General features: G+C 43.3%; 2 protein-coding genes across 2 annotated transcripts in view; one reads left to right on the top strand and one right to left on the bottom strand.

Annotated features, from left to right (window-relative positions):
- Nucleotides 1-11580, bottom strand: part of LOC306913507 (melanoma receptor tyrosine-protein kinase-like) — a 62148-nt gene extending 50568 nt beyond the window's left edge. The window contains exon 1 of the mRNA XM_079490206.1: nt 11286-11580. Within this exon, the coding sequence (XP_079346332.1) occupies nt 11286-11364 (79 nt within the window). The 5' untranslated portion in view covers nt 11365-11580. The remainder of the gene's footprint in view (nt 1-11285) is intronic.
- Nucleotides 11581-43056: 31476 nt separating this feature from the next.
- LOC306913220 (NACHT, LRR and PYD domains-containing protein 3-like) lies at nt 43057-64244 on the top strand (the record flags this gene model as incomplete). The annotated part of the gene is made up of 11 exons (XM_079489810.1): nt 43057-43093; nt 44954-45271; nt 45969-45986; nt 48407-48457; nt 48645-50487; nt 53553-53726; nt 55590-55763; nt 56345-56518; nt 56861-57019; nt 63208-63269; nt 63679-64244. 11 exons carry the CDS (start codon nt 43057-43059, stop codon nt 64242-64244), a joined length of 3576 nt encoding a protein of 1191 aa, XP_079345936.1.
- Nucleotides 64245-72089: the final 7845 nt, after the last annotated feature.

Here is a 72089-nt window from a genome sequence, read left to right as displayed (position 1 = left end):
ACACACACACACACACACACACACACACACACACACACAGAGAAAGAGAGAGAGACACAGAGAGAGAGAGAGAGAGTGAGAGAGACAGAGACAGCGATCAGAGCGACAAAGAGACAGAGAGAGAGAGAGACAGACAGAGAGAGACAGACAGACAGAACAGGTATAATCCTGTTTTGTTGCATCATTGCTGACATTCCATTCATACCACACTCACACTAACTCACTTACTGTACTAATGACACAACACAACTCAAAATTGTCACCTTTCAACACGTCTACACAGTCACTCTGCAACACACACACTAAATGCTTTTAAACACTTTTTAAACATTAAACACCTCAACTTCGTCTCGTGTTTAAACATCCTGTCGGCCATTATTTCTACCACCGCATTATCCCTTGCATAATGTCTTAGTTTTAGTTTTGCCACACGCGTGAGCTTACTGTATATGCTATTTCCACAGCGTGACTCCCACACATAGTCAATCATAAAATGTCTTGTCTTAGTTCTATTGGATCTATTCTCCACTATAGTCCCTAACATTTACTTTTTATTGGTTATTGACGGAATTCTCAAAATATATTTAGCCATCACATATTGTTTTTATTTAGTTTACGGTCCTCATTAGGAGGACAACATCTTTATGGGATCAGCCCAGGTTAGATGGTTTGGGGATGAAACAAGAGAGGCGAGGATGAGATAGTTTGGACATGTGCAGAGGAGGGATGAGGGATAGATAGGAGCGAGACAGTAGGGTACAGCAGTGTGCGTCCTCCCGTTGGGGGCTCCTCACTGGCAGGGGAGACGGTAGGGTACAGCAGTGTGTGTCCTCCCGGTGGGGGCTCCTCACTGGCAGGGGAGACGGTAGGGTACAGCAGTGTGCGTCCTCCCGGTGGGGGCTCCTCACTGGCAGGGGAGACGGTAGGGTACAGCAGTGTGCGTCCTCCCGGTGGGGGCTCCTCACTGGCAGGGGAGACGGTAGGATGCAGCAGTGTGCGTCCTCCCGTTGGGGGCTCCTCACTGGCAGGGGAGACGGTAGGGTACAGCAGTGTGTGTCCTCCCGGTGGGGGCTCCTCACTGGCAGGGGAGACGGTAGGGTACAGCAGTGTGCGTCCTCCCGGTGGGGGCTCCTCACTGGCAGGGGAGACGGTAGGGTACAGCAGTGTGCGTCCTCCCGGTGGGGGCTCCTCACTGGCAGGGGAGACGGTAGGGTGCAGCAGTGTGCGTCCTCCCGGTGGGGGCTCCTCACTGGCAGGGGAGACGGTAGGGTACAGCAGCGTGCGTCCTCCCGGTGGGGGCTCCTCACTGGCAGGGGAGACGGTAGGGTACAGCAGTGTGTGTCCTCCCGGTGGGGGCTCCTCACTGGCAGGGGAGACGGTAGGGTACAGCAGTGTGCGTCCTCCTGGTGGGGGCTCCTCACTGGCAGGGGAGACGGTAGGGTACAGCAGTGTGCGTCCTCCTGGTGGGGGCTCCTCACTGGCAGGGGAGACGGTAGGGTACAGCAGTGTGCGTCCTCCTGGTGGGGGCTCCTCACTGGCAGGGGAGACGGTAGGGTGCAGCAGTGTGCGTCCTCCCGTTGGGGGCTCCTCACTGGCAGGGGAGACGGTAGGGTACAGCAGTGTGTGTCCTCCCGGTGGGGGCTCCTCACTGGCAGGGGAGACGGTAGGGTACAGCAGTGTGCGTCCTCCTGGTGGGGGCTCCTCACTGGCAGGGGAGACGGTAGGGTACAGCAGTGTGCGTCCTCCTGGTGGGGGCTCCTCACTGGCAGGGGAGACGGTAGGGTACAGCAGTGTGCGTCCTCCCGTTGGGGGCTCCTCACTGGCAGGGGAGACGGTAGGGTACAGCAGTGTGTGTCCTCCCGGTGGGGGCTCCTCACTGGCAGGGGAGACGGTAGGGTGCAGCAGTGTGCGTCCTCCCGGTGGGGGCTCCTCACTGGCAGGGGAGACGGTAGGGTACAGCAGTGTGTGTCTTCCCGGCGGGGGCTCCTCACTGGCAGGGGAGACGGTAGGGTACAGCAGTGTGCGTCCTCCCAGTGGGGGCTCCTCACTGGCAGGGGAGACGGTAGGGTACAGCAGTGCGGGGGCTCCTCACTGGCAGGGGAGACGGTAGGGTACAGCAGTGTGCGTCCTCCTGGTGGGGGCTCCTCACTGGCAGGGGAGACGGTAGGGTTCCACGACTGTAAGTTCCAAGATGGATTCAAAACGGTTCTGTATAGAAACTAGAAGCCAATGGCTTGCGGCCCGGGTCACCGTTCCCTTCGTCCATATTTTTTAACAGTCTATGGTGGCTAATTTACACAAGAATGTGGAGGGGATAACTGGCATAACGACTAAATTGGGAGCAAAAAAGGGTTAAAACTAATTGGCTCATTGAAATGAAAAAGGATCTAGAGGACGGACTTTTCTCTGAGTGTACAACTGTCTCCTAGGACACACACACGCACGCACGCACGCACGCACGCACGCACGCACGCACGCACGCACGCACGCACGCACGCACGCACACTGTTTTTTGTTGGTTTGTTAGAAATGCTGTTAGTGGAGCCAAGGTCAAAACCCCTGTTCAACAACTTTACCTTTACTCCATTTCTCTCTCTCTCTCTCTCTCTCTCTCTCTCTCGCACACACACACACACACGCACGCACACACACACACACACACACACACACACACACACACACACACACACACACACACACACACACACACACACACACACACACACACACACACACACACACACACACACACACACACACCCACAGGGTTGTTTACAGAATTATTTGCTAATTACATGATAAGACAATATGATTAAATCAAGGTTTAATTTCAGTCAGACAGACAGACAGACAGACAGACAGACAGACAGACAGACAGACAGACAGACAGACAGTTATCTCTAATACATTCAGCTGATTTTGATGCACAGGTCATATTGAGCACAGTTCATTGACCTCTGGAACACGCACGCACGCATGCACGCACACACGCACGCACGCACAGAGAGAGAGAGAGAGAGAATAGTGTCGCACATAAACAACATGGTCTATTCAACAAGCACAAATTACATCACCTTGCCCCCCTCCCCCAACACATGCGCACACATACACACAGACATACTCAGTGCATTCCGTAGACTATTAGCCTAAATCAAAACTCATGTGTGTGTGTGTGTGTGTGTGTGTGTGTGTGTGTGTGTGTGTGTGTGTGTGTGTGTGTGTGTGTGTGTGTGTGTGTGCGGTGCGTGTGCGTGTCTGTTTAAAGTTTAATTAACAGATATGTCTGCAATGTGAGCAGTTTAATCAAACATGGACACATCAATGTGTTCATACTCATACCGCGCAACGAGCTTGTAGATCTTCTATTTTTGAAAAATCGTGAAAATATGCCTCAAATCTTTGAATATATAATATTCTTTCAGAGCGAACGTTTTTAACTCAAATCTTTGCTTATGGGGGTCCCTGGAACAACATATTTTCATACGGGGGTCGGCGGCCAATTACATATAATTTTTGGGGCCCTTGACATGAAATATTGAGAACCACATATAGGTATTTCAGAAAATTGTCATGATTTAGAAGACATTTTTTACATTTCGACGTCAGGCCTAAATGGGTTGGGAATAGTGTGTGACTTTTACATTTTACATAACAAAACAATAAATGCATGTATTTTACCCATCGTTTCCCTATAGCAGCAGTTATCAGCCACTGGTGTACTGTGGTGGTGTTTACCTGCACAAACACATTGTCCTCTCTGCTGCAATTTGGTGTTTTCAATTTTTTGTTCTGGTAGATGAGGAGGTTTTTGGACTCGGTCAAAAACACTGTTAAACAGGGATGTTTCTGGTCAAAAACACAAAAAAACACTGTTTTGGCAGATGACCACGGACCACACTTTGAGAAAAATTGGTTTAATCCAATCAGAATCACATGGACTTTTCTCTTCCATGAATGGGCTGGCAGAGCTGGGTGTCGCAACGTAGATGCAGATAACATCTAGGTTTCAGTCAGTCAGTGTGGCCTTGGGCACAGGCTTGTCAAAGCCCCCCACCCCCCAATCCCCCCCAGCAGGTTCATTCATATATTTATGCCCCTGTAAAGTCAGATAAAATGGAGGCATAAAACTAGCGCTACAATGGCTGTGATATTATCTACATTTCATGTATGTCAGATTCTGGGGCTACAGATTCCAACTAAGGCTGTTTTTCATATCCTCTAAAGTCCTATAGATAATAAAATGGAGACATAAACATGCACTTAACCCATTAAGACCTGAGGCCGATTCTACAACTGTCTTCTAAATCAGGGGCACCCCCTGATTTAGAAGACAGTTTGTATAAAGTACTGTGTAAAGTACTGTGTAAATGTACTGTATAAAGACATTTATACAGTACTTAGTTTAGACTAGTCATTGGTTAGACATGGCTTAAGGTTAGGTTTAGGTGTGCTGCCCCGTGGGAGGTTAGAGTTAGGGTGAGGGTTTGTGATGGGTGGTTGTAGTTGTAGGACTAATGACTGGTCTAACCAATGACTAGTCTAAACCAAGTACTGAAAACGTACATTGCTATGAGTTGTGATCCAACTTTTTCATGCCAAGGACCCCGTATGCATTTGGTCACCGAACCCCATCCTCAACATAATATATGTTGTTCCAGGGACCCCCAGAAGCAAAGATTTGAGTTAAAATGTTTGCTTTAAAAATATATTTTCAAAGATTTGCACACGATTGCTCATGATTTTCCAGAAATACCCACGCTACGAGCTTGTAAATCTGCTATTTTTGAATAGCCAATGTAATGTATACGACATGGTATGTGGTTCAAATGATTGTGACACTATAAATGACACGGATGCTCTCCCGGTTTTAATGGCTAAAAAGGTACCATGATGGTGTCTTTCTTTTAACACCAGTGAGTCTAAAGATTCATCCTATATTATAGGACATAGCAGTGGCGGGCGGCCATGTTGTGGTGCCACAGATAGAATTAAAGCCCAGTATTTATTACCTACCTTTAGTAGCCTATAATATAAATAAAAATAAAACTAAGTTTGACACAGAATCAAATGTTTTATGGTCATGATTCACCAGGAGCCCGGATGGCTTGGTTTCAGGCTTAAAATCATTTATATAAATATTTTTGGAAGTCTCTATGGGGAAAGAAATCTGTGGAACTACACAATGCCCTATTCCTTCTGTTTCCAGAAGGACTTTTTAGGCTCTGATTTAGTTTAGTTTATTAAGTCTACAGTCTACACCGTAGTGGAGACTATTCTTCCTGGGGCAAAAACATCACAATACAAATCATAAAATCCAGTACAGCATGATCAATGTTAGTGAACAAAATACAAACTTAGAGAACACATTTTACATTAACAGTCAAATAAGATTAAAAAAAATAAAAAGATTTGTCCTTATCCTTTCTGATTATTGCTGCCTTTAGTTTCCTTTGGAAACGAAATGTATTTCTTGTTAGAGTCAAATGTGGGGGGGACTCGGGGGAGCAGACGCGAGTATGCAATGGCTCTGTACATGACTGTTTTCTTAAGTACATTGGTTTTGAGCAGAGGGAAAGTAAAGTGACCATTTAGTGTATGTCTAGTATTATATTCATGTCTCTCATTTGCAGGTAATAGCTGTAAAAACAATCTGAAGGGTTTCTGTGAGGAATACACACAATATTTAAAAACAGAATGAGGCTGAATGCCAGTCTTTCATTCACCCTCATCCATGACAGCCTGGCATGCATTGCATAGCATTGATCCATACTACTCCTGACAGAGCAGTGAAGTGCTCTTGTTCTGAGCAAGCTTAAGTTATGGTATTGACATGCATGACTGCTACTGTTTGAAATCAAATGTTAAAGGAGAAATCCACACCAAAACACATGAATCAGTCTATAATCCTGTATAATACATGTTGGCCTTGAATTGTTTCATAGATGCCCCCTGTTCTCCATTTTCCTCACCCCTCACAGTGGCCCCCACAGTAAAATGCAGCTAGAATGGTAGAAAGCTATAGTCGTCTTCATTTTAATGCGAGTATTTTAGTAGCTCCAAACTCACGAATCATCTATTAATAGTGTCCTGGTACTCATACATGCACTGTTTGCTTGTCACCCTCGAGTTGCCGTTCATACAGAACCCAGCGATAGAGTTCTCAACCGGCCTGAAAAGTATGACCCGGCCCTGGGTTCTGTATGAACGGCAGCTCGAGGCTGACAAACAGTGCTTGTGTGAGTACCAGGACACTATTAATACACGATTCTTTAAAAACAGAAACGTTTGGAGCTACGGTGGGCGGCGGTGGCTCAGGGGTAGAGTGGCTGGATGGTCACTGTAAGGTTGCCAGTTTCGAGTGACACACATTCTGTCTCACTCCCCCAGAGTTACAGTCGAAGTGTCCTTGAGCAAGATGCTGAACCCCTAATTGCTCCCGATTTGCTGGTTAGTGCCTTGCATGGTAGGTTTCCGCTGCCATCGGTGTATGAATGTGTGTGTGAATGGGTGAATATAATGCACAATCTCTGTAAAGCACCTTGGATAAAGGCGCTATATAAATGCACCATTTACCATTTTACCATTTACTAAAATACCGACATTAGAATAATGACAACTAGCTTTCTACCATTCTAGCTGCATTTTACTGTGGGAGGGGTGGGGAAAATGGAGAACAGGGTGCATCTATCTCAACTCAACTCAACTCAACTTTATTTATATAGCACATTTATCATGACCAGGTCATCCAAAGTGCTGTACAGATTAAAATAAACAAAGAGCAATCAATGCAATTTAAACAAACATCTAAAAACAGGCATTAGAAATAAAAAGCAAAGCAATACAATATAGACAGACTTTAGCCAATCTATGAAACAATTAAGGCCAACATGTATGTTATGACAGGATTATAGGCTGATTCAGGGTAGGCCTACATGTGTTTTGGTGTGGATTTCTCCTTAGTTAAATAATGGCAACAATTCACACAAAGGCTCATGGCCTGGGGCCCTGCCAGGGGTAGGTAATCCACCCCAGGGCAACTTGGCCTCTCAATATCAAACCATCTACTGAGAGCAAATCATCTTACCCAGAGCAGAAAGAAGTTCAACGTCCAAACAGTCATGGACAGTTTTGTTTATTTTATATTATTTGTTTTACTGGTAAAAGAACAAACATGGAGGTTTAGCATCTGCCCATGTCCTGAATCTAGTACAAACACAGGAGCCTAGTTCATGGCAGTGTTGCCACATTTTGCGAGAGAAACAAGCGTACACAGGTCTACGAGAACAAGCCCAAAAATAAGCGTCTAGGTCAAATGATCACACACACATGCGCACGCACGCACGCACGCACGCACGCACGCACGCACGCACGCACGCACGCACGCACGCACAGGACAGGACAGGACAGGACATGAGGTCCCCAGTTAAATGACTTAATATAGCATCAGTTTTACCACTTCAACCAAATCCTGGTTTTATTTTTATTTTTAATGTGCATTACTTTTGAAACATTTCAGATGAGGGTCCGTAGACAAAATATATATTATTTGGGGGGCGATACAGTACAGTACGTATGTGAAGCATCAACTGACAGTGAGAAATTACTAATTTATCCAAAGAGTAAGACGATAAATAAATCGTCTCCAAACAGAGACATTATGAAATGTAACTTCAATATCATAAACGACAAAGAGTCACATACTTGACAGTTGACACAGAGTAGCCAGGCTGATTTGTTTATTTTTGGAACACAGTTCTCGATCTAAGATGTCTTTATGGGAATATCACTAGACAGAATACTTCTGTGACCGTGGACACGTACACATAGGGACATAGGGACACACATTGCTGTCTATAGGAGTGGCTATCACCACTCAAAAACAACTTTGAATCCTGTTTTTCCTCAAAATGTGTGTGTGTGTGTGTGTGTGTGTGTGTGTGTGTGTGTGTGTGTGTGTGTGTGTGTGTGTGTGTGTGTGTGTGTGTGTGTGTGTGTGTGTGTGTGTTATTATGACTGTTAAGATGTATGTCAGCATGACCATCAACAGAGAGTTAAAATGACCCTGACACACGCATGCACGCACACAGGCACATTCCTCACCCCTCCTCTGCACATGCCCAAACCATCTCCCTCGCCACTCTTAATTTAGCCCCAAACTTTCTAACCTGGGCTGATCCTCTAATGTAGTCATTTCTGATGTCAATCCTCATCACTCCTAGTGAGAATCGTAGCGTTCTCAATTCTGCAACACTCCAACTCAGCCTCCGGTCTTTTCGTCAGTGCTACTGTACCGTTTCCAAGCCGTATAAGTCTTATACATCTTCCCTCTCACTCTTGCTGGTACCCTTCGGTCACAAATCACTTTCCTCCATCCGTCCACCCTGCCTGCACACTCTCTTCTTCACCTCTCTCTCACACTCCCCATTACTTTGGATGGTTGACCCTATAGGTATTTAAAGTGCTTCACCTTCTCCACCTCTCTGCATCCTCACTGTTCCACTTTGCTCTCTCTCGTTCAGAGTGACACACATTCTGTCTCACTCCTGCTGACTTTTAATCCTCTTCTCTAGTCTAGAGCATGCCTCCACCTTTCCAGACTCTCTTCAACCGGTTCCTTTGTCTCATTATATCACAATGTCGTCCATGAACATCATAGTCGCCTCATAGTCGCATCATAGTCATAGTCGCCTCCCCCGGGCCCCACTATTTTTCATGATTTTTCTAACCCATTTTTTCACCTGGTGCCAATTGACTAAGCTGTAATCAGAATCAGCCTGGGCGCTACTCTCCCACTTCCAACCTGGGGTGAGCCCCGAACTGAGCTCATGCTTCCTTCAATGCATGAGGAGTGAGCAGGCCGCCTTCTTACCACCTTGAAACCACCCGTCACTCCTAACGCACTCATCACTACTGTCACGCTATCAACTGTATATGTCCTGTACCATTTTGTACTTCTCTGCCACTCCTGACTTCCTCATGCCATACCTTACTTCCTCTCTTGGAACCATATTATCATATGCTTTTTCAGGTTCCACACAGACACAGTGTCATTTCAGACGGGGGCATCGGTGAAGCAATTGCCGGCAGCACCTGCCCCTCTATACCAGAAATCACGGTGGCTGGGCCAAGCTAGGGGAATTAGTGATGTGGGGGATCGCGCCATGGTCTCACGTAGCGTGGGGAAAAAAAGATGACCAGAATCCAGCTCTAGCCGTCGGTGGGTGTGTGCACGTAACGAGCATGCGTGCAACAATTTCACGGCCCCACGCCTGCTTGCGTGTGCGCCCCTTCAACTTCTCTGCTCGTCCCAAATAATCGCCCGTCTCTCATTGAAAATTCATTACCAAGGCGTGTCACTCGCTCCTTCTGTCCTTCTCTATTAATATACTTCTCCATCGGCACTCTCAGGGCAAACAGTCTGTAGTGCTCTCCTTTAGTATAAACCTATACTTCTTCTCCCCGTGCTGTGACCTTGTCGTGGTGGAGAGGCTTGGGTACTTCTATGACCCTGAGAGCTATGCTGGGGGGAGCCTAGTGCTCCTGGCAGGTTCAACCATACCAGACAGGTCTTGGGTGAGGAGTGAGACGAAAGGCAGCACACTGGCCCTCCAGGTTGGGGGTTGGGCGTGGCACTAACAATGCCACCCCATAAAAAAAACATTGTTACAGAAACTACAATGAACAATCCTATAAACCTATACTGCTGCTCACTATATTGTCACCTCTACTCTTAGCCTATAGCTTCCTCTACTCTTTCCCAAAGCTTCATGCTCTGGCTCATCAGTTTTATGCCTCTGTATAGTTATAGTTACTACAACTCTGTAAATCGTCGTTGGTACCAGGATGCTACTTCTCCACTGTTCAGGAATCTTCTCATCTCACTGTTCAGGAATTGTGTTGAACAATCTGGAACTCAACTCCATGTTTTCCTATACATTTCCACACGGTATATCGTCTGGACCAACTATATAATGGACCAAGTCTCTGTGTGTATGTAGTCGTACGTCTGTAATCCACGTAACTCGAGAACCGTTCGCCCCACCGACTTCAGGGAGTGCATCGCCCGGTGTCGAGTGACGGTCGGACCCGCGGTTGTCCAGAACCGCCACAAAAGGCCTCTGCCCGGGCTCTGGACCATATATCTCCATATATGGAGCTGGCCTAGGCCTGTTCTGACCCAGAACTCCATATATGGGCATAAATGGGACACAGACAGGTGGGTGGAATGAGTACTCTGACACGGGTACAACAGGTATTGCTTAGCCGAGTGGGGCATAGATCTCCAACTTCCATCGTTACCGACATGGAGCTCTACAGCCAGGCACCGGTCTAGAATAATGTACAAAGTAGGCTACTTTATACTTTATGACAACTTACTAAAGTTGTCAAAATGTACTTGAGTAAAAGTACAAAGGGCCTATTAGTAGGCCAAATAGGCCTACTAATAGGCTAAGTACAAGTATTCATATGCAGAATGTCCCATTTCCGTAGTGGAGTAATGACATTTATTATCGCGTCAATGACACATGTTTTCACACCCCACTATAGAATTACTTTTTGTTTCAACTTATTCATTACATTATCATTATCACAACAACTTATCAGCCACCCCCCCCCCCCCCCCCACACACACACACACACACACAGAATATAGAGAGAGAGGAGGGTGTTCGATCACTTTGTATGAAATATAGCCAGGCTACAGTGCAGACTGCAGAGTGTGCACGTCTGTTATGTTATTTGTGGAGAAAATATAGCACGGACAATCACGCACGCAGCTATGAAGTGCGTGCACTCTCTCAGAGTCATTAGTCACATGTGAATTTTATGGGCAATACACACTCGATCAGTCAAAATCTGTCATCGATCGCTCGCAGTGCACACACACACACTGTACACACACACACACACACACACACACACACACACACGCACGCACGCACGCACACACACACACACACACACACACACACACACACACACACACACACACACACACACGCACACACATGCACTAGTCTCGCACTCGGCACTCGTCTCGCACCCAAAAGCCGGCATATATCTTCGGCGGGGCGACATGCAACCAACGGCGACGGAATTGCCTATTATGCATCGATTAAAGCGACAGACAGACAGACAGACAGACAGACAGACAGACAGACAGACAGACAGACAGAAATAGCGAGTTACATGTACGGGCCACACGGCATGAGTGAAAATGTAGCCTATACTACTAAATTATAAAAGTAGTAGTAGTAGTTTTGTAGGTGTGACAGACACGGTACCTCTCTTATCGTCGGCCAGACAGCAGCAGAAGCTCAGCAACACACACACCACCACCTTCATCATCTTCTTCATCTTCATCCAGTGGTCTTCTACAGCTGGTCACATTGACTGGCCAGTAGCCTAGTAATCCTCCTCTCATTCCTCCATTACTTAACTGATGTTGTAACTTTACTGCGAGTGTAAAGTAAACTCTCTCTCGCTTTCTCTCTCCCTCAGACCCTCACACCCCCACACCCACTCACACACACACATTCACTCAAATCTCTGTCCAAGTCCGTCCGTCCGTGGATCGGCTCTCTCTCTCTCTCTCTCTCTCTCTCTCTCTCTCTCTCTCTCTCCCTCTCTCGCTCTCTCTCTCTCTCTCTTCCGTCTAAAAAGTGAGCGCAACTTCAGGGCAGAGACAGAGAGAGAGAGAAGCGGCGCCGACGTCACAGAGGAGAGGAGGAGGGAGAGACTGCTCTCTCGCTCTCCCTCTCTCCCACTACTGTCTCACACACGCACGCACGCACGCACGCACACACACTGACAGAATGTACTTTGACGGTGTGGTGTTAAACACAGAGTAAAAGGTTAAACAAGGAGAACAGATAGCAGGCATAATAGTGATGATGATGATGATGATGATGATGATGATGATGATGATGATGATGATAACAAAACAGCATTTTATTAATTTACATATCTAATTGTGATGGACGTTTGTTAAGTCCATCACAGTTTTGTAGTTTTGTAGTTTTGTTAACCAGTTTTATCAGTGGCATTTCTGTCCATCCCATCGCCCTAGGCTACATCGCTAACAGGTTTTTATCACACTGTCAGAGAGAGCTGGTATGTGGACTTCAGTGTGCTATACAATTAGGCCTAGCTATACCAGTGGACATGCACCATATCTCTGAGAGTGTACAAATGGAACCCAAATAGACCCACAAGGGTCCATTTGGTTCCATTTGTACACTGCAGAGTTGCAGACCTGTAAGGGTCTGTGATCTACATTATGTGCAGGATTGGAACCAAATGGTAAATTCATGGAATTTCTTTCTGTTTTTGCCAAATGTTTTGACCTGGAATTTTCAGAATGTTAAGAACATTCACGCACACACGCACGCACGCACGCACGCACGCACGCACGCACGCACGCACGCATGCACGCACGCACACACACACACCTGCTCTCTAATATTAATAAGGGGGTGACTGGGGGTCAGTATGTTCTGGGTCTTTTCGTTCATAATTCATAGAAAACAGTCGCCTGCTGGTTGCAAACAATGCATTTGATAAACCACTAAAGGTCTTAATGGAAAAACACCTTTAAATCAATCACTGTTCTACAATACAAGCTGACAGCTAAATAACTCTCTCTCTCTCTCTCTCTCTCTCTCTCTCTCTCTCTCTCTCTCTCTCTCTCTCTCTCCAGTAAGAACTACTGTAAAGCGTCATTCATACATATACTGAGCAGGAACCATAATTATAACGATAATTAAGTCAGCGCGTCAACCCTGAAGAATGATAAAGTTATGTAAACAGTGCAGTCCACTTGTGTTTAATGCTCCACCACATATCTGGAACAAATTCCTAGAATCTACTAATGTGAAAAAGAATCAGACTCAAAATAGAATCATCTTTATTGTCACATCACAGTTTTAACGTAAGTCATCAGTGTGCTGATGACGAATTCATATATGCTTCAGCAGTCTGACGGCTGTCGGGGGGGAAACTGTTCCTTATAGCTTTGTGGTGCTACCAGACAGTGGCCTTGTGGTTAGAGTGTCCACCCTGAAACTGGGAGGTCGGGGTTCGATCCCCGGCCGGTTCATACCAAAGACTGTAAAATGGGACCCAATGCCTCCCTGCTTGGCACTCAGCATCAAAGGGTTGGATTGGGGGGTCAAACTCAAATCTACTGATCTACTCAAATCAGAACAAATTTCACTGCGGTAACATGTGTGACAAATTGTATGACTTTAACTTTGCTCTTGATACTGCAGTAGGCCCTTCCACGGGCGTTGTGAGGGGTTGAAGAGTGTGTGACTTGGGTGGTGTTTGTCCATGACGATGCGCTGGGCTGTGTGTGTGTGTGTGCCTGTAAATATAGCTGTGTACACACACGCACACACACACACACACACACACACACACACACACACACACACACACACACACACACACACACACACACACACACACACACACACACACACACACACACACACACACACACACACAGTATTTTTTTCTGGTCAGGTTGGCTTAATATATGGATTAAATTTTAATCAGCTTTGACCTCATTTTCTAACTTCGTTGTATTTGTTTTTTCTATTAACATCCTGAAGCAGGTTAGTAGAGCTGAAGGCTTTTAACACACACTGTGTGTATGTGTGCGCGTGCGTGCGTGCGTGCGTGTGTGTCGTAGCTTGTCCAAGGTAACAAGCAGTGATGGAAAAAGTCCTCACATTAAATGTATTTAAGTAAAGGTACCGATACCACAATGTAAACCGTAATCAAAGTATTCATTGTGCAGAATGTCCACCCTCCTACAAGCTCACAACGCACGTTGTGAACTTATAGATTTGCTATTTTCAAATCGCATTATGAGGGCTGAAGTGGTTCATATGTTTTGTAATAATAATCAGAATCTACAAAGTAGGCCTGGGCCATCGCTCAGTGGTCCAGGCACCTTGGCTGGTAGTCCAGTCTGGCATTACTGAAAATTTGAAACACCTCAGTAAAGTGAGAATGCCTCAAAAGTGCACTTACTGTAAGTATATACTTCATGAGTAAATATTTTACACCACTGGTAACAAGTTATAACAACCCTTTCCCTTTCCTTTTCTTCCTATCACACTCATAGTTAAGCAATAACACACAAGCACGCACGCACGCACGCACGTACGCACCACGCACGCACGCACGCACGCACGCACGCACGCACGCAAGCAAGCACGCACGCACGCACGCACTCACGCACACACACACACAGTTCATGCTAGAGGGCAGCTATACTGAATAGCGCCCTCCAGGGGATGTGCGTGTGTGTGTGCGTTTGTGTGTGTGTGTGTGTCTGAGGGAGAGAGAGAGCGGTCTTAACTGTTGCGTTAGTCGGTTGTCATGTCCTGACACGCCGGTCTCTCTCTGTGCAGTGAGACGCGTGTCGCTCTGCCGGTCAGGTATGTCAACCAACTGGTCCAACATCAGGCAGTGAGACAGCTGAGAGGGATACAGTGAGACAGATGAGAGACAGACAGGCAGCTGAGAGGTAGACAGTAGGACACATGCAGACCAGGCCTGGTCCATGGGGGTGCCAGAGGGGGTGCCATGGCATAGATATTAAAAAATATAGATGCCTCATTGGCCGCTGCAGTTGGTGTCTCCATCAAAGGCAGGAAGTCAAGCGGAAGTGCCATGGGGAAGCGCTGAAGGCGCTGAAGGAGTATATATTCTAAGCTGAAGGCACGCTGTGTCGCTGCCCAAGTGACGTCACACATGCGACTCCTCCATGTCTCTCGCTGTCACTCAACTGACTACTGGCCAATCTCAGCGCGTCTTTTCCGGGACTTCCATTACGCACACGGAAGCTTGACAAGCTTCCGCTCACGCTTCGCAAGGAATCTCTGGAAAATTGTGCCTTCAATTTTGACACGCGCCCCAGAGCCGCAAGAGAGCGTCCACCTTCATGTCTATCGCTGGGCCCTGGCACCCTCAGTTGCAAATTATGCCCCCTCAGTTTAAATTGTGTACATATTGTTTTACTATATCAAAATTACATGTGCCCCCTTGCCATTTTCAACCGTCCCCTCAGCCATTTCATCCTATAGCTGGAGCCAAGCCTGTTGGAGACAGGCAGTGAGGCAGTGTACGTCAGTGGTTGTCAAACTGTGGGTCGCCAACCCCAGGGAGGTCTCCAAATTATTTTGGGGAGTCCCCATGATTATTTGCTTAATGTGAAGCGTTTTTTGCTTGTAGATTGGATGTTTCGGCTTCATGGCTAGTAGGTGTTAAAAATGTAAAAAAGAAAAAAATGGCATTCAAACTATGTCCCAAGTATTATGCTAATACAAAGACGTGTGTGTGCGTGCGTGTGCGCACGAGCGTGTGTGTGTGCGCGTGTGTGTTCGCCGCACGTGCGTGTGCATGCGTGTGTGTGAATGTTTTCAGTTGATGTTCTCAGTTCTCACTCAACTGTATTAATCCAACATGGAGGTTTTCAAGGTTGTGAGTTCAATGCCATGCCGGATTCCCAGATTTCACACACACACACACACACACACACACACACACACACACACACACACCCACCCACCCACGGGCGCGCGCACACACACACACACACACCCACACACCCACCCACCCACCCACGGGCACGCGCACACACACAAACACACACCCACGGGTGCACACACACACACACACACACACACACACACACACACACACACACACACACACACACACACACACACTGCACTGCACTGCACTGCACTGCACTGCACTGCACTGCCAGTAGACTATAGGCGGTTTGTAGGTTGGAGACCACCAATATACAGATGTTAGCAATAGAATTTTTCAAAAAGAACAGAAAGAAAGAAAGAAATACATAAAATAAATAGTCATGAAATCAAAATGGTTATTATGAAGTGTTACAGCGAGGGACAACCCAAGGCCAATGTTGTAGTTTATAGAAATGTTAATAATGAGAGCTGAGAGTTTACTAATGAACCCTAATGGATTACTACACTAATCCTGTGCGTGCGTGTGTGTGTGTGTGTGTGTGTGTGCGCGTGCGTGCGTTTCATGAGGTATATGGAATGGAACATATGGAATGTCAGAACAGGAAGGACGGGTGGGGAAGGTTCAACATATGGAATGTCAGAACAGGTCAGCTCCATATATGGAGATCTAAGGGTTTGAGGTCAGATGAGTTGCTGGCCGGATCCATATTATGCAGATCTAGGTGATGAATGATCCAGTCTTCTCCGTGTATAGATGAGGTCAGTGTCGTGATCTTCATATATGGAGATGGCCATATATGGTGGCGTGACATGTCACGAAGCGTGATGTCACGACTCAAGGTTATAATAGTTAACTCAAACGAACTAAAAAACGAAAACTAGAATTAAAAAAACATTTCAGTTAACTGAAACTAAATAAAAACTAAAAATAAATTGAAAAACGATAACTAAACTGAAACTGTATTGAGTTCTAAATAATCTAAAATTATAGACAAAATACCCTTAATTTTAATTAATTCGTTTTTATCAACATTTATATGCCTTTCGGTCATTTATAATATAAATTGGTATTCACCCTTGCTGTGGGAGCCAAGTTTGAATAATATGATTATTTGAATAATTACTGCTTTATTTTTGTGATTTGTATTTTGGTTTAACAGTTCATGTATATTGCATTATAGGTAACACTTGCAGATACGGTTCATGAACTAATGATTAACTAATGATTAACTAATACATTAGTTAAGCATTAGTTCATCATTAGTTCATCACAATTCATCATGAATCATGATGAATTCATCATGATTCATGATGATGATGATTCTGATGATTCATCATGAATCGTCATTAGTTAACCACGATTTGTAGATGATTTATAGATCTAATTTTTCCGCCCAAATCTATGCCCAGGATGAGTGCTCATAGGCGGGTAGGTCTCTCAGTCTCTCTGGAGGTCATTCCTGGGGTCTGTCCGGAGCTCTCCCTGGTGCTTTATGGATCATTTTTGGACCCCCCCATTTTGCCCAAATCTATACCCAGGATGAGTGCTCATAGACGGGTAGGGTTAGTGAGCAGACTCGGTCTCTCTGGAGGTAATTTTTCTCAATTCTATGCCCACGATGAGTGCTCAAAGGTGGGTAGGGGTCCCTGGTGTTTTATGGATAATTTTTGGACTCACCCATTTTGCCCAAATCTATACCCAGGATGAGTGCTCATAGACGGGTAGGGTTAGTGAGCAGACTCGGTCTCTCTGGAGGTAATTTTTCTCAATTCTATGCCCACGATGAGTGCTCAAAGGTGGGTAGGGGTCCCTGGTGTTTTATGGATCATTTTTTGACTCACCCATTTTGCCCAAATCTATACCCAGGATGAGTGCTCATAGACGGGTAGGGTTAGTGAGCAGACTCGGTCTCTTTGGAGGTAGTTTTTCCTCAATTCTATGCCCACGATGAGTGCTCAAAGGTGGGTAGGGGTCCCTGGTGTTTTATGGATCATTTTTGGACTCACCCATTTTGCCCAAATCTATACCCAGGATGAGTGCTCATAGACGGGTAGGGTTAGTGAGCAGACTCGGTCTCTTTGGAGGTAGTTTTTCCTCAATTCTATGCCCACGATGAGTGCTCAAAGGTGGGTAGGTCTTCCTTGTAGAGGTCTCCCTTGTAGTTTATGGGTAACTTCTGGACATTATAATCATGGAACTACCAATACATTTTACTTACTTACTAGAGAGTTGCACTCTATTAATGATTAACTATCATTAGTTAGTTAGTTAATTGATATTTGCACCCCAAAGTAAAGTGGCAACATCATCATGAACTACCATTACATTGTACTTACTAGAGAGGTGGACTCTATTAATGATTAACTATCATTAGTTAATAGTTAGTTAATTGATATTTGCACCCCAAAGTAAAGTGGCAACATTTTCATCATGAACTACCATTACATTGTACTTACTTACTAGAGAGTTGGACTCTATTAATGATTAACTATCATTAGTTAATAGTTAGTTAATTGATATTTGCACCCCAAAGTAAAGTGGCAACATTTTCATCATGAACTAGCTGTAGTTCACAGTTAGTTAATGGTTATTTGCACCCCAAAGTAAAGTGACAACATTTTCATCATGACTAATGATGAACTCATGATTAACTAATTATGAATTCATCATGAACTGGATATATGCACACAAAGTCACATCAATATAAATAATAGTGAATGCAAAACAATACATTACAATCTGAATCCAAATGTACAATTACAAGCCACCTTCAATATTGCCAATTTTTGCCATTTTTTTTATTTACAGCAACCCCCCCCCCCCACACACACACACACACACTCTCTCTCCCCCCCACACAGAAACTAAAAACTAAAATAAAAACACTTAACACAAACAAAAATATACCACAAAATAAATAAAGTATTATACAAAATACAAAAGAACAACAAAACAAAAGCAAGGAAGTAGGCAGAGGACACAGGCCGAGGGGCAGGCCGACACCAGCCACCCGGGCCAACAGCGGGTGAGCTAGATACAGCCCTGGCGCAGACGCCAATGGACTGGCATCCACACATCTGGCCCACCTGCTGCCCGCCAAGGCAAGGCCTTTAACAAAGCCAACAACAGTGCTTATCCAAATCAGCAGCACAATTTTTCCTCTCAACTATAAAACTAAAGTACTTGTTAAGATCATTGCTTATCCAATATGGTTTGACACAACTATGAAACAAAATGACCTGGCTCTTATAAATATAACACAGTCAACAATGAATAGTAATTGTTACATGGCCACTTATTATTACCAAATAGACATAGAAAAAGGACTACAACAGTAATATGAAAAATAACAAAAAAAAAGAAAAGCCGGAAAAAATATGAAAACCCTTAGTTCCCAAAGTTTGTTTTTGTTCTCGTTGGGGCTCTTTTATCTGAACTGTGACAGTGTTCGATTGGTCTTTGTCCTACCACACAAACCATGGATCTGGCCACCCAGTATGCACTGGGAATCTATCTGGGGAATCGGTGGGTATGGAGACAGTGGAGCCTCACATGTACCTTGGGTCCTCGATGGATGGGAAGGGAAGCGCTGTCCTCTTCTCCACGTGAGATGCTCCAAGGGATGAGGATGGGATCTAAAAAACCTGACCTATGATAGATCAGACAAGATCCAAAACCCCATGAATTAGCATAAATTAACACCTTTTTAACTTGCATTAATTAGCTTAATCATGTTCTTTTTATAGTAATCATGTATTTAAAATACATTGAAAACCATTCAAAATAATTCAAAACACTTATTTTCTTTTACAATGTTTAATATTCAATGAACTGTTCATTTTCCACAAAAATAAAAATAGTATGAAATGCTCCTTTAAGTATCACAATGTAATGAGTTAAATTGCATAAAGTGCACATTCAAAAGGTTTACAGGGTGTTTTGTGCAGTAACTAGGAGGTATTTATGACGCAAATGTGCTTAGTATGTACCCTTAAAATGTACCTTCAGTCACTATAACCCACAATTCTCATGTACATGCATATTGTATTCCTTCAGTAACAAACTGTCTTTCAAAATGTAACATGAACTTAAATACTTAAATGTAACAATAAATCATTGGCAGGATGTATTGTGGCTAAACACAGGGTGTCTAACAGGTTTTAAAGGATTAAAATTACCTGGCTCTGTGATTGCCAGTGGCCAATCAGTGAGCCTGTAAGCGTTTATGTCCAGCCTACCAGTGATTCCACTTCCTGTCAGTATTTAAGCAGGAAAACTCCCCTTTCCTGTTCAATTGAACACATGGCTGGTTCTTCATGTGTTATTGTAAACACACACAGAGGAACAATCTTTGCAATCCACTTGGTAAGACTAAAAAATAATCTTCCAATTCAAATCATCCACATTCTTAATGTTGTTAGACAACTCCTGATTTGTATATTGTGTCATTTTGAACTTTGCAGAGCAGTGTGAGAGCGAGTATTGCAAATCACTGAGCAGCCAGTAGTACAGGTGACATTGCAGTCTGAGCCCATTCATTCATTGATCAGTGGTGAGTGAGACAATGTAGAACAAAGATGATTATCTTAAATGGTGTTTTACATTTTGAAACACTTATTCCTGTACATGAGTATTTTGGGTTATGGTGATTGAATGTACATTTTTAGTGCATCTCTCACCTGATGCTAGCCAGGGAGAGATACTAAGCACATTTGAGTCATGAATACCTCAGTTACTGCACAAAACACCCTGTAAAGCGATTGAATGTGCACTTTATGCAATTTAACTCATTGCATTGTGATACTTAAAGGAGCATTTCATAGTATTTTTGTGGAAAAGGAACAGTTCATTGAATATAGTGAATATTTGAAACATTGTAAAAGAAAATAAGTACTTTGAATTATTTTGAATGGTTTTCAATGTATTTGAAATGATTACTATAAAAAGAAAATGATTAAGCTAATTAATGCAAGTTAAAAAGGTGTTAATTTTTACTAATTCATGGGGATTTACACAGAGTGTGTGAATAACATGCTATTGGATCTTGTCCGATCTACCATAGGTCAGTTTCTTTTTAGATTGGGTGATCCCCATCTTCATCCCCTGGAGCACATGGAGAAGAGGACAGCGCTTCCCTTCCCATCCACTGAGGAGCCCAGGTCCATGTGAGGCTCCACATTCTCCATACCCAACAATTCCCCAGATAAATTCCCAGTGCATATTGGATGGCAAGCTAACGGATCCAAGTCTGGACACTGATGGTGCAACATTGATTCCCCTCCCTCACGGTTTGTGTGGTAGGAAAAAGACCAATCGAACAATGTCACAATTCAGATGAAAGAGCCCCAATGACAACGGAACTAAGGGTTTTCATATTTTTGCCGGCTTTTCTTTTTGTTTGTTATTTTTCATATTACTGCTGTCTATTTGGTAATAAGTGGCCATTTAACACTTTGTTATTGATATACATCACATTTTGTTTTTAGTTTTCTGTGTGGGGGGAGGGTGTGGCTGTAAATAAAAAATGGCAATATTGAAGGTGGCTTGTAATTGTAATTTTGGATTCAGATTGTATTGTATTGTTAGTATTGCATTTCACTATTATTTATATTGATGTGACTTTGTGTCCAAATTTCCAGTTCATGATTACTTCATGATTAGTTAATCAAGAGTTCATGATTAGTTCATGATGAAAATGTTGTCACTTTACTTTGGGGTACAAATATCCATGAACTAACTATTAACTAAAGCTAGTTCATGATGGAAATGTTGTCACTTTACTTTGGGGTACAAATATCCATTAACTAACTATTAACTACGCTAGTTCATGATGAAAATGTTGTCACTTTACTTTGGGGTGCAAATATCCATTAACTACAGCTAGTTCATGATTAGTTCATGATGAAAATGTTGTCACTTTACTTTGGGGTACAAATAACCTTAACTACAGCTAGTTCATGATTAGTTAATGATGAAAATGTTGTCACTTTACTTTGGGGTACAAATATCCATTAACTAACTATTAACTACAGCTAGTTCATGATGAAAATGTTGTCACTTTACTTTGGGGTACAAATATCCATTAACTAACTATTAACTACAGCTAGTTCATGAGGAAAATGTTGTCACTTTACTTTGGGGTGCAAATATCCATTAACTACAGCTAGTTCATGATTAGTTCATGATGAAAATGTTGTCACTTTACTTTGGGGTACAAATAACCTTAACTACAGCTAGTTCATGATTAGTTAATGATGAAAATGTTGTCACTTTACTTTGGGGTACAAATATCCATTAACTAACTATTAACTACAGCTAGTTCATGATGAAAATGTTGTCACTTTACTTTGGGGTACAAATATCCATTAACTAACTATTAACTACAGCTAGTTCATGAGGAAAATGTTGTCACTTTACTTTGGGGTGCAAATATCCATTAACTACAGCTAGTTCATGATTAGTTCATGATGAAAATGTTGTCACTTTACTTTGGGGTACAAATAACCTTAACTACAGCTAGTTCATGATTAGTTCATGATGAAAATGTTGTCACTTTACTTTGGGGTGCAAATATCCATTAACTACAGCTAGTTCATGATTAGTTCATGATGAGAATGTTGTCACTTTAGTTTGGGGTACAAATAACCTTAACTACAGCTAGTTCATGATTAGTTAATGATGAAAATGTTGTCACTTTACTTTGGGGTACAAATATCCATTAACTAACTATTAACTACAGCTAGTTCATGATGAAAATGTTGTCACTTTACTTTGGGGTACAAATAACCATTAACTAACTATTAACTACAGCTAGTTCATGATGATGATAATGTCCAGAAATTACCCATAAACTACCAGGGAGACCTCTGAAGAGGGGAGTCCAAAATTATCCCTAAAGCACCAGGGAGAGCTCCGGAGAGACCCCTACCCACATTTGAGCACTCATCGTGGGCATAGAATTGAGAAAAAATACCTCCAGAGAGACAGAGTCTGCTCACTAACCGCTACCCACCTATGAGCACTCATCCTGGGTATAGATTTGGGCAAAATGGGGGAGTCCAAAAATGATCCATAAAGCACCAGGGAGAGCTCCGGACAGACCCCTACCCACCTTTGAGCACTCATCGTGGGCATAGAATTGAGAAAAATTACCTCCAGAGAGACCGAGTCTGCTCACTAACCCTACCCGTCTATGAGCACTCATCCTGGGTATAGATTTGGGCAAAATGGGGGAGTCCAAAAATGATCCATAAAACACCAGGTGGTTTAGGTGGGTAGGGGTACCCACCTTTGAGCACTCATCCTGGGTATAGATTTGGGCAAAATGGGGGAGTCCAAAAATGATCCATAAAGCACCATGCAGGGAGAGCTTCGGACAGACCCCTACCCACTTTTGAGCACTCATCGTGGGCATAGAATTGAGAAAAATTACCTCCAGAGAGGCAGAGTCTGCTCACTAACCCTACCCGTCTATGAGCACTCATCCTGGGTATAGATTTGGGCAAAATGGGTGAGTCCAAAAATGATCCATAAAACACCAGGTGGTTTAGGTGGGTAGGGGTACCCACCTTTGAGCACTCATCCTGGGTATAGATTTGGGCAAAATGGGGGAGTCCAAAAATTATCCATAAAGCACCATGCAGGGAGAGCTTCGGACAGACCCCTACCCACTTTTGAGCACTCATCGTGGGCATAGAATTGAGAAAAATTACCTCCAGAGAGGCCGAGTCTGCTCACTAACCCTACCCGTCTATGAGCACTCATCCTGGGTATAGATTTGGGCAAAATGGGCGAGTCCAAAAATGATCCATAAAACACCAGGGACCCCTACCCACCTTTGAGCACTCATCGTGGGCATAGAATTGAGAAAAAATACCCTTGGGGACAACCAGGAAGGACCTCCAGAGAGACCGTCTGCTGACTAAACCTACCTGCCTTTGAGCACTCATCGTGGGCATAGATTTGGGCGAAAAAATCTGATCTATAAATGAAATCATGAATGCCATGAATCATGATTAACTAACTACAGTTAATTCATGATGAAGTCATCATTAATTCATGATGAAATAATGATTAACTAATGCTTAACTAATGTATTAGTTAATCATGAGTTAATCATTATTTCATGACCCTTATCTGCAAGTGTTACCGCATTATATGATTGTTAAATTAGCTATGTTAAAGGCTTAAATAAGTTCATTTGTTTAATTCATGGTGATGTGCTTTAGGTTAAACACAAATGATGTTACTGTAGCTTTAAGAAGAGAGCTCTGGTTGTCTAACTGAGATCTTAATTGCAATTGCTAACACCTGAGTGTGTGCAGGTCAGGGCAGATTCAGCTAATTATCACTTGAGTGTGTGCAGGGCAGTACAGAGGCAGAGTGTGTGCATTGCAGAGCAGTACAGTCAGTTTGTGCACAAGGCAAGGTCAGAGCGACACAGTTTTTTGACCGTAGTATATTTTTGAGTTTGAGAAGCTTGTTTTTGATTACTTATCAGTCCAGTGAAGTTTTCTACTCAAGGGAATATACACAAGTATAGAAAAGGTGTCGCTGAGCATCAACCACTCACACTTGCTTTGAGTTGCTAAGTGGATTGGATGATTGCACTCTCACAAGAAAAAAAAACATATTGGTCATTTTTACACTATTAATTTTACACTCTGTGTTAGGGAACTCAGCTTGGTATGGTATAGGGCAGTATCTCTCTCACAGACAAGACAGAATTTAAAGGCAATCTCTGGAGCCAGTGGCGATCCCATATCTTCAGAATCAGGGACCTAACGCCATCCTCCAGGATGACAACGCTCGCCCCCTACAGAGCCAGGATCATCACAGATTACCTCCAGAATTTGGGAGTGGAGAGGATGGAATGGCCTGCCGTGAGTCAAAAGTCCTCAACCCATTTGAACACTTTTAGTGCAGGAACAAACACTTAAGAGCTTTCGTTTTTTAGATATCCCTACCCACGGGACATAGTTTTTTCATATCTTTAGGATATGTTCCCTTCATGAAATGGATGATCACTCTTATTGTAAAATATTATTACAATATTTAGTTCTATTGTGAATCAGCAGCATTTTAAATAATATAAGGCCTCAGAAATAGCAAAAAGTATCCAACTACAGTATATCTTCAAACTATTTACTTTGACAGCAAAAGTCGTGCAATTCTTCAATAAACGTTCTGCACCAACAAAGTGTAGACATATTCCCGCGCCACCTTCCCTGAAAAAGCAAGTGCCAAGTTAATCCTGCACCGTTTTTCCAACTTTGGATTTAAATCATATTTGCAACATGCATTTTTAAACAGTTTTTAATATTTAATATATTGTTTATGTCCCTCAAACATATTTCTAATGGGTTGAGCCTAAATGACCACTCTGATATTTCCAGTCCATGTCATTTCTTTCTGGATTCTGATGCAGTTTTAGCTGCAGTACCTTGCTTGGTAGGTGGTGGATATGCAAATTATTTTATCTTTGAGTCATTATAATACTGATGCTAGTTTAGATAAACCCAAGCTTGTATCCATTCCATGCCAGCTTGGAAAATCAACAATGTAAACAAACATTGTAAACAAAGTGGAAATGCAAATTTGGAGCTGAAGACTAAAGAGGGGGAGGAATTATACAAAGTAGGGTGATACCGTGATAGCCCCTACGACCAAATCAGTTGAGCTGTTCCTGAGAGCAATTTCCATAAAAGCCCCTATATGATGAGAGAGCCTGCTTGTTCAAAATTGCGATTTTCAAAATGTCATTATGGTTTGTAGCATGTGACATATCAAACTATAAGGGGTTTTCGGATTCTGAATGCATTCCATGTATTAGTTTTGCACAAAAACACTCCTTGGGCCATAGCCATTTGCCCAAATGTGCCCAAAATGTGCTGACCTCATCACATTTGTCATGACGGCTATGGCCGTTTTTTGACCAAGGAGTATTTTTTTGTGGAAAAACGAATGCTTGGAATGGATTCAGAATCATGAAAACCGCCTAGTTTCACATGTCACATGCTAGGCTACTTAAAGCACAATGAAATGTTGAAATTTTTGTCATTTTAATGGTATGGTCACATGCATGCATATAAAACAAAATGCTCAATACCGACAGCCGGTCAGTGGATTCATGAATGTATATAGACAATATTTTAGGCCAATAAAAAATACTATAGGCCAAATACCATATTTCCCACTCCACACCCCCGGCTGCCGGACTATAACCTTAACCTCAATAAATGTATGCCTATAACCCCAAACTTAACAAAATACGGTAATTAAAACCGCTGGGGGAGAGCGGCCTGTGAAAAAGATGAGGGCAAGTGTTTTTGGGGTGATTATCATTTTTGAATATACAGAACGTTATATCAACATCGGTAATATCGGTTATCGGCCATAACAGCAATTAATTATATCGGATATCGATATCGGCCAAAATGTCTCATCGGCACATCCCTATTTTTTATTGATTTTTTCATTTTCCAACATTTGGGCCTAATATATATATACCCCAAATAGGGAGGCCAGTTTGAAAGTGAGACTCCAGAATAATATACAGTATGTTGACGACAGACAGGTTGTAAATCTCTTTTCCGACAGTCATGGTTCTCCTCTTATATTCTCTTTCCTCCTCTCAGAGGGTCGGTTTGTTCTCCTGCATAACTATGGACATCAACCTCAAATATGGTCTCATGCTGACCCTCCTCAGTGGTTCTCTCAGCAGGTTTGCCACATCAGGGTGGGGACATATCGGCCCTGCTACACCATAAAATATGACTAAAACTACATCTAAATTTGCTGTCAAAATTAACACTGTGTCCAAGCAGACTAGCAGAGACCGATACAGCCGGTTTGTGTCTGCAGGACAGTGCTCCATGCGGACCACAGGGGGCAGCATCGTACAGAGATTAGGGTTTGGAGAGCAGGAGACAAATGCAGTGACTGTGAGCAAGGATCAGGGACGGATTTTTTTATCTTTTTTTACCTACATTTAACACAACCAACAGCCAATAAAGGGTCCCTGCAGGACCCCTTGCCAGGGCTTCAAATCCAGTACTGCGTGGTCGAGTTTGCCAGAAGGGCCCCTGAAAGCCAAGGGCCCCTGGGCCACGGCCCCACCGGCCCACCGGCCCAATGGCTAATTTGGAAAAACAATGAGGGTGGTTGTATTTTGTCTCGCTCAAACGTCATGTCTTAGTTAGTTTTAGTTCGTTTTTAGAGCGGGTTTGCTAGTTTTTATTTAGTTTTTTATTTTGGTGAAAATGCTTATTACTTGCGCAAGCAGAGCGTGCAAGTAATGTTATTAGTTAGGTGCTACGATGCTTATGTCCCTTAGCAGCATATGATATGACGTCATATGCTGGCACGGGACATACGGAAGCAGACCGTGCAGGTATGTTTTCCGTCATGCTACGAAGCGTATGTCCCATGACGTGATGAAAAGTTGAAAAATGGATACAAAGAAAAACCGAAACCATAAGGACAACCAAATACGTAAGGAAAACCAAATAAATGAAACCGATGGACAAGGAAAGCAATGTTATTGAGAGTTTAAAATAAATAATATTATACTGTATACGTAACAACATTACATATATTAATTTTTCAATTAATATATATTTTTTTTCATCTGATATCCATGACTTATTTTTCTTTGAGAAACTACAAGTGGATCCTGGACACTTCTAAAACTATGGGACTGTATTTCCTTTATAGATAGAAGATTTTACCATACTTCAAAATACTACTTTTTTCCCTCCAAAAGCAAGGTCCGTAGCAAATAGCTAAACCTAATAATTCAATATTGCAAACGTTCTTTCACAGAGAGGCTGAGATTTGAAAGTTTGTAGCGGTCTACAGTACTTGCACGCTCTGCTGGCGCACTGGGTGCAACAAGCAAGTAGGCACTCGACAGAGTGCAGTTCTAGTTTTAGTTTAGTTTTAGTTTTTCGTTGATCATTGTCACCTGTAGCCTACAACAACGTATAGATTGTAAGGATCGGGCATTCGTGGAATGAGCAATACTGCTTTAAGATGCTTAGTGGATTGAATGATTGCACTCTCCCATAGTAATAGTAAGGAAACAACACAATTTATATACTCAGTGTTATGGAACTCAGTAGAATTAGAATATCCAAAATCAGCCACAACAGCTTGGCACCTCCTCCTCATCCTGGTCACCAACCTAGACACATTTTTGCTGTGGGATGGCATCCCATTCCTCAACCAGGTTTTGATGCAAGTTAGTTAGTTAGTTTCACTAGCCCTTCACTAGCCCTTACCCGTTGTGAGATATTATTGTGAGATATTATTATTATTATTAATCATTAATGTGTAAAATCAAAAAAAGGGCTTCGTTAAGACCTCCATATTATTATGGTCAATGCCTGTGTGAAAAGTGGGAGCGATTGGTGCAGGTGGTGAGGAGATACGGCGGTGTTTCTGACACATTCATTCATTCATTCATTCAGACAGACATTGACTGAATTATAGTATGATTATAGTATGATGATGATGATGATATGATGATATAGTATGATGATGATGATATGATTGTCCATGTGTGGAAATTTGTCTTCGGTCTCAAACATTTTGTTGTATTTGTAAGCATTTTACAGTATTTTTTCTTTTTTTATTTGCAAAATTGCAGGTAAACAAAAGTACAGTCACAGTTTGTATGATGTTCGTACATCGTAAGCAACGTATTCCAATCCATTCATGAGTGCATTGTTATCATCAGTGTTGTCCTGTTGATTTCTATATTCAGTCCATTTCTCCCATTTTTCAGTGAATAACTCCTCTTGTAGTCTCAATGTATGAGTTGGTTTCTCCATTACAAATGTCTCCTCCAAAATGGTCAGCCACTGCTCACAAACTGGAGTTTCTGGTTTGTACCATAGCCTAAAGGCCTAAGAGCCTTATTTTATCATATTTTTTGGAAAACGGTGCAGGATTAACTTGGCACTCGCTTTTTCAGGGAAGGTGGCGCGGGAATATGTCTACACTTTGTTGATGCAGAACGTTTATTGAAGAATTTCACGACTTTTGCAGTCAAAGTAAATAGTTTGAAGATATACTGTAGTTGGATACTTTTTGCTATGTCTGATTCTAAGGCCTTATATTATTTAAAAGGCTGCTGATTCACAATAGAACTAAATATTGTAATACTATTTTACAATAAGAGTGACCATACCAAGCTGAGTTCCCTAACAGAGTGTAAAATTAATAGTGTAAAAATGACCAATATGTTTTTTTTCTTTATTACTGTGTGAGAGTGCAATCATCCAATCCACTAAGCAACTCAAAGCAAGGGTGAATACCAATTTATATTATAAATGACCGAAAGACATGTTGAAAACTAAGGGTATTTTGTCTATAATTTCACACACAAACCACTCAAGCTCATTATGCATCACAATGCAACGCATTGTGAGCTTGTAGATCCGCTATTTTCAAATGGTCTAAATGTATATAGGGCTGAAGTGGGTTATGTATGATTTGTACTAACAATCAAAATCTATAAGGTAATTGGTAACTAAAGTTTTCAAATAATTGTATAGTGGAGTAAAAGTACAATATTTGCACAACACAACACAACACAGACTTGTGACCATATGCCCCCCAAGGGCATATGGTCCTTGGTGGTGCAGGTCTTGTGTGGTTTATGTCCATTTGTGTCTGTTTTTTGTTTCTGTCTGTCCAGTAGTTTTAGTTTTAGCTTTCTATGTGTCACATTGTGCTGTTGTAACGCTTCAATTTCCCCTCGGGGATTAATAAAGTATATCTCATCTCATCTCTCATCTCATATTTTCTGCTACCACTGTTTTCTGTGGTATCATTCTATTGGTTATTTTTCAATTCATCAAATGTTGTTTGATATGTCGGTGAACTACTTTACGGTGAACTACTTTACTTTACTCTACGGCGAAATACTTTAATTAATTCAAAGCAGACAAGAAAGTAAGCAGACAAGGCCATGGTAAAAACACAAACACTAACATCACGACAGCAGAGATTGGTACATATTTATATTTATTATGTATTATTATTATATTATTATATTATTTATATATGGTCTTGGGTGGAAACCTCATTATGTCTAAAACTGTATACTTTTCATTATTCAAATTCAAAAGCATAAAAATAACAGACCGATAAGCTCCAAACCAGCGGCGTTTCCAGCCTGCAGATCTCTAATATGATCATGTAGGCCGTAAAGCATTAATTTACAAAAAAATAAAAAATAAAAAACTGTAAACAAATAAGAGGTTTATGCATGCCCACCAGAAATGATATGATAAATGAACAGCAGAAATATTAGCAGTTTGAAACAGCCCAAGCCGACAGTCATAGTGCATTAACAGTAATATTAACTTTCATATCAACAGTCATATCGGAGCCTGTTATGGTCACAATTATACTCAACAGAGCTTGAGTCTTCATTCTCCTCTCTAGCTCTGTCTGTCTTTCTACATGTGACTTATAGACTTGTGAAGTGATTTAAACGCCCGTTTCAACCTGTGACTTGGATTTTCTTGTCCGTTCCTAAATTAAAATTAATTTAGCTCATTCGCGGACCTTCACTTTTTGCATACGATGTGCAGAAAAGGTGTTGACCATGCGCCGGTTCTGCTCCGCAGTGGGAGGGCAGCTGCATGTACAGAATGAGCGTAGGGACTGAGGGAACGTATCGGGGTTATATTTACATAATTATTAGAACGCCCCCTCACATACAGTAGGCTATTAGGACAATATCAGTCAACAGGAGGGTATTTTCAATGGATCTATTATTATAATTAAAATTAAGTTTTAAGTTACAGTGGGTTTGTATAGGAATGGGGGCGTGTCTGATAAAGTGAATATCAAATATTTAAATACTGAATCAAGCAACTCAAAACCTGTCCAGGGGGCTCACAAAATCCAGAGTAGACCCCAAAAATGTGTTAAAGTTAAGTAAAGAAAAACTAAGAAACATTAAAAAGGAAGCAAACAAGAAAACAAGAAAGAATCCTAAACTTTGTAAGTAAAGCACACAATCGATAAGTAAATTATTAAAATTAATTAAACTAGAAAAGCATCTATCTGTGGTTCTAAAAGTGGGGTCCAAATGGACGATTACAGTGTACAGTCCTTTGAGAGTGTTTAACATTTGTATGACAAACAAAGTATGTCAAAGTAATTATCAATGTCATTGTTAGTGCAGATTTCAGCTTGGGGAAATTAAATGGAGGGCACAGCTCTATAGAGACGCTATAGGGTTAATTTGGTTAAACTCCACCCTGGAAATCTAGTCTACAGTAATAGGTTTGTTTATAACCAAATATGTCTCGTCATGTTCTCATTTGGATGAGTTCAAATTTGTTTGAGGTGTGTTGGGTTGGTTGAAGACACTGTTCTTGTAAAGGCCATCAGAAGGATCAACACTTTTACAGTTTATCCAAAAAGGGAGAGAGAGAAGCGGAGAGACACGCAGGTCGTCATGAACGGGACTCGAACACACGACGCGCTGTGAGGCCAAAGCCAGGCAAAGCCTATAGACGCCTTATCAGACGACGTCACACTGATAAGAAACGGCATGCACGCGCATAAAGGCAGCAGAAGAACACCACCTCTCATAAGATTGATTGATTGATTGATTGATTGATTGATTGATTGATTGATTGATTGAAGAATGTATTAACAGTTTGCAGAATTACAGTACATTTCAAGCACAAACTCAATACAAAGGCTGTTAACTGTGAGTGGACGACCCAATTAAGCATTACACTTGTTTCCAATAGGGTCCACCATGTTCAAATCATCAAAACATTTAGAGACGTACAAATAGACACTTCTATAGACAGAACAGGAATTCATCATAAAGGAGGTAAAAAGGGAAAAGAAACATATACAGTGAGGGAAAAAAAGGGGTGGGCGGTGGGGGGGATTCACGTTCAGCTCTGTTAATTTGTTTGTTTTCCTTGGAGGAGCTGCGTTGGGTCCCCAAGTCGGCTCAGTGGCCATACCTTGAGTTGGCTGTGTGGCCGCGACCGTCTCTTTTGTTGTCCTTGCGTTCGTGTTTGAGGGATTCCGATTTTACAGGGGCCAGTTTCGAATTGCAGCCGTCCGTAGGTGCCCTTTGAGAGCGGTTTTGAAGGAGTCAAGGGATTGTCACCAGTTGAATCAAGTTTAATGGGTGCTCCTATATCATTACAAGAACTCAAAACATCTCTGGAAGCTATGAATAAAGGCAAGTCTCCAGGGTGGGATGGAATTCCCCCTGAATTTTATTTGAAGTTCTGGGACGTGTTGGGCCCACTACTACTTGAAATGATTAATATATCCATATCTAAAGGCTCCTTAGGGAGAGACGTGAATATGTCCCTAATCTCTCTTTTATTAAAAAAAGGTAAAGATCCAAACCAGTGTTCTAATTGGCGCCCTATTTCTTTAATTAATACAGATGTCAAACTATTTTCTAAAGTATTATCCTGCCGTCTTGAAAGGTTTTTACCTAAACTGATTCACCCAGATCAAAGTGGTTTTGTTAAAAAAAGACTTTCGTCTGATAATTTGCGACGTCTCCTTCACATTGTCAACTCCGCCTCTCATGCCAAAGTGTCGTCTGCTGTTCTCTCTGTTGACGCAGAAAAGGCCTTTGACTGTCTGGAGTGGACCTATCTTTGGGCTGTACTGAAACGTATGGGACTAGGTACAAATTTCATAAATATGGTAAAAATATTATTTTTTAATCCATCAGCCAGTGTTATAACCGGAAATATTAGTTCAACTCCTTTCAAAATCACTCGTGGAAGTAGGCAAGGGAATCCGATTTCAGCAAACTTATTTATTTTATCCCTTGAACCTTTAGCCCAAGCTATACGGCAATCAGAAAACATTCTACTGATCATCATATTTCGCTCTATGCGGACGACATCCTGTTATATATGGAGAATGTATCTCATTCCCTCTCAAGCCTCCTCCAAATCTTTGAAAAATTCAGTTCAATTTCAAGTTATAAAATAAACTGGACTAAATCTGCACTAATGTACCTAAAAACTACTCCTAACTCTGTGCTTGACCATGAGATCCCGGTTGTAACCCAATTTAAATATCTGGGTATTGATATATTTCCTTCAATTGAAAAAATTGTGTCTGTAAACTACAATAGAACCATTAGGTCAATCATAGACGATCTCAATCGATGGTGTAATATACCTGTCTCCCTCTCCGGAAGAGTCTCTATTATCAAAATGAACATATTACCTCGAGTAAAGTTAGTTATATTTTCAAGCGTTCACTTCGTCCTCTGTTGAGTTGGTTTAATTTAAATTGTGAGGCCCCCTGGCTTAATATTGAAAAACATATTGTGGCACCGATTCGTTTACAGGACATTGTCTTCACAGATATTTCACCAAAGCAGTGTAGATTGCGTTATGGTCCAATAATAGCGCATGCCATATCTTTATGGCGCAAATATGAAAAGTTACTTAAATGGGATACTAAGTGGCATGAACAGACTCCCTTATTCCATAACCCTTTATTGCTTAGCGGAGGCCGTTGTTTTGTAGCTCAATCATGGTCCAATTGTGGCATTCATGTACTTGCCGATGTTATGGATGACAATGGTTTAAGATAATTCTCTGATCTGAAAGAGTCTTATAACTTACCAGGTACCTCCTTTTTTTTTATATTTGCAGCTCCGTTCGGCTATGCGAGCCTATGGAGTTCCATGGACCAAACCAGCTACTCACCCTTTAGTTACTCTCTCTAAAAAAAACTGCAGGTCTGTCCAAAGGTCAAGTTTCTATAATTTATAAAGATCTATCACAAAGAGGTACTTCGTTCATACCCGTTATCCAATCTTGGAGCACAGACTTGGGATTAGAACATCATCAATCTATCAATTGGACCAGAGTGTGGGGAAATATTATTATGGCATCACGAAACCCAAATCATCAGCAGATGCATTTCAATTTTGTCCATAAAACATATCTAACCCCCCAGAAAGCTTATAGAATGAGACGTGCTATTTCACCAAACTGTACACTCTGTTCTTTAAATACTACTGGTACCTTTAGTTTATACATATGATGTGGGAATGCCCCACAGTCAAAAGTTTCTGGGAACAGATAACTCATTATCTATCTAAAGTATTACAAAAACATATTCCCTGTTGTCCTAAATTATTGCTCCTTAATGATGATTCTTTAACTTTAAGTATTGTTCAGAGACGATTCTGGCTAGCAGGAAGTACCGCTGCAAAAAAAATGTTGGCACTGCGATGGCAAGCTCCACATTCTCTGCCCTTTAATCACTGGAAACAGTTATTAACTGATGTTGTAACAATGGAGCTTTCTACAGCTAGATTGAATGGTGCAAACTATCAAACAATAGATAGCTGGAACCATATTCTCTATCAAGTTAGGACCTCTACTGTATAACTAGCATGACATATATAACTAATTATATCTGTATAATCCCTTTTTTTTTTTGGGTCTTTGTTGACATTCTTGCTCGTATCTTTTTCTTTTCAGGCCTATGACGGGGTGGGTTGGGAGGGATTAATTTATTGTTCTTTATTTACAATTTGTTTTGATATATGTTTATGTTGCATTTAATTGTTATCATTACTATATTTTTTCTTTTATTTTTTTTAATTTTTTTTTGTCAACGGTGGTTGGTGCAGGGGTTTGGGGGTAGGATTTAAAAAAAATGAGGCAAGGGGCAAAAAAATAAAAAATAAAAAAAATGTCTTAATGACAGTTGGTAGGGCGTTCCACATTTTGGTGGCATAGGAGCGAAAATAATTTAGTCCCTTGTTTGTGCCGAATCTGGGTTGTACATGGTTCGTTGCACTCCCTCTGGTGTTGTGGGTGTGGACTTCGTTAACATTAAGGAAGTATCTAGACAGGTACATGGGTATCTTGGTGGTGTATCGAATCTTGTGGACCAGACCCATTGCAAGATGCTGTACTCTGTCGTCGACCCTAAGCCATTCCAGCCTGTCGAAGTGGGCAGGGGTGAGGTGGGTTCGGGGGGCGAGGTCAAGTAGGAGCCTGACCAGTTTGTTTTGGGAAGTCTGGAGCCTGGTTTTAAGGGCCTTTGAGGTGCTGTGGTACCAGGAGGTGCATGCATAGTCAAAGAAACCCTGTACAAGGGCTCCTGTTAAGGTCTTCAAGGTGTTTTTGTTGACCAGTGAGGAGATCCTGTAAAGGAATCTTGTTCTATGGTTGACCTTTTTGATTACGTTGGTGGCCATTTTATCACCGGAAAGATTAGCCTCCAGGATGGAACCTAGGTAGGTAATTTCATCTTTACGCGTGATAACATTGTCACCCACTCTAACCAAGAAGCCATTTGCCTTGCTGAGATTACTATTAGAGCCAAAGAGAATGGATTCAGTTTTTCCCAGGTGTAAAGATAGTTTGTTATCAGCGAGCCAGGTGCAGATTCTACCGAGTTCAGAGCTGAGGGCCTTTTCAACCTGCAGTTTGTTCCTGTCCGAGACCAGCAGTGCCGAGTCATCTGCAAACAGGAACAAGTTGCAGTCACAAGCTGAAGTCATGTCGTTAACATATATTAGGAACAGTAATGGTCCTAGTATGCTCCCTTGTGGAACGCCACAGCTCACTGGGAGGGGGGGGGGGACAGTGTTCCATTCACCTCCACCATCTGTTCTCTCCCCTCCAGGTAGGATTGCATCCAGCTCACTGATGTGCTATCGAAACCAATTGCCTTTAGCTTGTTAACCAGTATGGAGTGGTTCACGGTGTCAAAAGCCTTTTGGAGGTCCAGCATGACCATGCCGCAGTATTTGCCAGCATCCACCTCATGTTTGATGTGGTCGCTCAAATAGAGAAGGCATGTGTCAGTGGAGTGGGACGTTCTGAAGCCAGATTGGAACTCGTACATTAATTTATTAGTGGCAAGATACTTTTCAACCTGTTCATAGACTATCTTTTCCATCACTTTCGAGATGGAGCTAAGAATAGAAATAGGGCGGTAGTTGCCGGGGTCTAATTTACTCCCTTTCTTGTGCAAGGGGGTTACTTTGGCCAGTTTGAAATCTTGGGGGACCTGTCCCTGTTTGATGGAGAGGTTTACTATGTGGGTGATGATTGGAGCTATAGAGATGGCTGAGTCTCTGAGAAATTTGGAGGGAATATTGTCATGGCCTGTGGCCTTGTAGGGCACTCAGTTTCTTAATTACCTCATCAGTTGTTACCATAACTAGTTTAAAATCGTCTTTACAAACACCTAGGTTTCTGTAGAAGGTTGTAATGTGCTCTACACCAAAGAGCCCAGAGTGGGAGGGCAGTTTGTTAACCAGAGTTGTTGCTATGTTTGTAAAGAAGATATTCAAGCAGTTGGCCACATCAAGGTTGTCAGTGATGAGAGTGTTGTCCGATTTGATGTTTATGTTTGAAAACCTGGTTTTTAGTTTCTGAGCGCAGCCTAGTTGATTGTTTAGTAGCTTCCAGAGCTCACGAGGATTGTTTTTGTTTTCCTGTGCTTTATCATTGATGAAGTTACTTTTAGCTGATTTGGTCATGGCAGTTACACTGTTTCTTAGCTTGATTCGTTGGGTATTTAGGTTGTTTAAACAAGCTTGGCGAACACTGTCGAAGCGCTTGGCTAGCTTTGACTTGCATTTTAGAAATTCAGAGCATTTTTTGTCTCTGGCTTTCATTGCAGCCAGTATGTCCGAATTCATCCATGGTTCCGAGCGGGTTTTGCCCCTGGTGGTTCTCAAAGGAGCCATGTTGTTCAGTACTGATGTATATTTGGTTTTGAAGCCAAGCCAAGCTTCTTCGACAAGTGTGCTTTTAAGCTCATCGGACCAATCCAGACTCTCCAATACTTGGTTTAATAAATACTTCCATCAATCACTCAATCAATCAATCAAGATATTTGTGGCGTTAGAAATGTTTTTTTTAAAGGCATTCCACGTTTGTTTGAGTATTTCTCTCCCCTCCCCCTCCTGTTTGTAACATCTGGGAGCAAACAATTTACAACGTGTTTAAACGTGTTTAAACCCCATGAAGTGAACTGCAGGGGCTTCAGAATGGGGACAACAAATAGGGACAAGTCCTCGACTGGTAGTATGCAGAATGCATTCATGGCAACAGCTCAGCTGTAATGATCTTAAATCCCTTTATTTTAGATCGTTTTGTAGTAATAGTACAGCATAAAACATTACAGAGACTTTAGTTGTCACTGTCTGTGCAATATTTTCATACAGTTGGCATGTTGCACACATGCTTAAAATAGCTCTTATTTGCGCCGCCCTCGTTGAAAACAATGTATTTCCAACTCCAGCTTGTCCCGCTCCATCCAGGCTCGGTTTTCTGCCCCCTCAATGTCGCAACTCTTCTATTAGATGGCTCTGCATCGCATTGAATGAGAGCTAGGGGGAGTGTCCCAGATGGTAGGCTCAGGGTCCGAGAGGATAGGGGTGAAACCAGTCGAATGGGGTGGAACTTGGTGAAGTGAAGTACTACAGAATCACAACAGAGGAGCCTAACACCAGAAGAAGAGCACAACATGGAGGTCCTCCTCTCGCTGTCTTCTTTTTTGCTCTTCACGGTAAACAGAAGAGTTTTAACGGCATTGAAGCCGCGGATCATGCAGATTAATTTCTACATGTTGTTGGTGCTGGTTCTGTGGAGCAGCTGTAACACACCTGGGACAGGTAGAGGATATATGTACACTTACATTTACATTCACTTGTTTTACACTGTTACTAAAACCGTCTGAAAACTAAAAACCCTTTACTTTTTACACACGGGAAGGAAAACAGGGTGTGGTTTTAAAAAGTTAATTCCAAATTAATTCAATGTAGTTTATATTTATTTATACAGCTGTGTATCATTGTGTGACTGTCTGTAGAGGATATTACTTGCTTTATTGAAGAGGCTTAAAATAAAAGGTTAAAATGTGGATTATTTTTTAATTTCCTTTTAATATTATTATTTTTTGACAGACAGCCTTGAGTTCTAGACAGTAGTAGTAGTTCTAGACAGATAATTGTTTATAAACACAGACTGTTTTCATATTTATAACTCAATGAGGAGCTGCTTGTGTGTGTGTGTGTGTGTGTGTGTGTTGAAATATTTATTAACAGTTTGCAGAATTACAGTACATTTCAAGCACAACTCAATACAAAGATGTTAACTGTGAGTGGACGACCCAATAAAGCATTACACTTGTTTGCAATAGGGTCCACCTTGTTCAAATCATCAAAACATTTAGAGACGTACAAATATACACTTCTATATAGCCTAGCCGAACAGGAATTCATCATAAAGGAGGTAAAAAGGGAAAAGAAACATATACAGTGAGGGGAAAAAGGGGTGGGTGGTGGGGGGGGGGATTCAGATTTTTACGGGGGCCAGTTTCGAATTGCAGCCGTCCGTAGGTGCCCTTTGAGAGCGGTTTTGAAGGAGTCAATGGATTTGCATGTCTTAATGACTGTTGGTAGGGCGTTCCACATTTTGGTGGTATAGGAGCGAAAATAATTTAGTCCCTTGTTTGTGCCCAATCTGGTTTGCACATGGTTTGTTGACCCCCCCGGGGACTCCCCAGCGACCCCCGGAGACCCCCACATGGTAACTCTCTCTACCGTTTCGGACGTGGGGCGGCTTGCCGGAACCGGTCCGGCACCCTGGCCATGGTCCTGTGGGTCTGGAACTTCCGGGGACCCCCACACGGAGTTGCACCACTCACTTCACACGGGTGTGATTTTTCCATCACTTTCGAGATGTAGCTTAGAATAGAAATAGGGCGGTAGTTGCCGGGGTCTAATTTACTCCCTTTATTGTGCAGGGGGGTTACTTTGGCCAGTTTGAAATCTTGGGGGACCTGTCCCTGTTTGATGGAGAGGTTTACTATTTGGGTGATGATTGGAGCTATAGAGATGGCCGAGTCTTGAGAAATTTGGAGGGAATATTGTCATGGCCAGTGGCCTTGTGGGGTTGAAGGGCACTCAATTTCTTAAGTACCTCATCAGTTGTTACCATAACTAGTTTAAAATCGTCTTTACAAACACCTATGTTTCTGTAGAAGGTTTTAATGTGCTCTACACCAAAGAGCCCAGAGTGGGAGGGCAGTTTGTTAACCAGCGTTGTTGCTATGTTTGTAAAGAAGATGTTCAAGTAGTTGGCCACATCAAGCAAGTGTTGTTCGATTTGATGTTGGTAGTTGAGTAGCAGAGGTCCCGAGGATTGTTTTTGTTTTCCTCAGCTTTATCATTGATAAAGTTTCTTTTAGCTGATTTGGTCATGGCAGTAACAATATTTCTTAGCTTGTTTCGTTGGGTTTTTAGGTTGTCCAGCTGAGCTTGGAGATCACTGTCGAAGCGCTTGGCAAGCTTTGACTTGCATTTTAGAAATTCAGAGCATTTTGTGTGTGTGTGTGTGTGTGTGTGTGTCTGTGTGTCTGTCTGTCTGTCTGTCTGTCTGTCTGTCTGTCTGTGGCTGCAGGGAAAACTGGCTCTTCAGTCAAATAACACCATAGGACATTCTTATTTTCACCATTAAGTTAAATCCCGTTTACAGGTGTTGCCGACCAAGTCCAACTTGGCAACCTGGTACCCATCAGCACACGACCCACACTGCATCCTACATCCAGTAGCAGTACCATATGACAAAGAAACAGTCGCACACATCATAAATGGTTGCAGCCACTATAAAGGACTGTACATTGCCAGACATGACCGTCTGGTTGACCTGGTCTCAGACAAGATAAGAGGAGTACAGGACAGGACAACAAGAATGTATAAACACAGCACTGTAAAAATAGACTGGTTTGATCACAATGACACACATGTCAATTCACTACAAGATATTCCAAATACCCGGCCAGATATTGTGTTCATCAATGGAATTAGAAAAACTGTCACTCTATTTGAAATAGGCTGCCCATTTGATTTGTATATGGACACTTGTTTTACATCCAAACTTATGAAATATCAGCTTTTGGTGGAACGTATTATGGCCTTGTAACTGCCTTATGTAACTGTCAACTTATTGTCCTTGTATTTGGAAGTCTGGGCCTGCATAAACTTGTGCTCAGGGGTCTGCAATTGGGTGGATTGCAAAAGACAAATGCAAAAAAAGTTGGCTAAATACTGTTCTGTCTCAGCTACTATGGGCAGTCTGTCTATCTGGAGAAGGAGTCGTTTCATTTATCCCGAGGTGGCTTAAAAAATAAATAAAGAATAAACATCCTGTCTAGTAGTGTCAAGTAATAGTATGTCATCAATGTGCTATCACACACACACGCTCCCTGGCGTGCGTGCGTGCGTGCGTGCGTGCGTGCATGCGTGTTATGCGTGTGCCACTTTACTGTGCTGTACCTTCCTGTCCTAGTGGCCACTTTAGTGTTGTGCGCGCGTGCGTGCATGCGTGTGTGTGCTGGCCTGCTGAGACGCTTCTATATGGCGAGACATACAGTGGTGTAAAAAGGGCCACTTCACCCCTTTTGCAACCCGATCTTATTTTAATGATGTTTGGGAGACAAGAAACACTTTCCTGGGGTTTTTATGTGGGTAAAATGTTTTTTACTTTTTAGATATTTTAGTATTTCAAAGTGTCCATGGACCATGATGTCATGGACAGTGGGCTCACTTCCTTCCTGTACTACAATTCCCATAATGCTTTGGTACACTGCCTCCTGGGGTGCATACTTAGTTTTAGACTATAGTCATTGGTTAGACATGGGTTAGGTTTAGGTGTGCTGCCCCGTGGGAGGTTAGGGTAAGGGTGAGAAAACTGGAGTATGAATAAGGCCTTTACATTCCACTATACTTTAACTGTATAACTTCAACTTGACTGCCATGCGTTTCTCTCCACAGCCCAAGAGGTGAAGTACCTTCCACCACGAGACAGAGGCATCCGCGTGGAACTGTCCCCAGACTACCGCTCTGTTCCTGAAGCCATCACCAGCGTCCTGTGGCTGCACGCACCCGATGTATCCGCACCCTGGCACGGTATGTGGACTGGTGATGACACGGTAGAGTTTCAAACCGAGGCTCTTTATATTTGGTGAAGCACGGTGAAAACTACAAAATAATACAAAATACAATAGTTTTTAAACAAACAGTTGAACAAAATAACCTTCAACTTGAATACAATTCCAGTAAGCCATCGTAGGACAACAAAATTATGTTGAAATACAACCTTTGCAAACAAAACATGCCTTAAAACCCATTGATGCCTGATGCAACGTATACGTTGTTCTACCCTTGATGCCGGCGCGCTCTCTGTGTCTCATCAGCTATTGCTATACATGTAGCAACATAACTATTTAAAAAATAATTAATCAGAATTTGAAGGTTTTTAGAAACCTTAGGTCAGGCCCTAGAAGGCGTTCCCAGATTCGGCCTCAGGCATCAATGGGTTAAGGAAGGCAGAACATGCGTTGCATTAATTGTAGCATGGTATTGAACAAGAACAAGATTCCTTTACAGGATCTCCTCACTGGTCAACAAAAACACCTTGAAGACCTTAACAGGAGCCCTCGTACAAGGTTTTTTTGTCTATGCATGCACCTCCTGGTACCACAGCACCTCAAAGGCCCTTAAAACTAGGCTCCAGACTTCCCAAAACAAACTGGTCAGGCTCTACTTGGCCTCACCCCCCGAACCCACCTCACCCCTGCCCACTTTGACAGGCTGGAATGGCTTAGGGTCGACGACAGAGTACAGCATACAGAGTACAGCATCTTGCAATGGGTCTGGTCCCAAGATACCCATGTACCTGTCTAGATACTTCCTTAATGTTAACGAAGTCCACACCCACAACACCAGAGGGAGTGCACCAAACCATGTACAACCCAGATTCGGCACAAACAAGGGACTAAATTATTTTCGCTCATATGCCACCAAAATGTGGAACGCCCTACCAACAGTCATTAAGACATGCGAATCCCTTGACTCCTTCAAAACCACTCTCAAAGGGCACCTACGGATGGCTGCAATTCGAAACTGGCCCCCGTAAAATCTGAATCCCCCCCCCCCCCCCCTTTTTCCCTCACTGTATACGTTTCTTTTCCCTTTTTACCTCCATTATGATGAATTCCTGTTCTGTTCTTTGTCTATATAGAAGTGTCTATTTGTACGTCTCTAAATGTTTTGATGAATTGAACATGGTGGACCCTCTTGTAAAGAGTGTAATGCTTAATTGGGTCGTCCACTCACAGTTAACAGCCTTTGTATTGAGTTTGTGCTTGTACTGTCATTCTGCAAACTGTTAATAAATATTTCAATCAATCAATCAAAAATTTAAGTTGGTTACACTCCAGCTAACTGCCAGTGCAGCCCAGGCCTGCAGAGGGCAGCAACGGACTGTCTTGGGTGGGCTGTGGGTTATAGCAGGTGAAGATGTAACTTTGTGTACCCAGGAGTGATGCGTACGTGGGACGGACCGTTGCCCGCAGGTCGGTCCTGCGGGACAACAAGGCAACAAGTTTGTAAGCTTTTAATTATCGCTCGGTGGGCGGAGTACCCCAAAAAAGGAGGGAAAAACGGAATTCTGGTACCTGCTCTCCTGTCTCTGCTCCTGCTGCAATCATCAGCTTGTTCTGTTGTTCATCAATGTGTTGCTTATGAAAGGGGGCTTTAGCCCCTCGCCTTTTTGACCGTCGGAGAAAAGTGTGCTCTCTGTCCTGAACTGGAATGTCATCTGACCCCCACCTGAAAATATTTTTTGACTAAATCAACTGTATATTTAGTCGACTAAAATCTTATGATATTTAGTCGACTAAAACTATAGACTAACACTAAAACATTCCAGGTGACTAAAATTTGACTAAAACTAAATTAAAACAATTCAAGAGACTATTATGACTAAAACTAAAATCCAGATTTGCTGTCAAAAACAAAACTGCTGGAGGCAAGTATCAGTAACCTTCTTTTGGTCTGTGGCAGTGTGTTGGCAGCAAATATAGATTTTAGTTTTAGTCATAGTCTCTTGAATAGTTTTCATTTAGTTTTAGTCACCTGGAATGTTTGTGTTTAGTCTAGTTTTAATCTACAGTTGATTTAGTCAAACAAAATGTATTTTGGTGGGCCTTGATGCCGTCGTAATGACATTTTTTTTCACTTGCTGAAAATAGCTGATCTACAAGCTCACAACGCGTCGCAACTAATTGTAAAATGACTTATACTGGATCTCTTGTCCACTAGTCCCTTCCTAACATTTTAGTCTAGTTTTTATTTGTTGACGAAATTGTCAATATATTTGGTATTAGTTTTAGTCGTCATAGCTTAGTTTTCATTTAGTTTTAATTCAGTTTTCGCCACAACACTGCTCTGTGGTCTTTTACAGCCAACAAAGCAGCAGAATGGGATCCGGAAGGTCTGCAATACTACATGACGTTTAGAGACCGCTCCACACTGGACACACACACCGCTCGGCTGATCATCCACAACATGACCATAGAAGACATCGGGCTGTATTCTGTGGAGATCAACCACAGACTTCACAACAAGACTTACCTGCTTAAAGAGATGAGTAAGTATGATTCACAACAAGATTTACCTGCTTAAAGAGATGAGTAAGTATGACTCACAACAAGACTTACCTGCTTAAAGAGATGAGTAAGTATGACTCACAACAAGACTTACCTGCTTAAAGAGATGAGTAAGTATGACTCACAACAAGACTTACATGCTTAAAGAGATGTAATGACTATTGAAAAATAGCAGATATAGCTAGCTAGCTAGCGCACTATGAGCTACGTAGCTAGATATGCTATTTTTCAATAGCAAGTATAACATAGTGCTTAATATAATGCTTAATACACCGAAAGCGGTTCCCGCCCTGAATGGGTTAAGTAATGAATGATTAGTGAATAGGTAAATCAATATGACGGCCACATCCTAAATAGCGGTGATTTACAGTACACGCACACGCACAGACTAATAACCATGCCGTTAACAATAAAGCCACGCTCACGTGAGCTTGTAGATCTGCTATGTTGGGCTAATTTCCCCCTCCTAATAGGGTTCAAGTTGTTAATATAAAAATCACAATCGTACATCGTCTCATTCTGGCCAATCACAATTTTTGTCCTCACCTTTGTCTTCAGTGTTTGTGTTTACACCAACAGTCAAAGCTGTCTAGCCTCACAGCTAGAAGGTCCTGGGTTCAATTCCCGCTCGGGACGCTGTGGGTGCTGGCGGCGTGTTTCCTCCTCCGCGTCATCAGTGCCCATACCCGAGGTGGGGTTGGCGAAAGGGCCTGTGTGGAGTTTGCATGTTCTCCCCGTGTCCCCTAGGGTAGGTACCCTCACAAAAAACATGCAGTAATCCTGGTCTCTAAACTGCCTCCCCCTGGCCAGCCGGGGCGCCTGATGGAGGGGAAAGGAACTGGTTGGAAAAACGTGTTCCTTCCACGCGCTACGTCCAACCAGGGAAACTCCCCCCTGTCAAGTGTAAAGGAGCAACTTGGACACTCAGGCATGAAGGAAGCATGAGTTCAAGTCCGTTGCTCACCCCATGTCCCCCATGCTGTATATGGGGACTAGGTTGGTGGAGGGTGTGTAGAGCCCAGGATCACATTAGATAATTGACACAGAGGTGAAAAATGGGTTATGAAATTGTGAGATAAAAAATATTTAAAAAAGCTGTCCATTCATTGTCAATGGCATTTACAGGGCTTAAAGTTCTCCATCCTGGGGACGGATTTCCGTCTTGAGGAATGCTTCATATTGGCCATTTATGAGATCAGTGCGAATCTGCAAAAACATTTAATAAGGGGGGTGTGGGGTGGGGGGTGCGTGTGAATGACATTAAGTCATCAAAACGCAGCATATACTTGCTACTAAGTCCAAACTACCAAGCTTCCATTCGCACTCAAAAAATATTTACATGGATCAGCATGCTCAGAATGCGCCACACGCTGCTGAATGGCGGGGGGTGTCTGAAAACATTTTTCCGTCTTGTTTTTTTTTCTTGCTTTAACCCCTGCATTTAATGTTCGTGTTGGGACAACACAGCTGGCCAATCACCCCGGCTGGATCACCTGAGTGAGGGGTATGATGTTGGGAGACCCGAAACCCCGATGACCTTGGGATACATCACTGAGGATACGTCCCAGGTGCATCCATGCGATGTATTTTTGTTTTTTAAACAAAACATTAAATTCCCATTGACAATGAATGGAGAATTGATCATATTGATCAGTCATATGTAGACAGCAAATTGGCTATTTTTGTCCTACCCATTGTTAATTCCCATTGGCAATGAATGGGTGATGTACGATGATATGGGTGTGATTTATTTTATATATATTTTTTATCCCACAATTTTGTAACCCATTTTTCACCCGTTGCCAAATTGCCTGAACTCTAATCCAGGGCGCTACGCTCGCTCTGCCAACCTGGGGAGAGCCCAGTTTTGGCAGTTTTCTGTGCTGTCGTTGTACTGTCCATGTGACTCATTCTGTCTCCTCAACAGAGAGAGTCCCAGATGCAGACCTGGCCATCGTGGCTCCGTGTGACTCCAACTCCAGCAACTGCACGCTGCACTGCATCGGAGACGTCACAGAGTCGGCCGTGGTCACCTATCGATGGTGGTTCCACGATGAGAAATGGACTCGACCCAAACCCAACGAGACCAGGATCTACAACGATGAGGAATGGAGCGGACCCGACTCCCGGGCGGTGACGATCAGCGACGACGAGGAAGGGAGAAAAGTTAAAAGAATATCCTGTGCGATGAAGAACTGGTTCAGTGTGGAGCACAGCAAGGCTGTAGACAACCCGCTTTACAGAGGTACGTAGTTTAACTGATACTGTGTGTGTGTGTGTGTGTGTGTGTGTGTGTGTGTGTGTGTGTGTGTGTGTGTGTGTGTGTGTGTGTGTGTGTGTGTGTGTGTGTGTGTGTGTGTGTGTGTGTGTGTGTGTGTGTGTGTGTTGTCACTCGCCGGACGGACGCACGCATGTGCGTGCGTGGGTGCGTCCGTCCGTCCGTCCGTCGTCGGGGGACGGGACGGGGGTTGGGGGCAAAGGGGCGAGTGACTAATTCCCGTGCCAGTTGCCGTGGAGACACCTCCCCGACAATATGACACACACACCACACACACATTGCCCAGGGGTTTCCGTCCATGTCTCCTCCCATTTGCCAGCCATGCCAGTGGTTATCAAAGTGCGGTCCAGGGACCCCCAGGGGTCCTTGAGGGGTTGCTAGGGGGACTATGATTATTGAATCCTATTGGCTGGGCTTTAAACAGCCATAACTCCAGGTGGGTGGTCTTACGGACTTCCAATTCCATAAAACAACAATTCCTACTTCCGGTTTGACTGATTGCCGTCAAACTCCTCCCACAACTCTATGAGGGGGGGTGGAGTTAGATGGTGCAACCCGGAAGGGGATCTGTTCACTTCCTGTTTTACCAGGAAGTGGTCGCAGAGGAATCAAAAAGGTGAAGACATTTTCTTTTCTAGTTCTGTTTTATATTTCTGTCTTTCAGCTCCTAAAGAACCACCAGGCAGAGGATTAAGACAAGGGCTTATTGTTAGTGTTATCGTTACTGTCGTCATGGTGATAGTAGCACTTGGAGTTTTACTCTGGAGGAAGACACCTTGTAAGTATTTATAATGGAACAAGACACCTAGTATTTAGGTGATTTATAATGGAACAAGACACCTAGTATTTAAGTCATTTATAGTGGAACAAGACACCTAGTATTTAAGTCATTTATAATGGAACAAGACACCTAGTATTTAAGTCATTTATAATGGAACAAGACACCTAGTATTTAAGTCATTTATAATGGAACAAGACACCTAGTATTTAAGTCATTTATAATGGAACAAGACACCTAGTATTTAAGTCATTTATAATGGAACAAGACACCTAGTATTTAAGTCATTTATAATGGAACAAGACACCTAGTATTTAAGTCATTTATAATGGAACAAGACACCTAGTATTTAAGTCATTTATAATGGAACAAGACACCTAGTATTTAGGTGATTTATAATGGAACAAGACACCTAGTATTTAAGTCATTTATAATGGAACAAGACACCTAGTATTTAAGTCATTTATAATGGAACAAGACACGTCACCTAGTATTTAAATTAAAAGGTGTTAAATGAGGTAAAATAAGTGGTAAAACAAAAAGTACTATTTGGTACTTGGTATCTGCGAGTACTCAAAATTAAGTACTGGTACTCGGTGTGAAGGTTGTAGCGCGCCACCAAGTGGTGGCGCGCTACTCTGAAAAACCTCAAGTTTCTATATCAGTGGTTCTCAATATATTTCATGTCAAGGACCCCAAAAATGATATGTAATTGGCCGCCGACCCCCATCTGAAAATATGTTGTTCCAGGGACACCCCAGAAGCAAAGATTTGAGTTAAAAACTGAAACTCTGAAAGAATATATATTCAAAGATTTGAGGCACATTTTCATGATTTTTCAAAAATAGCAGACCTACAAGTTCATAGCGTGTTACTCGGTGCCGCGCTATGAGCTTGTAGATCTGCTATTTTTCAATAGCTAAAGCATAATGTAATGCTTAAAACACCAAAAAGGGTTCCCGCCCAAAATGGGTTAAATGATTTGTTAAGTGATGTATTTGTAATAGTTTATAATAAGATGAATCAATTCATTGATTTATCTATAATGATAAATCTATATCAATACAAATCATACATCTATGTATCTGTGATGATAACTATGGTGGGAAAAAAAATCTAAAATCTCACTGACCAATCACTGTCTCACATCCCACTGATCAATCACTGCCTCACATCTCACTGACCAATCACTGTCTCTCATCTCACTGACCAATCACTGTCTTACATCTCACTGACCAATCACTGTCTCTCATCTCACTGACCAATCACTGTCGCTCATCTCACTGACCAATCACTGTCTTACATATCACTGACCAATCACTGTCTCTCATCTCACTGACCAATCACTGTCTCACATCTCACTGACCAATCACTGTCTCTCATCCCACTGACCAATCACTGTCTCACATCCTACTGACCAATCACTGTCTCTCATCTCACTGACCAATCACTGTCTCACATCTCACTGACCAATCACTGTCTCTCATCTCACTGACCAATCACTGTCTCTCATCTCACTGACCAATCACTGTCTCTCATCTCACTGACCAATCACTGTCTCTCATCTCACTGACCAATCACTGTCTCACATCCTACTGACCAATCACTGTCTCTCATCTCACTGACCAATCACTGTCTCACATCTCCCTGACCAATCACTGTCTCTCATCTCACTGACCAATCACTGTCTCTCATCTCACTGACCAATCACTGTCTCTCATCTCACTGACCAATCACTGTCTCTCATCTCATTGACCAATCACTGTCTCTCATCTCACTGACCAATCACTGTCTCTCATCTCACTGACCAATCACTGTCTCTCATCTCACTGACCAATCACTGTCTCACATCTCACTGACCAATCACTGTCTCTCATCTCACTGACCAATCACTGTCTCTCATCTCACTGACCAATCACTGTCTCACATCTCACTGACCAATCACTGTCTCTCATCTCACTGACCAATCACTGTCTCACATCTCACTGACCAATCACTGTCTCACATCTCACTGACCAATCACTGTCTCTCATCTCACTGACCAATCACTGTCTCACATCTCACTGACCAATCACTGTCTCTCATCTCACTGACCAATCACTGTCTCACATCTCACTGACCAATCACTGTCTCTCATCTCACTGACCAATCACTGTCTCTCATCTCACTGACCAATCACTGTCTCACATCTCACTGACCAATCACTGTCTCTCATCTCACTGACCAATCACTGTCTCACATCTCACTGACCAATCACTGTCTCTCATCTCACTGACCAATCACTGTCTCTCATCTCACTGACCAATCACTGTCTCACATCTCAGCTTTGACAGAAGGAGAGAAGGAAAGACGAGACAGAGCTGCCAAACTGAGAGGTAAGGTGTGTGTGTGTGTGTGTGTGTGTGTGTGTGTGTGTGTGTGTGTGTGTGTGTGTGTGTGTGTGTGTGTGTGTGTGTGTGTGTGTGTGTGTGTGTGTGTGTGTGTGCGCGCGTGCGCGTGCAAATGTCTCGCGCGCTAGCGAGCAAGACATATGACAAAGTGGAATTGCTTTGTTCACTACAGGTCTGTTGGAGAGAACACCAGGATATCGTCACATCACTGACTATGAAGAGCAGCTTCAACGCAACATGAACAACACATATCTGAGTGTAGAACTGGGCACACAGCCTGAGGTCGTGTTTGAAAACGTCTTCACCCCACTCTACAATGTAGACATCCAAAGAACAGACATCTACAGCCATCATGAGGTCAGACAGATGGAGATGAAGAAGGCAGGAGAGGGAACAGAAATCCAACTCGGTCAGATGTTCAAAGACTTTTCTGGACGGATCAAAAGAACAGTGCTGACCGTCGGCTGTGCAGGAATTGGCAAAACGTTCCTCATACACAAATTTGTGTCTGACTGGGCCAAGAGATGTTTCCCCCAAGACCCACACCTCGTGTTCCCGCTCAAGTTCCGCCAGTTAAATCTGCTCAAGGGACAGAACTTTACTTTGGCACAGCTAATTCACCACTGCATCGCGGAAACCAGATTTATTGAGGAAGACATACTTAATCATATCTTCACTGAATTGCAAACGGCAGGAGACAACAACATCCCCTTCAAAGTCATGTTTGTTATGGATGGTTATGATGAAAATAATTTCCAGTTTGATTTCAGAAAAGATCTTGGCCTCATGAATGTCAACGACTCTTACCCAGTGGAAGATCTCCTTGTAAACCTCATCAAGAGAAATCTGCTCCCCTCTGCTTGCGTCTGGATAACATCGCGACCTGTAGCAGCCAATCAGATCCCTAAGGAGTTTGTAATTGTAAACAGGATGACAGAAGTACGAGGGTTCATCACAGATGACCAGAAGGAGGAGTTCTTCAAGAAGACGTTCAGTGATGAGAACCAGGCCAACTCAATCTTCTCACAGATCAAAGAATCAAAGATCCTCCTCACCATGTGTGAAATCCCAGTCTTCTGTTGGATCCTTGCTACCGTTGTGAAGAACATGGGGACGACAGTCAAGCTGCCCAACACCCTGGTTGAGCTGTTCTGCCACTTCCTGATGGGTGAGATACAGCGGGAGAATCCTGCACTAGGCGAGGTAGACAGAGAGAAGCTCATAAAGGATGCAGGACAAGTTCTTCTGAAGCTGGCCGAGCTGGCGTTTCACCAACTGGCCAAAGGCAACATAATTTTCTATGAGAAAGACCTGAAAGCGTGTGGTCTTGATGTGAACAAGGACTTGAAGAACTTGGGCTTTTGCACAACCTTCTTCAGAGAAGACGGTTTGTTCTTCCACAAAACGGTCTACTGCTTCGTTCATCTGAGCATCCAGGAGTTTCTGGCTGCAGTCTACCTGTTCCACTGTTTCACTCAGAAGAACACGGAGGTCCTGAAGACATTCCTGGGACGTGACCAACGGGGACGTGACAATTACAACAGTGACAGTTCCCTGTCTGACTTCCTGAAGGCTGCTATGACGAAAACCCTGCAGAGTGAGAGTGGTCGCCTGGACCTCTTTGTCTGCTTCCTTCATGGTCTCTCGCTGGAGTCCAACCAGAGTCTGTTAGGAGGTCTGCTGGGTCAGACAGAGAACAGTCCAGAGGAGATCCAGAGAGCCATCAGCAACCTGAAGGAGATGAATGATCGCCGTGCCTCTCCTGACAGATGTATCAACATCTTCCACTGTCTGATGGAGATGCACGACCCGTCAGTACGTCAGGGGATCCAACAGTACCTGGAGTCAGAGAACAGATCAGGGAAGGAACTCTCTGTGCCCCAGTGTTCAGCTCTGGCCTCAATGCTGGAGATGTCAGAGGAGGTTCTGGAGGAGTTGGACCTGCAGAAATACACAACATCACCGGAGGGGCGACGGAGACTGGTCCCAGCTGTGAGGAACTGCAAAACGGCCAGGTTAGTAGTCATAAGAATATAATCATGTTAGAGCAGCTTTCACTCATATACTTCATGCATTCATGCATTCATGCATTCATTCAAAAAATAAAAAATAAACACATATACACATTGTCATTGTGACAAATGAGAACATTATTTCAGTTAAAACTACATCAATTCAGTTCAGTGAGACTCACTTCATACTGTATTTACGAGTGAATGGTTCAAACAGTCTACAGGGGTGTGTGTGTGTGTGTGTGTGTGTGTGTGTGTCCTCTAGGGCTGGGTGCAATAACCGCAATATCGCCAATACCGCCGGTATGTAACGCATACCGCGGTATCGGGTTCATTACCGCCGGGCCTCGCCGAACCTGAATCTTTGTGTTCTGTTTCACTATGAGTGACGCACACAGGGAAAAGCAACAAGGGGTTTAGAAGCGAAAAAGTCCGTTGTGGAGGAAAGGAACTCCACACATGCACTTCTCACAGTGATCATTAGCCTACTAATGATTGACAGGTGCTGCCACTTTGGGAGCGTGTCTGATGATGTCTGTTGGAGAGAGTAGACAGACTCCACGGTGCTTGTCCAGCGCAGTGCTTTCTCATCAGACATGATATTTTGCTAAAGTGTAGGCTATTATAGGCTATAGCTGTAAGCTCTGTATCTTGTTAATTGCGGGAGGATGCGGGATTCGCGGGGGCCCGCTGGTTTTATCTGTCGTGAGTGATTGTGTATAAAATCGTCCATCGATCATCTGACAGCCCGGGCCCCCAAGAGGACCGGGCCGGGGGGAGACCAAAAAAACTGTATTTTGTCCGTGCTGTTCTGGCGACCTAAGTTCTATAGGCCTACGAGTGCATATGGTGTGATATGAAATTAAAAGTGTATCATAATAAAGGAATCAGTGATGCTCAGTCAGTCTAATCATGCCAGCAACACAACACCACCAGAGGGAGTTAATTATTTTCGCTCCTACAGTATGCCACAAACATGGAACGCCCTACCAACTGTCATTAAGACATGTGAATCCCTTGACTCCTTCAAAACTGCTCTCAAATCCCCCACCCACCCCTTTTTCCCCTCACTGTATATGTTTTTCCCCCTTTTTACCTCCTTTATGAGGATTTCCTGTTTTTGGCTTTACAGAAGTGTATATGTGTAGGCCTATATGTTATGATGAATTGAAAACAGTGGACCCTCTTGTAAATAAGTGTAATGCTTTATGTTGTCGTCCACTCAGTTAACAGTTTTTATATTGAGTTGTGCTAGAAATGTACTGTAATTCAGCAAACTGTTAATACAAACTTCAATCAATCAAGCAATAATGTTAACTCATGGCTTGGGGAGGCGCGCAGTTGCTGCGTGGTGTGGAGCGGCTGGAAGTTGAACCTTTCAATTCATCATATATTATGAGTTTGGCTCAGCAATCTATCGTCAGTTAACTTGGAATTTGTTTAATATGTTTAAGATAATACGTTCCATGATGAGGGGACGTATAATACGTCCCCTCATCATTCAAATACCTCACGTATTTGAATGGTGAGGTGTTTGTTTCATGCGATGCGCTGCTGAGCGGGCATGTCCTTGGAGTGAGAATGGTTGCCAATGCGATTCCAAAACGAAATGATCATTCCAACCCGATAGACTCTACCTACCTATTAAACCTCAGTCTAAACGTTTTGTCAGTCAAAAGATAAAAACAGTTCTGTCCGTCCTTTCTGTAAATCTTTCCACGAGTGACCTGCAGTGGAACTGCCCGGCTCTCTCTCCCTTTCTCTCTCTCTCCCTTTCTCTCTCCCCTCGTCTCTCGCTGACAGACACATGCAATGTTCATCAATCCAAGTCATGCTGCTGTTTGTATGAGATGCGCCACCGACCTCTCCGCCGGTTCAAATCAATACAAAGTTGAAACCTGTTACATCGATGCGCCCTTATCCATAGGCTACACGTTTAGCCTAATGTTTCTCTCTCTATATATATATACTGTATAATGACAAAATGACAACATAACTGAGTCTGAGCAATGCACGATGCACCTGGCTGTTACTTACAATAGCGCAAGGTATTAACATTCGCTCAAAACAAAGTCTGACAGTGTTTTAAATTAGGCTATTTATACTCCAAACCAGACCCACCTATAAATGTTGTCTGTTGTGACAGTCAATGGGATCGCAGGAAAAAGACGCTCAACACATCTGTGATGATGTGAAATCCGCTCGCTTTTTTATTTATTTTTTAACAGCGGGCTGCGGGAGACGCAGTTGATTTGATTGACACCCGAACACGTGTTGCTGCGTTGACATGCCAATCTTTCCTTAATAAAACATTAGTCCATAATATCCGTTCCAAAACTCTGTTGGCCTGCACCCCCTGTTACCTCTCCTGGCTCCTGATGGCTGACGCACCCCCCAACGCCCAGAATTGTTATTTGGCCCAAAATGATTTATATATATATTATAATCGCACACTCAAAGACCGGATCGTTTGCAGCTGGGGTTAATTACCTTGCGCTGCGCAAGGGTCTTTAATCTTCCTAATTACACTAAACATTCAATTCTCTTTATTTCTTTTTCAACTTCTTCACAATAGCGCCGTTGTGGATTTCATTTTGGTAAACTGGATAACAACAGAAAAACGTGGAAAATGCGTTTTTCGGCGGTACAAGTCCCATACCGCCCCAGCCCTAGTGTCCTCTCTGTACTATTTACCAGTGTCTTCATTAGTTATTCTACAATGAAAACAGACTATACCAAATGAGAAATGGACCGTACCATTAGTGAAGGGGTGTACAGAGGATGGTCTTTTAAACAATGAGCTTGGTCATTACGTTTACACGTTACTTAATACATTTAAATGTAAGTTCCATGCTTTCCATCTGTCTTCCACTTCTCTGTTCTCTGTTCTTACTGACATCCTGCTAATGTCTGAAGAACTAAATTCAATATGCCTCTTATTTGCTTAGCCAGAAAAGTATCCAAACACACACACATTTCAGACATCACCACAGGGAACCTCCTTGACAGTGAACCTGGTCTGTTCTGTTTTGATCATCTCTGATTTTACATTTAATCTGTAATTACAGATTTGCTGGCTGTAACCTCGAGAAGGAACACATTGAAGTTGTGGCTTCAGCTCTCAGCTCCAATCCGTCCCATTTGAGAGAACTGGACTTGAGTGGAAACGTCTTGAAGGATTCCGGAGTGGATCTCATCTGTGCTGCACTGAAGAGCCCAAACTGTTGTCTGGAGATTCTCAGGTCAGATTTTTTTTTTATATATATATATTTTTTGGTTTTCGCCTTTATTATTATTTTATGGAGGGACAGACAGTAGGCTGACAGGAAATGGGGAGATAGATGGGGGGGAAGACATGCAGTAAAGGCCGTCGGGATCGGGAGTCGAACCCGCGGCACACTGCCAGACTGGATTACCAGCCAAGGTGCCTGGACCACTGAGCCATGGCCCAGGCCAGGTCAGATTAATTTACCATTTTTATTTTTATTTGGTTACGTTCTGTTATAGTAAGTGATTATAATGCAGTTATTATGGAGGTGGTACTTTATTTGAAGTGTGGATAAGGTTGATATCATGGTAACTCACACTGACCTTAATATTGATAAGATACAGTGACTAATGTTTGTAGTCTTTATGCTGAGATACTACATTCCTACTACAGTCCTCTCTGTACTATTTACCAGTGTCCTCATTAGTTATTCTACAATGAAAACAGACTATACCAAATGAGAAATGGACCTTACCATTAGTGAAGGGGTAAATATAGTAACTTTGCTTTGCTTTTACAGAGGATGGTCTTTTAAACAATGAGCTAGGTCATTACGTTTACACGTTTCTTAATACATTTAAATGTAAGTTCCATGCTTTCCATCTGTCTTCCACTTCTCTGTTCTTACTGACATCCTGCTAATGTCTGAAGAACTAGATTGAAGATATTTTAGGTGCCTTTCACACCTAAAGTTTGCTTACAAGGTCTGAATCAAGGACCAAATGTTTACATTATTGCATTTTGCATTAGGTCTGCTTAGTGTTCACAGAGGACTTTGTTAAGCAAAGCAAAATATTTAACAAATGTCATGCGGTCGTACAGGCTGTTCATCTGTTGACACACACACACACACACACACACACACACACACACACACACACACACACACACACACACACACACACACACACACACACACACACACACACACACAATTTACAATTTAGGCATTTAGCAGACGCTCTTAGTCCAGAGCGACTTACATTAAGCAAGAACAAAAAAGCATGGGAATACATCACATGTATAAAAAGTATTTATCGTATTTATCATGAAACATGCGTAAGCGTATATAATGAAACTATACATATAAACTATACATATATACTATACAATGCTATACATATGTACTATGACGTGCTATGACTACATACAATGCAATTATAGTGCTGTCTACATAACATGCTATAAGTCTGTATCAAATGCTATCTAAGTCTACAGAAGTGCTATCTAAGGGGGTAGGGTAAGTGCTATGGGCCATGATGGAGTCTGAAAAGGTGGGTTTTCAGACTACGGCGGAAGATTGGGAGTGATGCTGCAGTTCTGACTGCAACGGGAAGTGCATTCCACAGTTTTGGAGCCAGAAGGGAGAAGAGTTTGGGACGTGTGGAGCGTTGTCCCGGCGTTTTTAGTGAGGGTACTTCCAGCTTACCTGCGTTGGCTGATCTGAGTGCGCGGGAGGGTTTGTAGGGTTCAATCATACTTGCAAGATATGGGGGAGCCATACCTTTGGTTGCTTTGAATGCCAGCATCAGAGTTTTGTATTCTGTGCGGGCAACGACCGGGAGCCAGTGGAGGGAGCGGAGCAACACACACACACACACACACACACACACACACACACACACACACACACACACACACACACACACACACACACACACACACACACACACACACACACACACACACACACACACACACACACACACACACACACACACACACACACACACACATTTCAGACAGCACCACAGGGAACCTCCTTGACAGTGAACGTGGTCTGTTCTGTTTTGATCATCTCTGATTACATTTAATTACATTTAATCTGTAATTACAGACTTGTTGACTGTAACCTCAAGAAGGAACACATTGAAGTTGTGGCTTCAGCTCTCAGCTCCAATCCGTCCCATTTGAGAGAACTGGACTTGAGTGGAAACGTCTTGAAGGATTCCGGAGTGGATCTCATCTGTGCTGCACTGAAGAGCCCAAACTGTTGTCTGGAGATTCTCAGGTCAGATTCAATTCACATTTTGATTTTGATTTGGTTACATCATGTTATAGTAAGTGATTATAATGCAGTTATTATGGAGGTGGATAAGGTTGATATCATGGTAACTCACACTGACCTTAATTTTGATAAGATACAGTGACTAATGTAGTCTTTATGCTGATATACTACATTTAAAACCCTAAACACCTCTGATGACACTATGAGTGGTTGAATGTGTTTTGTCAGAGTGTCATCCCCTAGTTTTGAATGATATTTATATTAATGTTAATTCTTAATTGTTGTTGAGTATCAGGGGCGTAACTAGACATCAGTAAGCCCCCGCGCAGGCTGGTCAGCCCCCGACAGTTTGATCAAATTGCACAAAACGTTCTAAACATCAACTTTGGATCAATATCTAAAAACCCAGTGGGAGAGACGGTTTTATGTGGAAAACGTATGCTTTTATGAGCCAACGAAAATTGTATGGCAGGAATATGTATTTTATTTGTCTTAAAATCTCTCTCTCTCTCTCTCTCTCTCTCTCTCTCTCTCTCTCTCTCTCTCTCTCTCTCTCTCCTCATCTGGTTGTATTCTTCATTTAGTCTGAAGAACTGCTGGTTGTCAGAGAGAAGCTGTGAAGTTCTGGCCTCGGCTCTCGCCTCCAATCCTTCCCATTTGAGAGAATTAGACCTGACTTTGAACAACCTGCAGGACTCCGGAATTGAGCTTCTATGTGCCGGAGTGAAGAGTCCACATTGTCACCTGCAGACTCTGAGGTAAATAGAGTTTTATTATGTGTGGATCTGTACTGCAGACCCTGAGGTAAATAGAGTTTTATTCTGTGTGGATCTGTACTGCAGACTCTGAGGTAAATAGAGTTTTATTCTGTGTGGATCTGTACTGCAGACCCCGAGGTAAATAGAGTTTTATTCTGTGTGGATCTGTACTGCAGACTCTGAGGTAAATAGAGTTTTATTATGTGTGGATCTGTACTGCAGACCCTGAGGTAAATAGAGTTTTATTCTGTGTGGATCTGTACTGCAGACTCTGAGGTAAATATAGTTTTCTCTGTACTGGAGCATCAACAGCAGTTTGTTAAAGTGTGGATTTCTCTGCAGGTTGTCAGGCTGTGCGATCACAGAGAAAGGCTGTTCTTCTCTGGCTTCAGCTGTAGCCCTCAACCCCTCCTCCCATCTGAAGCATGTGGACCTCAGCTGTAACCACCCAGGAGGAGATGCTGAGCAGACGCTGCTCTCTGCTGGACTGGAGACTGTCAAGTGAGTCGACTTGGACTGTGTCCATCCATGTTGGTTTTTATTACATTTTTTCTAAGGCTGTCAAAGTTAACACGTTAATTACGCAAATCCATTTTAACGGCGTTCATTTAATTAACGTGTGATTTACGCAATGCACAGTGAGGTTTGAAAGAGAGGTTGAGAGTCTGAGACACATGCATGCATGTTGCTGTTTTCCACTGGCCAAGTAGCCCCGCCTCTGAATCCACTCTGCTCCGATCATTCAGTCAGCAGCACTAAAGCTAAAGCAGTCGGTGCAACAAGCACTAAAGCAGTCGGTGCAACAAGCACTAAAGCAGTCGGTGCAACAAGCACTAAAGCAGTCGGTGCAACAAGCACTAAAGCAGTCGGTGCAACAAGCAGGCAGGCAGCCGAGGCAGGCTGCACAGAGCTGCGTAGCTGAGCTGCTAGTTGTCAGAGAGGCAGAGCAGCCGTTATGCTCATTATTAATTAATTTGCTCCACCTGTAAGATTGATTGACTGTGCCCATGTTGGTTAGTGTTTCATGTTCAGAGACTAAGTAGGCCAGTCCGGTGAAATGAGAATGAAATGACTACAACGTGACTTCTTAGGTCGCATTCACAACTAATACTTCGCTAGAGTCGCTGCGAATGGGCAGAGAAGTTGGGATTCTTGCATATTTAATTAGCTGCGGTTTGCCTTCACACTGCGCAGATAACTTTATCAATGTGTTCAATTCATAAACTACACAGTGAAATCTATGGTGTTTTTATGAGGTAACGTGGATGCATGTGTGTCGTCGGCCGTCAGGGACTGTGTGTGTGTGTGTGTGTGTGTGTGTGTGTGTGTGTGTGTGTGTGTGTGTGTGTGTGTGTGTGTGTGTGTGTGTGTGTGCGCGCGCGCAGTTTTGGGTGTACATATTTTAGTACCGTATGTCGGATGCAAACCTATCTCTGTATTTCTTTTTTCTGCAATAAATCGGTGCTATTGAACACTGTACGTCTGTGTGTGGGCTTTACAAATATGAAACCAATTAAAAGTATTAGCCCATTCTGGACGGGAACCCCTGTTGGTGTTTTAAGCATTATGTTATACTTTAGCTATTGAAAAATAGCAGATCTACAAGATCGAGCTTGTAGATCTGCTATTTTTGAAAAATCGTGACAATGTCGCGCAAATCTTTGAATATATATATATTATTTCAGAGCGAACATTTTTACTCAAATCTTTGCTTCTGTGGTATCCCTAAAACAACATATTTTCAGATGGGGGTCCGCAGCCAAATACAGATAATTGTGGGGGTTCTTGACATGAAAAGGTTTGAGCAACACTGACAATATAGAAGGTTATGTTTTGAAACAACACAACACTGCCTCATCAAAGTTGTTATGGTGACTTTATATATCATCAGATGTTGTTAGACTCATACTCACTGCATGTGACATATTATAACTTTATATATCATCAGATATGTTGTTAGACTCATACTCACTGCATGTGACATATTATAACTTTATATATCATCAGATATGTTGTTAGACTCATACTCACTGCATGTGACATATTATAACTTTATATATCATCAGATATGTTGTTAGACTCATACTCACTGCATGTGACATATTATAACTTTATATATCATCAGATATGTTGTTAGACTCATACTCACTGCATGTGACATATTATAACTTTATATATCATCAGATATGTTGTCAGACTCATACTCACTGCATGTGACATATTATAACTTTATATATAATCAGATACTGTCATATGTTGTCAGACTCATACTCACTGCATGTGACATATTATAACTTTATATATCATCAGATACTGTCAGATATGTTGTCAGACTCATACTCACTGCATGTGACGACATATAACTTTATATATCATCAGATACTGTCAGATATGTTGTTAGACTCATACTCACTGCATGTGACATATTATAATCACTTTACCCAAATCCAGCTCAAGTGGACATTGACAGTTATGTTATTGTTTTAATGTCTTTATCTTATGCCATACTAAATACAATACTAAATACTAAATGCATCCAAATACTAAATACAATACAAAATACTTAAATGCAATACTAAATACTAATGCATACTAAATACTAAATGCATACTAAATACTAATGCATACTAAATTCTAAATGCATACTAAATACTAAATGCATACATACTAAATACTAAATGCATACTAAATACTAAATGCAATACTAAATGCAATACTAGATACTAAATGCATACTAAATACTAAATGCAATACTAAATACTAAATGCAATACTAAATACTAAATGCATACTAAATGCATACTAAATACTAAATGCATACTAAATGCATACTAAATACTAAATGCTGTTCTGGCAGCTTGTGATATTACTATTAGTAAGTAAACAACATCAGGAAGTGTCTCCCTCCAGAGCTTCATCACACCGGAGAGAGACTAGTGTCTCCCTCCAGAGCTTCCCCCAGCACTCCCCTCACACATCATCACACCGGAGAGAGACTAGTGTCTCCCTCCAGAGCTTCCCCCAGCACCTCCCCACACACATCATCACACCGGAGAGAGACTAGTGTCTCCCTCCAGAGCTTCCCCCAGCACCTCCCCTCACACATCATCACACCGGAGAGAGACTAGTGTCTCCCTCCAGAGCTTCCCCCAGCACCTCCCCTCACACATCATCACACCGGAGAGAGACTAGTGTCTCCCTCCAGAGCTTCATCACACCGGAGAGAGACTAGTGTCTCCCTCCAGAGCTTCATCACACCGGAGAGAGACTAGTGTCTCCCTCCAGAGCTTCCCCCAGCACCTCCCCACACACATCATCACACCGGAGAGAGACTAGTGTCTCCCTCCAGAGCTTCCCCCAGCACTCCCCTCACACATCATCACACCGGAGAGAGACTAGTGTCTCCCTCCAGAGCTTCCCCCAGCACTCCCCTCACACATCATCACACCGGAGAGAGACTAGTGTCTCCCTCCAGAGCTTCCCCCAGCACTCCCCTCACACATCATCACACCAGAGAGAGACTAGTGTCTCCCTCCAGAGCTTCATCACACCGGAGAGAGACTAGTGTCTCCCTCCAGAGCTTCATCACACCGGAGAGAGACTAGTGTCTCCCTCCAGAGCTTCATCACACCGGAGAGAGACTAGTGTCTCCCTCCAGAGCTTCCCCCAGCACTCCCCACACACATCATCACACCGGAGAGAGACTAGTGTCTCCCTCCAGAGCTTCATCACACCGGAGAGAGACTAGTGTCTCCCTCCAGAGCTTCATCACACCGGAGAGAGACTAGTGTCTCCCTCCAGAGCTTCCCCCAGCACTCCCCTCCACACATCATCACACCGGAGAGAGACTAGTGTCTCCCTCCAGAGCTTCCCCCAGCACCTCCCCACACACATCATCACACCGGAGAGAGACTAGTGTCTCCCTCCAGAGCTTCATCACACCGGAGAGAGACTAGTGTCTCCCTCCAGAGCTTCATCACACCGGAGAGAGACTAGTGTCTCCCTCCAGAGCTTCATCACACCGGAGAGAGACTAGTGTCTCCCTCCAGAGCTTCATCACACCGGAGAGAGACTAGTGTCTCCCTCCAGAGCTTCCCCCAGCACTCCCCTCCACACATCATCACACCGGAGAGAGACTAGTGTCTCCCTCCAGAGCTTCCCCCAGCACTCCCCACACACATCATCACACCGGAGAGACTAGTGTCTCCCTCCAGAGCTTCCCCCAGCACTCCCCACACACATGTCCCACACATATTTTATACTTTCAGGAGTGTACAGAGTTTCAGGAGTAACAAGAGATGGTCATTCCTTAAATGGACTCTATTCTATAGTTAACTCACACAGTTTGAAATAGGTTTACATGAGTCAGCAGTCTCTAATGAGTTGGTCAGTGAAGAACAGGTGGTAATTAGAGTGTTAAGTATCAACTACTAGTAGGCTACATTAAATTAATCAATACCATAGTGTTTATATGCATTTTTGCCACCACAATGCATACTAAATACTAAATACAATACTAATACTAAATGCTTACTAAATACTAAATGCATAAATACTAAATGCAATACTAAATACTAAATGCATACTAAATACTAAATACAATACTCAACCTTTTTCATATCAAAGACCATTATTTATTGGGCATTTGAGCCACGGACCACCGTTTGATGACATTTAGCCTCTCAGACCCATTTGAGCCACGGACCACCGTTTGATGACATTTAGCCTCTCAGACCCATTTGAGCCACGGACCAACGTTTGATGACATTTAGCCTCTCAGACCCATTTGAGCCACGGACCACCGTTTGATGACATTTAGCCTCTCAGACCCATTTGAGCCACGGACCAACGTTTGATGACATTTAGCCTCTCAGACCCATTTGAGCCACGGACCACCGTTTGATGACATTTAGCCTCAGACCCATTTGAGCCACGGACCACCGTTTGATGACATTTAGCCTCTCAGACCCATTTGAGCCACGGAACCACCGTTTGATGACATTTAGCCTCTCAGACCCATTTGAGCCACGGAACCACCGTTTGATGACATTTAGCCTCTCAGACCCATTTGAGCCACGGACCACCGTTTGATGACATTTAGCCTCTCAGACCCATTTGAGCCACGGACCAACGTTTGATGACATTTAGCCTCTCAGACCCATTTGAGCCACGGACCACCGTTTGATGACATTTAGCCTCTCAGACCCATTTGAGCCACGGACCAACGTTTGATGACATTTAGCCTCTCAGACCCATTTGAGCCACGGACCACCGTTTGATGACATTTAGCCTCAGACCCATTTGAGCCACGGACCACCGTTTGATGACATTTAGCCTCTCAGACCCATTTGAGCCACGGAACCACCGTTTGATGACATTTAGCCTCTCAGACCCATTTGAGCCACGGAACCACCGTTTGATGACATTTAGCCTCTCAGACCCATTTGAGCCACGGAACCACCGTTTGATGACATTTAGCCTCTCAGACCCATTTGAGCCACGGAACCACCGTTTGATGACATTTAGCCTCTCAGACCCATTTGATCCACGGAACCACCGTTTGATGACATTTAGCCTCTCGGACCCATTTGAGCCACGGACCACCGTTTGATGACATTTAGCCTCTCGGACCCATTTGAGCCACGGAACCACCGTTTGATGACATTTAGCCTCTCGGACCCATTTGAGCCACGGAACCACCGTTTGATGACATTTAGCCTCTCGGACCCATTTGAGCCACGGACCACCATCTGATGACATTTAGCCTCTCAGACCCATTTGAGCCACGGACCACCGTTTGATGACATTTAGCCTCTCAGACCCATTTGAGCCACGGACCACCGTTTGATGACATTTAGCCTCTCAGACCCATTTGAGCCACGGACCACCGTTTGATGACATTTAGCCTCTCAGACCCATTTGAACCAATTTTGGCTCAAATAAAAAAGAACGTTTGCTCTGAAAAAATATATATTCAAAGATTTGTGCCACATTTTCACGATTTTTCAAAAATAGCAGACCTACAAGCTCGTAGCGTGCCACTCGATGGCGTGCTATGAGCTTGTAGATCTCCTATTTTTCAATAGCTAAAGTATAACATAATGCTTAGTTAAAACACCAAAAGGGGTTCCCGTCCAGAATGGGTACCACTCGTGGTCCCCGGACCACTGGTTGAGAACCACTGCTTTATTCAATAGCTTTGCAATAAATGTTTAATGGTGAATGTGAGCTGAAGAGTCTTAATGAAGTGATGCATGTTCATACTCTCTGTAGTGGCTAATTCACACAATGAACAATAAAAACTTAAAAGGCCACTAAAGGCACCGGGCAGCGAATCTTACGCAGTGTGGTATAGGGAATGAGGCCATTGTCCAGTCAGGCAGCAACATTTGATGGTGTTTTATTGTAGTTTCTGCTGGTAAAAAACCATGAACCTTCCCGGTGCTCACTGACTACCTGTGTGTGCTCACCTAATTAAGTAGACTCAGCTGTGCCCCCAGAATTGCCCATCACCTTCAAAACAAAAGCATTTAGCTGTAAAATAATGTCTGTAAACAAACTAATCAAGCAAAGCAAACTAAATAATAAATGCATTAGATTATATAGAAAATATACTAAAATACTAAATAGCTCCCACACTCTCTGTATCATTCAATGGTAATAGAAATGTTTTATCATTTCTTCCTACAGTGTGAATCATGGAGGAGAACACTGGATAGATCACTGGATTAATCCTCGACTCCTTTCAAGATGTGAGTGTCTGTCTGTCTGTCTGTCTGTCTGTCTGTCTGTCTGTCTGTCGCTACGAGTCTCTGAACTAGGGACCCCCCACAATAATATTGGGGTCCCAATCCACAGGTTGAGAACCAGTGGTACAGAGCCCTATGAGAGACACCAGTCGATGAAGGGTTAAGGCTTCTGTGCATGCACGATACGTGTGTGCTTGTGCATGCATGCATGTGTGTACGTGCGTGCGCCTGTGCACATCTGTGTGTGTGTGTGTGTGTGTGTGTGTGTGTGCGTGTGCGTGTGTGTGTGCATGTACAGTACGTGCATATGCCCGTCTACATCTTTGTGTGCGTGTGCGTGCGTGCGTGCGCGCGCGCGTGTTTTAGTCAGTGAATAATGTTTTTAATGTTTACTGTGTTGTTTTCTCATCAGATTCCCAGCGTCTCACACTGGACACAAACACAGCACACTGTGACCTCACTCTGTCTGAGGACAACAGGAAGGTCACACGGGTGTATGGACAGGATCATCAGTATCCTCATCATCCTCAGAGGTTTGATGTCAGGGAGCAGGTTCTGAGTGCAGAGAGTGTGAGCGAACGCTGCTACTCTGAGGTAGAGTGCAGTGGAATTGTTACTATAGCAGGGACTGACAGAAGAATCAGCAGGAAAGGAGCTGGTGGTGACTGTATGCTTGGATACAATGTCATGTCCTGGAGTCTGGAGTGTGGTGGTAACAGTTACACTGTCAGACACAATGGGAAGGAGACTGACCTCTCTGTCCGTCCCTCTGGACGCTCAAACAGGGTCTGCAGAGTAGCAGTGTATGTGGACCGTCCCGCTGGGACTCTGTCCTTCTATGACCTGTCCTCAGAGGACACTCTGACCCACCTGTACACCTTCCAGATCACGTCCACTGAACCGCTATGTGTTGGGTTCTGGTTGGAGGGGCGTGGCTCCTCAGTGTTTCTGTGTGAGCAGAGATCAAGCCCCCAGTAAGGCTATCCAACGTTGAAGATGCCACTACCTACTGGCGAAATGTGGAAATGCAGCACTTAATGGAAGTGGACGGACGCTCATGACGTCACGTGAAAAGCCCGGACCTCAACATTGAGGTCCGGGGCTAGGCTAGGCTAGACTTCCGCTCGCTCGAGCCATTGAGTTATAATTATACTTCCGTCAGTCTTCCGGGTGCTTCAAAACGCCACTGAGCAACTTCCACTGAAATGAATAGCGGGGGGGCGGGGCTAACGCTCCAGTTCGGTCTCTATCTTTTATAGCTCTATGGCAGAGATAGTCTCTATGCGAGGGTCACATCAGGTCACCATGGTTACTCCACATGTGACATCATCATCATGACGATGATGACGAGAGACAGACAGATAAGACCAGATATGTTTTTGATAAAATGTTCATTATTATTCAAAGAATCACACCTGTGTGAAGTGAGCGCCGTGGAACCCCTCAAGGACCACCTGGAACCCCCTCAAGACCCCTGGAACCCCCTCAAGGACCCCTGGAACCCCCTGAAGGACCACCTGGAACCCCTCAAGACCCCTGGAACCCCCTCAAGACCCCTGGAACCCCCTCAAGGACCACCTGGAACCCCCTCAAGACCCCTGGACCCCCTTAAGGACCCCTAGGGTCCCCCGTAAGGATCCCTGGGGGTCCCTAGACCACACTAGGGGTCCAAATAGACCCTAACAAACCCCTCAAACCCCCAAATTAATATTTACTTGTACCAGGGACCCCCATCTGAACATGTGTTGTACCAAGGACCCCCATCTGAACATGTGTTGTACCAGGGACCCCCATCTGAACATGAGTTGTACCAGGGACCCCCACCTGAACATGTTTTGTACCAGGGACCCCCACCTGAACATGAGTTGTACCAGGGACCCCCATCTGAACATGTGTTGTACCAGGGACCCCCACCTGAACATGTGTTGTACCAGGGACCCCCACACATCTGAACATGTGTTGTACCAGGGACCCCCACACATCTGAACATTTGTTGTACCAGGGACCCCCACCTGAACATGAGTTGTACCAGGTACCCCCACCTGAACATGAGTTGTACCAGGGACCCCCACACATCTGAACATGTGTTGTACCAGGGACCCCCACCTGAACATGAGTTGTACCAGGGACCCCCATCTGAACATGAGTTGTACCAGGGACCCCCACACATCTGAACATGTGTTGTACCAGGGACCCCCACCTGAACATGAGTTGTACCAGGGACCCCCACCTGAACATGAGTTGTACCAGGGACCCCCACCTGAACATGAGTTGTACCAGGGACCCCCACACATCTGAACATGTGTTGTACCAGGGACCCCCACCTGAACATGAGTTGTACCAGGGACCCCCATCTGAACATGAGTTGTACCAGGGACCCCCACACATCTGAACATGTGTTGTACCAGGGACCCCCACCTGAACATGAGTTGTACCAGGGACCCCCACCTGAACATGAGTTGTACCAGGGACCCCCACCTGAACATGAGTTGTACCAGGGACCCCCACACATCTGAACATGTGTTGTACCAGGGACCCCCACCTGAACATGAGTTGTACCAGGGACCCCATCTGAACATGTGTTGTACCAGGGACCCCCATCTGAACATGAGTTGTACCAGGGACCCCCACCTGAACATGTGTTGTACCAGGGACCCCCATCTGAACATGAGTTGTACCAGGGACCCCCACCTGAACATGAGTTGTACCAGGGACCCCCACCTGAACATGTGTTGTACCAGGGACCCCCATCTGAACATGAGTTGTACCAGGGACCCCATCTGAACATGTGTTGTACCAGGGACCCCCATCTGAACATGTGTTGTACCAGGGACCCCCATCTGAACATGTGTTGTACCAGGGACCCCCATCTGAACATGTGTTGTACCAGGGACCCCCACACATCTGAACATGTGTTGTACCAGGGACCCCCCCATCTGAACATGTGTTGTACCAGGGACCCCCACCTGAACATGAGTTGTACCAGGGACCCCCACCTGAACATGTGTTGTACCAGGGACCCCCACACATCTGAACATGTGTTGTACCAGGGACCCCCACCTGAACATGAGTTGTACCAGGGACCCCCACACATCTGAACATGAGTTGTACCAGGGACCCCCACCTGAACATGAGTTGTACCAGGGACCCCCACCTGAACATGAGTTGTACCAGGGACCCCCATCTGAACATGTGTTGTACCAGGGACCCCCACACATCTGAACATGTGTTGTACCAGGGACCCCCACACATCTGAACATGTGTTGTACCAGGGACCCCCATCTGAACATGAGTTGTACCAGGGACCCCCACCTGAACATGAGTTGTACCAGGGACCCCCACACATCTGAACATGTGTTGTACCAGGGACCCCCACCTGAACATGAGTTGTACCAGGGACCCCCACCTGAACATGAGTTGTACCAGGGACCCCCATCTGAACATGTGTTGTACCAGGGACCCCCACACATCTGAACATGTGTTGTACCAGGGACCCCCACACATCTGAACATGTGTTGTACCAGGGACCCCCATCTGAACATGAGTTGTACCAGGGACCCCCATCTGAACATGTGTTGTACCAGGGACCCCCACCTGAACATGTGTTGTACCAGGGACCCCCACACATCTGAACATGTGTTGTACCAGGGACCCCCACCTGAACATGTGTTGTACCAGGGACCCCCACACATCTGAACATGTGTTGTACCAGGGACCCCCATCTGAACATGAGTTGTACCAGGGACCCCCATCTGAACATGTGTTGTACCAGGGACCCCCACACATCTGAACATGTGTTGTACCAGGGACCCCCATCTGAACATGTGTTGTACCAGGGACCCCCACCTGAACATGAGTTGTACCAGGGACCCCCACCTGAACATGAGTTGTACCAGGGACCTCCACCTGAACATGAGTTGTACCAGGGACCCCCACCTGAACATGAGTTGTACCAGGGACCCCCACCTGAACATGAGTTGTACCAGGGACCCCCACCTGAACATGAGTTGTACCAGGGACCCCCACACATCTGAACATGTGTTGTATAATGATGTTGTTTTACTATTATTCTCATTCTTATGTTATTGTCTCCACCAGGCCGAAGGCATGGGGAGAGAGTATGTTTTGCACTCCGTCCGTCCGTCCGTGTGTCCGTCCGTCCGTGTGTCCGTCCAGGAGGCAGATTTTTGCGAAACGTTTTATTGTATTTTTTTTTGTTTAATTACCTGTACAGATTTTGTCCAAACATCACAAAAATGTGTACACTTTATCTCTGTGGTCATGTGATTAAGACAGATATGTCGATTGGTCATCATTCCATCCTGATTGGCTTAGAGTGGCATCCAAAGTTTGCAGGAGTGGCTCGTTTTAAACAAAATGCCTCAAATTATGAACGCAGCGTCCGATTGGCTTGAAACTTCACGTTGGCACTGGCCCAGTAGGTCTGTCAAACTACGCGAAAAAGGGGCGTGATCCAAAATAAATTGCAAAAGTAATCCCCCTATCTCTCTCGCACGCATGCACGCACGCACGCACATCAGTAACCACATGGCACACTGTTAATTGTTACCAGCTCATGTCAACTGTGACTTCAATGTGAAACGGCCAGTCACACAGTGGCTCTACTGTTTGGTCAGGGTGCACTGCAGCACCCCCTGGTGGTTGACAGTAGTATTACCTATAACAGGGACGTGCATGTGAAATGAATTGACCAGTTTGGGACAGACTAATAAAGTTGACCTTGACACATCAGTCACTACTTTTGTTCTTCTACTTTGGTTTGCCTAGTCTAGTGGATTCTTGTGTAGAACTTTCATACTTTACAGGTGGTGTTTTTAAATGTGAATTTGGGATTATAAAACAAAGTGTACACTTCGTCATGCATTTCATTCAGGGATACATTTCATCACATTAAAATACAGTAATTTATTAGTGCATTTTGTCTCATCTAGACCAGAGGTTCCCCTGGTACTGGTACACTGGTGGTACCAGTACCAGAGGTTCCCCTGGTACTGGTACCACTGGTGGTACTATAGTCAAGGTCAGGGGCTGACAGGAATGATTTGGTTTTAGCAATATTTCACAACTGGCAGTAACATGATTGCACAACTGTGGTTATTTGTTTGTTGAAGGAGAGGTCGCAGTCAAAGATCACACCCACGTTTACGGACTGCAGGTGTGATATTTGCGGACAGGGAACAGAGATAAGATAAGATAAGATATTTTATTGTCACTGTATGAGACATACAATGAAATTCCGTTTAGTGCAACCATAACACACAGTAGTATCGACAGAGAGAGAACAAAAGGACGAAGACAGAAAGAAACACTGATAGTCCAGTCAAGTCATCTCAATCCATTAATAAGAGCACTATAATGCACAGTTAAAAATAGTAAAATACAAAATCGTGGGATAAAAATTATTTAAAAAAAAAAAAGTAAAATACGCCAATAAAAGGATAAGTAGATCAAATAAGGGGGACCACACAATCACATGATTAAATCATCATCATTTTTCGACCGCGGTCGAGATCATAGATTTCACAATGCCATGCCAGACTTTCCGGTCCTTCATTGCCATCCCCAGTTCCTACTTACTGATGCATGTGTCCCTAGCGATGACATCAGGGAACGACAGTTTTCTACCTCTGGTCTGCTTTGAGGCAGGACTCCAGAGAAGAAGGGAAGATATAACCTCATTGTCAGCTCTGTAGCAGTGGCCGGCAAACTGTGTTCTTCTGGATCGGACTAGTGAAGAAACACGGGGAAGGTTGTCGTATATTAGATTAGTCGATGGGTGGCTCTTCTAAGACAGATTTTGCGCTCTCATTAGAAGGCGGGTGTAAGTGCCATCCAGCCGTTTCTCTAATTTCTTTGAAAGTGTCCATGTATCGCAGCCATAGAGTAGAATCGGCTCAACGGTCATGATTAAATAGATGGAACAGAGTTCCATGTGCAAATTCATCCTCAATAGGGGAGATAGATGGAACAGATAGGGGAGGACCACAGGGGATTATATTATATACTATTGCACTTGCCCACGGCCTTTATGGCACATGCCAGTCCAGCAGCCTTGTTGCTGTTGATGTTCTGGAGGACCTGTTTAACCTGATCTGGCGGGAAGAGTTGTGGGTGGAAGGAGAGGGTTGAGCTAGAGGGGCCGAATAGAATCATTTCTGATTTGGACTGGTTTAGCTGGAGGAAGTTTTGTGTCATCCTGTCCTTAAAAGTATATACTACAAAGTATATACTGAGTCTAGCAAATACCAAAGTATTCAAAAGTACAAATACACTTCATTGTTAATACCAATGCATTGAAGTGAAAACAGCAAATCTACAAGCTCACGTGTCACACTGTACTGTTTACATTTCTGGCTAAAGTATTCAATCAATCAATCAATCAATCAATCAATCAAAAATAATTGTGCAACATGTGTGCATGTGTGTGTAGATCGGTTATTTTCACACTGTTTGAAATAGGGCTTATCTTCTGTATTAAGTTTATGTAGCAGAGTCAAAAGTACAATAATTCTATTTTTAAGCTGAGCAGCTGAGCAGCCTTTCTGTGAGATATTCCACTGTTAGGTTCTTAAGCTCATGTATGATTCATGATGACTAATCTTTATGTATTTGATGTATTACCATGTTTTTTGTTCTTCCTTACTGTAAATCGCAATTTTACCATTAAATGGTAAAATTGTGATGGATGAGGGGCTGCAACTATACATGGAAGAGTAGACATGCATCTATAGATTACTTTTATGATGAACTAAATCATTGAGGAGATGTTTTTTTCCCCTCATGTTTTTGAGTGGTGCAAACCACTCCAACAACTGGCTTTGTACCCGTGTAGCTTGAGTATTTACTCAAGCTAATTAGATTACATAAAGTGACAATCATATTCGTCACTCATTCGTTTACTCAAGCTAACCCTATACCCTATAATGTTGAAGAACTGTAACTGTACTCATATTTCCACTTATTTTTCAGATTAACAGAAAGGTCCCTGGTTCAAGTCCCGGCCTTGGCTGATGTGTCCCTGAGCAAGGCACTTCACCAAAACCCATTTTAATGAAGGTGAGTGGAGACGAGAGATTATTTTGTTTTAATAAAACATATCTCGGGTAGGGTGTTCCACATTTAGTGGCATATAGACTGGGTCCGTTTCCCAAAAATATGAACCCCGAAGGCAAATCGTGTTAATTTATTACATACATGTTTTCTAGGGGTATTAAGGGCTGCTGAATCCAAATCTGCTGTATGTATAACTCAAAAATGGATGCTAAGCCCTCAAAATGGACCATTTAAAGATGGCGGCCACCACTGTGCTGAAACATAAACATAATAAAACTATATATGTTTGACTAAATAAGGTAGAAAATAGACTGAAATGTCATTTGTACATTGACATTCATATTTAAGATCAATTGTGAAGGAACCACTTTTATATCATTTATATTGTGAAAATTGGCCTCTTTAGTAATTAATAATGTTTTTTATTATTTGTTATGATGAATAATTGCTTCAAGCCTTAATTTGTGTTTCTGACTTGTATTTGCATGCAGCAGACACATGGTAAATGGTAAATGGTGCATTTATATAGCGCCTTTATCCAAGGCGCTTTACATCTTGCCCAAGGACACTTCGACATGTAGACAGGAGGAGCCGGGATTCGAACCGCCGACCCATGGATCATTGGACGACCTGCTCTACCTCCTGAGCCACAGCCGCCCTGGACGGCTTAGTCCCAGTCATCCTCAGTGTTCTGGCAGGTGTTGCCAAGTTTCTTGCAACTGCACGCTTCAATGCACTCCATGTGTCCTTTCCTGCAGCCGCAGCGTTGACTGAGACACCCCTTTGTGCAACTGCATGACGTGATCTCCCTGCATGCTGTTGGCATTGGTGGCAGGGAAAGCAGCCGTGGCACCAACTGACCATTCAGGACTCAGTTAAAGATCTATAAGGGTCCATTTGGTTACTCTCTATCATTTAGCTGGGCACCACCTGGAACCCCCTCAAGGACCACTGGTTGAAAACTATCGCTATAGTGTATCTTGAAGTACTAGAATAGGCTGAGACCAAGTCTCACACAGGAAGAGGTTGAGTTCATTGTTTTTTAATGCAGCATCACAAATTGTGTCTGACAGAGTGGTAACCAATTCGGTCGTCCGGCCTTTTGGCAGTTGAGTAACTGGTAGAACATGGTTAATACCCGAAGGTCATGAATGTATCTTAAATCTTATAAAATGAATTGAAGCTCATTGAAGCTAATTTAAGTATATTAGCATGTGTTTGCCACTAGCTATGAGTTCGGTAGTGTCATATCCCTAATATGTATGGCATGGTGTAGTACAGTTGAGTTTGGGTTTTGCACCCCAGCCTACTGACAGGAAATATGCTGAGCATGTGTATCGGACGGTTATTCTCTTGAAACCACATGGTTTCATGGAAATCATACACCTACATTTCTTATCTCTTTACACAATTAACAGTAATAAAACAGGGGAGTAAATTATGCCACTCAGTCACACATCATGATGATATCAGATTATCAGATCTAATTGTGAAAGTACAACAGAGGTTAACGCTATGCGTTGCACAATCTCTGTAAAGCGCCTTGGGTAAAGGCGCTATATAAATGCACCATTTACCATTTCAACAACGAGTCAATTCAAAACATTAACACATTAAGCAACATAAGAAAAGAAAAAAACATATATTAAAAGACAAAATAATGGGGGAATACAATTACAGTGCAAACTAAATTCCAATAAAACTCAATAAAGGTTAACGGCAGACAGAAAGGTCTTCAGCAGCATTGCT

This window comes from Electrona antarctica (genome assembly GCF_951216825.1).
Source record: "Electrona antarctica genome assembly, chromosome: 20".
Lineage (NCBI taxonomy): Eukaryota > Metazoa > Chordata > Actinopteri > Myctophiformes > Myctophidae > Electrona > Electrona antarctica.
This window is presented reverse-complemented; position numbering and strand designations above follow the sequence as displayed.